The 72,089-nt window shown below is 44.6% G+C and overlaps 1 protein-coding gene across 4 annotated transcripts; it reads right to left on the bottom strand.

The window, feature by feature from the left end:
* Positions 1 to 31,877: 31,877 nt before the first annotated feature.
* Positions 31,878 to 53,291, bottom strand: kbtbd8 (kelch repeat and BTB (POZ) domain containing 8). 4 transcript variants are annotated; one of them, XM_078414535.1, is made up of 4 exons: positions 53,210 to 53,291; positions 42,723 to 42,930; positions 40,235 to 41,352; positions 31,878 to 36,405 (listed from the first exon to the last, which is right to left on the bottom strand). In XM_078414535.1, the coding sequence occupies exons 1-4, from the start codon at positions 53,223 to 53,225 to the stop codon at positions 35,942 to 35,944; spliced, it is 1,806 nt and encodes a 601-aa protein (XP_078270661.1). In that variant the 5' UTR covers positions 53,226 to 53,291; the 3' UTR covers positions 31,878 to 35,941. The 4 variants fall into 4 exon arrangements, with proteins under 4 accessions (XP_078270661.1, XP_078270662.1, XP_078270659.1 ...); XM_078414536.1 differs by having other exon boundaries at positions 42,829 to 42,930; positions 53,210 to 53,237; XM_078414533.1 differs by lacking the exon at positions 53,210 to 53,291 and adding an exon at positions 48,500 to 48,579.
* Positions 53,292 to 72,089: the final 18,798 nt, after the last annotated feature.

Consider the following 72,089-nt stretch of genomic DNA (forward strand, 5'->3'; position numbering starts at 1 on the left):
TGTACAACTGCAACGAAACGTCCAGACTTCTTAGCTCAATATCCTGACTGACGAAGGCCAATATACCAAAATCACCCTTTTTCACATGTGATGCCAGATATTATGGAGCTGAACAAATTAAGGCACTAACTGTAGAATTTCAATAGAACAACATACAATGAAAATAAAAGCAACAAAATAAGAGTGACCATCATGTACGATGAATGCTCTGAAAGGTTGTTGATATGTAATGCAGCACGACTAAGCAGGCATCAATGAATTCAGACAACTGGAGATTTCAGGCAGTTAATAAACTAGAACAGAAACAGGTCTTTGGCTGCGAGTGTCCTGTGAGAAAAGTGCGAGTCTTTGGCTGCGAGTCTTCGGCGAGGAGGCTGAGGTGAGGAGGTTACAATTGTTTTAAGCCAGACACAAGGTAATGGCGGAAAAGTTGGTGCAGTGTGTTTCCTGCAGGATGTGGGAAGACAGGGACGTCGCTAGAGCTTCTGGGAGCTACACCTGCAAGAACTGTGTCCAGGTGCAGCTCCTGAAGGGACGTGTGGTGGAGTTGGAGAGGCTGTTGGATGACCTCAGGGCCATCCGGGAATGCGAGAGTTTCCTCGACAGGACCTATTGTGAGGCTGTCACGCCAAGGGTCCAGGTCGAGCGAAGGTGGGAGACTGTTTCAGGGGGGAGTGGACGAGGATTACAGGAGACCCCAGTGGCTGTGCCTATTGCAAATAGGTATACCCTCTTGGGAACTGTCAAGGCAGAAGACGTTTCCAGTCCAAGTGGCGGACCTGTTGGCAAGGATACTCGACAGGGGAGACCGAAGTCAGGAAGAGCCGTAGTGGTCGGTGACTCCATCGTCCGAGGGACGGACAGAAGATTCTGTGGCAGCAGGAGGGACTTGAGGATGGTCTGTTGCCTCCCTGGTGCCAGGGTTCAACACATCACGGACCGGCTTCAGAAAATCCTAGTGAGGGAAGGCGATCAACCTGAAGTCGTTGTGCATGTGGGCACGAATGACGTCGGGCGGAAGAGGAAGGAGGTGCTACAGCGGGAGTTTAGAGAGTTGGGAAAAACACTGAGAAGTAGGACGTCGAAGGTGGTTATCTCTGGACTGCTACCGGTACCTCGTGCTGGTGAGGCCAGGAACAGAGAGATAGAGGGTATGAATTTATGGCTGAGGGGCTGGTGCAGAGAGCAGGGATTTAGATTTCTGGACCACTGGGATCTCATCTGGGCTAGGGGTGACTTGTACAAAAGGGACGGGTTACATCTTAACAGCAGGGGGACAAACATTCTGGCAGGCAGGTTTGCTAGTGTGACACCTGTGGCTTTAAACTAAGTAGTGGGGGGGAGGGGTTGACAAATTGTGAATATGAAGATGAGGTAAAAAAAGGGAATACAGGAGATATTGCAAAAGACTCTCGGAAGAATGGGAACAGAAGTTCTAGAGGGGAAAAGAAATTAAGGGCAGGGCCAATTGTGACCGATGTGAGAGGGGAGGTGAATACAGAAGTTAAAGTGTACTTAAATGCGCGTAGTATAAAAAATAAAGTGGATGAGCTTGAGGCTCAGTTAGTCATGGGCAAGTATGATGTTGTAGGGATCACTGAGACATGGCTACAAGAGGACAAGGGCTGGGAACTGAATATTCAGGGGTACACAACGTATAGAAAAGACAGACAGGTGGGCAGAGGGGGTGGGGTTGCTCTGCTGGTAAGGAATGATATTCATTCCCTTGCAAGGGGGACATAGAATCAGGAGATGTTGAATCAGTATGGATAGAAATGAGGAATTGTAAGGGTAAAAAGACCCTAATGGGAGTTATCTATAGGCCCCCAAACAGTAGCCTCGACATAGGGTGCAAGTTGAATCAGGAGATAAAATTGGCGTGTCAAAAATGTAATGCTATGGTGGTTATGGGAGATTTCAACATGCAGGTAGACTGGGAAAATCAGGTTGGAAATGGACCCCAGGAAAGAGAGTTTGTAGAGTGCCTTCGAGATGGATTCTTAGAACAGCTTGTACTGGAGCCTACCAGGGTGAAGGCAACTCTGGATTTAGTGTTGTGTAATGATCCTGATCTGATAAGGGGACTAGAGGTAAAAGAGCCATTAGGAGGCAGTGATCACAACATGATAAGTTTTACTCTGCAAATGGAAAGGCAGAAGGGAAAATCGGAAGTGTCAGTATTACAGTATAGCAAAGGGGATTACAGAGGCATGAGGCGGGAGCTGGCCAAAATTGACTGGAAGGAGGCCCTAGCAGGGAAGACGGTAGAACAGCAATGGCAGGTATTCCTGGGAATAATGCAGAGGTTGCAGGATCAATTTATTCCAAAGAGGTGGAAAGACTCTAAGGGGAGTAAGAGACACCTGTGGCTGACGAGGGAAGTCAGGGACAGCATAAAAATTAAGGAGAGGAAGTATAACATAGCAAAGAAGAGTGGGAAGACAGAGGATTGGGACTCTTTTAAAGAGCAACAAAAGTTAACTAAAAAGGCAATACGGGGAGAAAAGATGAGGTACGAGGGTAAACTAGCCAATAATATAAAGGAGGATAGCAAAAGTTTTTTTAGGTACGTGAAGAGGAAAAAAATAGTCAAGGCAAATGTGGGTCCCTTGAAGACAGAAACAGGGGAATTTATTATGGGGAACAAAGAAATGGCAGACGAGTTAAACCGTTACTTTGGATCTGTCTTCACTGAGGAAGATACACACAATCTCCCAAATGTTCTAGGGGCCGGAGAACCTAGGGTGATGGAGGAACTGAAGGAAATCCACATTAGGCAGGAAATGGTTTTGGGTAGACTGATGGGACTGAAGGCTGATAAATCCCCAGGGCCTGATGGTCTGCATCCCAGTGTACTTAAGGAGGTGGCTCTAGAATTAGTGGAAGCATTGGAGATCATTTTTCAATGTTCTATAGATTCAGGATCAGTTCCTGTGGATTGGAGGATAGCAAATGTTATCCCACTTTTTAAGAAAGGAGGGAGAGAGAAAACGGGTAATTATAGACCAGTTAGTCTGACATCAGTGGTGGGGAAGATGCTGGAGTCAATTATAAAAGACGAAATTGCTGAGCATTTGGATAGCAGTAACGGGATCATTCCGAGTCAGCATGGATTTACGAAGGGGAAATCATGCTTGACAAATCTACTGGAATTTTTTGAGGATGTAACTAGGAAAATTGACAGGGGAGAGTCAGTGGATGTGGTGTACCTCGACTTTCAGAAAGCCTTCGACAAGGTCCCACATAGGAGATTAGTGGGCAAAATTAGGGCACATGGTATTGGGGGTAGGGTACTGACATGGATAGAAAATTGGTTGACAGACAGAAAGCAAAGAGTGGGGATAAATGGGGCCCTTTCGGAATGGCAGGCAGTGACCAGTGGGGTACCGCAAGGTTCGGTGCTGGGACCCCAGCTATTTACGATATACATTAATGACTTAGACGAAGGGATTAAAAGTACCATTAGCAAATTTGCAGATGATACTAAGCTGGGGGGTAGTGTGAATTGTGAGGAAGATGCAATAAGGCTGCAGGGTGACTTGGACAGGTTGTGTGAGTGGGCGGATACATGGCAGATGCAGTTTAATGTAGATAAGTGTGAGGTTATTCACTTTGGAAGTAAGAATAGAAAGGCAGATTATTATCTGAATGGTGTCAAGTTAGGAGGAGGGGGAGTTCAACGAGATCTGGGTGTCCTAGTGCATCAGTCAATGAAAGGAAGCATGCAGGTACAGCAGGCAGTGAAGAAAGCCAATGGAATGTTGGCTTTCATAACAAGAGGAGTTGAGTATAGGAGCAAAGAGGTCCTTTTACAGTTGTACCGGGCCCTGGTGAGACCGCACCTGGAGTACTGTGTGCAGTTTTGGTCTCCAAATTTGAGGAAGGATATTCTTGCTATGGAGGGCGTGCAGCGTAGGTTCACTAGGTTAATTCCCGGAATGGCGGGACTGTCGTATGTTGAAAGGCTGGAGCGATTGGGCTTGTATACACTGGAATTTAGAAGGATGAGGGGGGATCTTATTGAAACATATAAGATAATTAGGGGATTGGACACATTAGAGGCAGGAAACATGTTCCCAATGTTGGGGGAGTCCAGAACAAGGGGCCACAGTTTAAGAATAAGGGGTAGGCCATTTAGAACGGAGATGAGGAAGAACTTTTTCAGTCAGAGAGTGGTGAAGGTGTGGAATTCTCTGCCTCAGAAGGCAGTGGAGGCCAGTTCGTTGGATGCTTTCAAGAGAGAGCTGGATAGAGCTCTTAAGGATAGCGGAGTGAGGGGGTATGGGGAGAAGGCAGGAACGGGGTACTGATTGAGAGTGATCAGCCATGATCGCATTGAATGGCGGTGCTGGCTCGAAGGGCTGAATGGCCTACTCCTGCACCTATTGTCTATTGTCTATTGTTTTGATCTGTTGGCGGGCAGCACAGTGGCACGGCGGTAGAGTTGCTGCCTCAGCACCAGAGACCCAGGTTCAATCCTGACTAGAGGTGCTGCCTATGCTGAGTTTGTACGTTCTACCTGTGACCGCATGGGTTTCCTTCGGGTGCTCCAGTTTCCTCCTACATCATAACAACATGCAGGTTTGTAGGTTAATTGGCTTCTGTAAATTGTCCTTGGTGTGTAGGATAGAACTAGCATATGGGCGATTGCTGGTCGGCTTGCCCTCGGTGGGCTGAAGGTCCTGTTTTCACGCTGCAACTCTAAAACTAAAACTAATAAATTAATGCACCTTTGCATATATTCGTGAAGCAAATGGAGAAATTAGAAGAACTAAATTAATAAGTTTATAGACCAGTGAACACATTGCCATTAAGTTAATGGTGTAGCAAGCTCCAGAGAATTCATGAATAAAATGGAGCCACTGGAACAACAATAATAAATGAATAAGTGGAACTACAGGACACTAAGCAATTAATGGAACAGCAATGAGCAAAGGCAGGAGAAGCGTGAGCACACAAGCAAAGCCGTAAATTTGGCAAAACACTAAAATTATAAGTGAAAGGTGCAGCAGGCTCTAATCTATAAACTGGTGGATAAACAGGAAGAACATACACACACCAGGAATAATTTTCAATGCTATGTGATGGGCGAACCTGGCCAATATGCAAGGGCATTCTGAATGTCATACCTATCATCCTCCAGTACACTCCACATAGCTCCTCAAAAGTGGCGTCGTCACAGGTAGATAGGGTGGTCAAGAAGGCTTTTAGGCTTTTGGTACTTTGGCATTCATCAGTCAGGGTACTGAAGAAAGAAGTTGGGATGTTAGGAATAGTACCTCATGTAAGGGTCTCGACCCGAAACATCACCCATTCCTTCTCTCCTGAAATGCTGCCTGACCTGCTGAGTTACTCCAGTATTTTGTAAATAAATACCTTGCTTGGACAGCGTACAACCCAGCGGTATGAATATTGACTTCCCTAACTTCAAGCAACCCGTACATTCCCTCCCTCTATGTCCCTCCCCCACCGTAGTTGGTCTGCTAGTTTCACTGTGCGTATTCCTTTGTTATCACCTTCTCCACAGCCAACAATGAAGCAGTGTGGGTTCCTTGGCCATTGGTGCTGGCTCTGATTTGTTCTGTACATTTTCATACCTCTAGTTGCACTCCCCTCCGACTCTCATTCTGAAGAAGGGTCTCAACCCAAAACATCACCTATTCCTTTTCTCCTGAGATGCCGCCTGTCCCGCTGAGTTGAGTTACTCCGTCATTTTGTGTCTATCGTCGCTGTAAACCAGCATCTGCACGTCCTTCCTTCACGGGTAATGTTACAGTTGTGCAAGATATCTGTGAGGCCACATTTGGAGTATTGTGTTCAGTTTTGGTCACCATGTTTTTGGAAAGATGCCGTCAAGCTAGAAAGAGTGCAGAAACGATTTACGAAGGTGTTGTCAACACCTGAAGGCCTGAGCTAAGGGGCGAGGTTTAGCGGGCTGGGGCTTTACGCTGAATGCAGCAATCATCTTAATAAGGGGTTTGCACCAATTTCAGCTGCAAACTGCACAGGGTCTCACTGAACATGACCTTCGCACAACACACATCCAGCAAACATTTTCCTGCATGATCAAATTTCTAAATTTCCATTGTATTACTTTAATTCTAATAAAATTGAAGTATTTGATGAGCAACAATACCATATATTAAAAGCTGTTTTTTAATATTTGGATGAGAAACACACAGGCAAACGTACAACCCAGCGGTATGAATATTGATTTCTCTAACTTAAAGTAACTCTTGCATCCCCTCTCTCTCCGTCCCTCCCCCACCCTAGTTGTCGTACTAGTTACACTGTCGTCCATGCTGAGTTCCACTGTTTATATTACTCGTTATCACCTTCCCCACAGCCAACAATGGACCATTGTGGGCTCCAACAATGGACCATTGTGAGCTCCAACAATGGACCATTGTGGGCTCCAACAATGGACCATTGTGGGCTCCACCTCTCCTTGATTATCGCTGCTTTTTGCTTATCTTCCATACATTTGTTTTATGTGCCTTCTATATCTCTCGTTTCCCTCTCCCCCGACTCGCAGTCTGAAGAAGGGTCTCGACCCGAAACGTCACCCATTCCTTTTCTCCAGAGATGCTGCCTTTCCCGCTGAGTTACTCCAGCTTTTTGCGTCTATCTTCGGTGAAAACCAGCATCTGCAGTTCCTTCCCAGACAAGTTAAATAGATTGCTGCCCTATTATAAAGACGGCTTGTGTCGTGATCGCCAGATGCTTCAATTAATGATTGTTGTCAAAAAACATAAAGTCTGAGATTAGAAGCAGAAAACACTTAAACGGTGGCCAGTGACTTGAAATTAAAAGAGGAAGACTTAGGCTGTCGGGATGAATAGAATTCCAATTCAGAGGCAATTATATTCACTTCATTAAATTTCTACAACTTGACAGAGGTGCTCTAGACCTCAATGTGAACCCTCCTGGCAAATAGGTGAGTGATTAAAATTAAAAAGGAAATTATATCTTTCTGACAAGGGACCACCCCTGTGTCAGATGCCAAAAAGGCACCCACAGCCAGAAAAGGATTATTAGCAGCCTATCTGCTTATTAGATCCCACGATGTCAATACTAACTAACATGCTCAGTAACTCCATGGTAAAGAAATGGGGCAGAGCTGCCGCAAGAATCGAATGGATAATTTGACTAATAACAGATAACTAGAGAATTGGTTGTGTTGGACAACTCATGGAATCATATAGCATTGATACACTTATATATGCACACAAATACACATATATATACACACACATATATACGCCTACATATATACATACACATATATACACACACATATATACACACACATATATATATACACACACATATGCACACACACATATATACCACACATATATACACACACATATATACACACACATATATACACACACACACACATATATACACACATATATATACACACACATATACACAGGTATCTTAAGGATAGCGGAGTCAGGGGGTATGGGGAGAAGGCAGGAACGGGGTACTGATTGAGAATGATCAGCCATGATCACATTGAATGGTGGTGCTGGCTCGAAGGGCCGAATGGCCTCCTCCTGCTCCTATTGTCTATTGTCACACACATATATATACACCCACACATATATATGCACACACACACATATATACAGTTTGATTATGTTCATGTATAGTCTTTTCTTTGACTGGATAGCAAGTGTATATAGAAGATAGACACAAAATGCTGGAGTAACTCAGCATCTCTGGATAGAAGGAATAGGTGACGTTTTGGGTCGAGACCCTTCTTCAGATGACCCGGAACGTCACCCATTACTTCTATCCAGGGATGCTGCCTGTCCCGCTGAATTGAGTTACTCCAGCATTTTGTGTCTATGGTGTAAATCAGCATCTGCTGTTCCTTCCTACACAAAGCAAGTGTGTATTTATATATATATATATATGAGCGAGAGAGCGAGAGAGCGGTGAGAGGGAGAGGGAGAGGGAGAGGGAGAGGGGGAGGGAGAGGGAGAGGGAGAGGGGGAGGGAGAGAGAGAGAGAGAGAGAGAGAGAGAGAGAGAGAGAGAGAGAGAGAGAGAGAGAGAGAGAGAGAGAGAGAGAGAGAGAGAGAGAGAGAGAGAGAGAGAGAAAGAGAGAGAGAAAGAGAGAGAGAGAGAAAGAGAGAGAGAGAGAAAGAGAGAGAGAGATTATATATATAATATGGAGGTGAATCCAGAGAATAGTCTTGCAAATAATAAAAAATGTGTTTCATCATCTGCTTCCTTACCTGAGAAAGAAAGCAGGATACTGAGTCAACTACATTCAATTACTTTTCTCTTCAGAAAAATTGTCTCCGCTGAGATTTGATTGGGTAAAGGTTAAATTCTAGGTTATTAAACATCCTGCATTCAGAAAATTTAATTTGTCACATTTACCCTTTCCGCATCATGCAGAATACGTGTGTGTGTGTGTGTGAAGTGATTTTCCATTAAGCATTCTTTGCTTATTAAGTAGTTATGAACTTCATTCCCTGCTACGGCTACCGAGGCTTAACATTTTCACAATCTTTTAATCATCGTGGCTCTTCTGAAGGCTCTTCGAACAACAGTGTCCTTTTAAAGCCATGATTTTGAAAACTTTAGAGATATAGCGTATTAAATGTGATCTCATTAGTTGGAGAAGCAGCTTCTGTATGGAAAGAAAATAGTGTTCACCCTTTCCTCAGGTGCTCCGATCCAAATGCTAGGTCTGATGTATGATTACAATCATCACTAATAGGTCAATGTGTCCAATGAGTACTTATTGTTCACCATCAAATATTTCTCCAGCCGGGCTTTAGAAAGGGACATTTCACAGTACACCCTAGTTTAGTTCTGTTTAAAGGCACAGGGGCAGCAGGGGCGGCACGGTGGCGCAGCGGTAGAGTTGCTGCCTTACAGCACTTGCAACGCCAGAGACCCGGGTTCGATCCCAACTAAGGGTGCTGTCTGTACGGAGTTTGTACGTTCCCCCCGTGACCGCGTAGGTTTACTCCAAGGTTTTCGGTTTCCTCCAAAAACGTACAGGTTTGTAGGTTAATCGGCATGCTATAAATGTAAATTGTCCCTAGTGTGTGTGGGATAGTGTTAATGTGGGGGGATCACTGGTCGGTGTGGACTTGGTGGCCGAAGGGCCGGTATCGCTAAACTAAATTAAACTAAATACAGCCGTGGGCGGCACGGTGGGGCAGCGTTAGAGTTGCTGCCTTACAGCGAATGCAGCGCCGGAGACTCAGGTTTGATCCTGACTACGGGCGCCGTCTGTACGGAGTTTGTACGTTCTCCCCGTGACCTGCGTGGGTTTTCTCCGAGATCTTCGGTTTCCTCCCACACTCCAAAGACGTACAGGTATGTAGGTTAATTGGCTGAGCAAATGTTTAAAAAAAAATTGTCCCTAGTGTGTGTAGGAAAGTGTTAATGTGCGGGGATCGTTGGTCGGCGCGGACTCGGTGGGCCGAAGGGCCTGTTTCCGCGCTGTATCTCTAAATCTAAAAATCTAAATTTAAACAGCCCTTCAGCCCACCAAATCCATGTCAACCATCGATCACCTGCTCACAGTAGTTCTACATTATCCCTCTTTCGCATCCACTCCCTACACATAAGGGCCAATTTACAGAGGCCAATCAACCTACAAACCAGCACATTTTTGGAATGTGGGAGCTAACTGGAGCACCTGGAGGAAGCCCAAGTGGTAACAGGGAGGATGTGCAAACTCCACATAGACAGCATCCAGGGTCATGATCGAACCTGGGTCCCTGGCGCTGTGAGGCAGCAGCTCTACCAGCCGCGCCACTGTGCCACTTTCGCGGGGCTTTCTGAGTCAGAGGCTCTAAGATCAAATCTCACTCCAAAATCTGGTCCAAAATGTTGGTGCAGTTGCTTAGTTTAGTTTAGAGATACAGTGCGGAAACAGGCCCTTCAGCCCACCGAGTCCGCCCAGACCACACATTAACACACACGAGGCACAATTTACATTTATACCAAGCCAATCAACCTATAAACCTGTACGTCTTTGGAGTGTCGGAGGAAACCGAAGATCTCGGAGAATACCCACATGCAAACTCCGTGGTACCTGTAGTTGAGATCGAACCCAGGTCTCCAGTGCTGTAAGCGCTGTAAGGCAGCAACTCTACCGCTGCACCACCGTGCCGCCTCAGTTCAGAAGGAGAAACTGTTTCTCTGAAAAAGGGCCTCAGTTATGAGTCCTGAAATAGGAAAAAGTAACCTATATTAATCCAACTGAGTCGGGAAATATTTCGACACTAATATGGCAGGAGGAGGAATCGTTATTGCGCATTAATGTGTATTTTTGGAATATTCTATGATAAAATACTCATTAGCCATAGAGAGTCATAGAGTGATACAGTGTGGTAATAGGCGCTTCAGCCCAACTTGCCCACACCGGCCAACATGTCCAAGCTACAATTGTCCCACCTGCCCACGTTTGGTCCAGATCCCTCTAAACCTGTCCTATCCATGTACCTGTCTAACTGTTTCTTAAACGTTGAGATAGTCCCTGCCTCAACTACATTTTCTTGCAGCACCACCCTTTGGGTGAAAAAGGTTACACCCCCTCACATTCCTATTAAATCTTCCCCCCTTCATTTTAAACCTATGTCCTCTGGTCCTCGATTCACATACTCTGGGCATGTTTTCATGTTGCAAAATAATCAGGACAATTGGCGATAACTAAGGTTGTCACAAAGAACAAAAATGGGTTTGTTTAAGAGCATGGAACATGCTAAAGTTATGTTATTGCTACCAAGTTTTCATTCATTTCGAACGATTTTAATGGCAATGTTGTTAACAATTGGAACTTTCTGCAGTGCTGAGTACAGTAGTTAAAAGACCAACTTAATTAACGTATAATGAGAAATTAACTTCAATAATGAAGTAGAAGGTCACCCAGTCTTTCCATTGTCATCTGATGGGGTTTAAATGAAACAGCTCGTTTCCATAATCATTTGTATTCAATTAACTCACTGGTTCAATGGAGCTACCCAGCCCGGATTCATTAACAGAATATCTACATCCTTAGCAATGAATAAGAAACGACTATTTGTTTTGTTTTCTTCAAGTCCTAACATGCAGCTTTTCAAAATATTAGCGATAACCTACCCTCAATCAATCTAATTAAACTAGGCAATCACCAAATTCAACGCCTCTCCGTTCCTCACCTCCTCCCCAACTGATCCCAATAATGGAGGAGGCAGAGGACATTCAGGTCAGTATGGGCGTGGGATGAAGAATTGAAGTTGCAACGAGGAGCTCCAGTTGAACCCAGCGGAGAGGCAGTAAGTGGTGACGCAGCAGTAGAGCTGCTGCCTTACAATGTCAGAGACCCAGGTTCCATCCTAACTATGGGAGCAGCTTGCAGCCCAGCGGTATGAACATTGACTTCTCCAACTTTAGATAGTTCCTCTCTTCCCCTCCCCCTTCCCAGTCCTCCCACTGTCTTCCTGTCTCCACCTATATCCTTCCTTTGTCCCGCCCCCCTGACATCAGTCTGAAGAAGGGTCTCGACCCGAAACGTCACCCATTCCTTCTCTCCTGAGATGCTGCCTGACCTGCTGAGTTACTCCAGCATTTTGTGAAATAAATACCTTCGATTTGTACCAGCATCTACAGCTATTTTCTTACACTAACTATGGGTGCGGTCTGTATGTGGTTTGTACGTTCTCCCTGTGATCACATGGGTTTGCTCCAGGTGCTCCGATTTCCTCCCACACTCCAAAGACGTGCATGTTTGTAGGTTAATTGGCTTCTGGAAATTGTACATGGCCCCCAGTGTGTAGGGTCGTGCTAGTGTACGGGGTGATCGCTGGTCAGCGCAGACTTGGCGGGGTGAAGGGCCTGTTTCCACACTGTATCTCTAAAGTAAAGTCTGGTCTAAAAGGAAGTGGGAGAGGTTGGTAATGAGCAACGAGGCAACACATTTTACTCCATTGAGAATTTAACGGAGATGACTGAGGATGATTTACCTGATGTTTAGTTTACTTTAGAGAAACAGGACAGACACTGGCCCTTCGGCCTACCAAGTCCGCACGAACCAGCGATCCCCGCACACCAGCACCATACACAATCCAGGGACAATTTACAATTTTACCAAGCCAATAGCCTGCAAACCCATACGTCTTTAGAATTTAGAGACGAGGAAAAACTTCTTCACCCAGAGAGTTGTGAATCTGTGGAATTCTCTGCCACAGGAGGCAGTGGAGGCCAATTCACTGGATGTTTTCTTTTTTTTAAATTTTTTATTTAAATTTTAACAAAACAAATACATGTATGAACTCATAGTACGCGATGGTACCTACATTATAAATTCGATTATACCTTTAAAACTAGGATTAAGAATTGGAAATATTTAATTTTAGGATTTTTTGATACCCCTAAAAAGAATTTAAGAAGAAATTAGCCGGAAGTGTTTCCTTCTTGTCTCCAGGTTTCCTTCTTTCTTCTTTCTTTCTTTCTTTCCTTTTTTAAAATTTTTATTTCTTTATCTTTCTTCTTCTCCTTTTTCCTCTTTTTTTCTAACTGGGTGGTGGGGGGAGGGGGGTTGTGGGTGGGGAGATAATACAGAACAATACAGGTATAATCGAATTTAAAAGATGTTTTCACGAGAGAGTTTGATTTAGCTCTTTGGGCTAAAGGAATCAAGGGTTATGGGGAGAAAGCCGGAACGGGGTACTGATTTTAGATGATCACCCATGATCATATTGAATGGCGATGCTGGCTCAAAGGGTCGAATGGCCTACTCCTGCACCTAGTTTTCTATGTTTCTAATGTGGGAGGAAACCGGAGCATCCAGAGAAAACCCACGCGGGTCATGGGGAGAACGTACAAACTCCGTACAGACAGCACCCGCAGTCAGGATTGAACCCGGGTCTCTGGCGCTGTGAGGCAGCAACTCTACCATTGCACCACCCCTGGTGTGTATATTCTTCTTTTGAACGTAAATTTTAAATTAAACTTTCATAAAATTAAATGAACGGAATAAATTCCACAGTTTCTAAGAAATACAGCTGCACAAATAAGATATTTACTTTTGAAGGAAGGCTTGTTACTTGTGCAATGGTGGCTCCAGAAAGAATTGTTCCATTGGCCCTAAAGGGCACGAAACCTATATGATTCATATTGGATAAGTACCTTCCCCTGTTTAAATGAATGAATCAATTAGGCAGTCACTTATGCCCATGTTAAATCTGCTCCCAGCTTTCTCTTCCCCAGTGAAAATCATCTCAGATTCTTTATCCCTTCTGATTTGGAGGCCAATTTACTGGATGGATTCAAGAGAGAGTTAGATTTAGCTCTGAGGGCTAATGGAATTCCCAGCTGAGGTTTACATTCCCGGCTGGCGCGATGATTAATATCGAGTGTCCGTTACGATGAACAGAGGAAAGATTTATGGAGCGTACCACAGGAGAACATGGTTGTCATTGTTTATAAAAAATTAAATCAATAACCTACATTAACTATGCAAGATAAAAGATAAGCTCTGACCTTGACTGCAAAATTATCACCGTTATACAGTCACCAAACATTTCTCATTTATCTTTCATTACATTAGGGGAGAAACGCTATCACGCGCATCGCATTGTAAAACATGCAATCGTTGCTTTTGAAGACTGTGCAAAATTCTGCAACGGTTAGACATCTAACCGTTGAGAAAATGTCCATGTCAAGTCGCATTTGTGAAGAAAGAAACTGAGTTAACATGGAAAATAGGTGCGGGAGTAGGCCATTCGGCCCTTCCATCATCCAAAATCAATACCCCGTTCCTGCTTTCTCCCCATATCCCTTGATTCCGTTAGCTCTCGGAGCTCTATCAAATTCTCTCTTAAGTACATCCAGTGAATTGGCCTCCACTGCCCTCTGTGGCAGAGAACTCCACAGATTCACAACTCTCTGGGTGAAGATGTTTTTTCCTCATCTCAGTCCTAAATGGCCTACCCCTTATTCTTAAACTGTGACCCCTGTTTCTGGACTCCCCCAACATGGGGAACATTTTTCCTGCATCTCGCCTGTCTAATCCCTTAAGAATTTTATATGTTTCTATAAGGTCCCCTCTTATTCTTCTAAATTCCAGAGAATATCAGCACAGTTAACATTTCAGGTGGATAGATTTTCATCAGATCCATTCAAACTAACATTTTCTCTGCATAGATGCTGATCGGCCTTTTAGGTATATGGAGTATTTTCTATGTTATGATGGGAGGCCATTTTGTATTTTTGAAATTAAATGATAAATTTGATTGTTGAAGCCACATTTGAAGAAATGCCCGGTTTTAATTATAAAAAGAAAAGTATAAGATAATTTTTTACCAGATACCAATGGTACATTTTTGTTTCGAGATACAGCATGAATATAGGCCCTTCAGCCCATCGAGTCTATACTGATCAGCATTTGCAGTTCCTCGTTTCGAAATTTAGCCATTTACCATTATCTAGTAATAGAGTTGGTGCATATTAGTTTAGTTTAGTTTAGAGATACAGCGCAGAAACTGGCCCTTCAGCCCACCGAGTCCGCACCGATCAGAGATCCCTGCACATTAACACTATCCTACGCACACTAGGGATAATTTGACATTTATACCAAGCCAATTAACCTACAAACCTGCACATATTTGAAGTGTGGGAGGAAACCGAAGATCTCGGAGAAAACCCTCGCACGTCATGGGAGAACGTACAAACTCCGTACAGACGGCGCCCGTTGTCAGGATGAAACTGGGGTCTCTGGCGCTGTAAGGCAGCAACTCTACTGCTGTGCCACCATGACTGCCAAGACTGCTTATCCCATTTGCTTTGACTATTTAGACTATTTATCAGGGCAAGTGCAGACAGTTGAGCCAGTAAGATTCTATTTCAAGAAAATAATAAATGCCTATTTGTTTCCCTGGAGATATAAATCAAGACATTAAATTGCTTAATTCCTTGAAATCCTTTAATTGTTTATCAAAAACACACTGTTGCTGCTGATGCCCAGTCAGATGGAGTACAGAAAAAGAAAGCTTGCAAGAAAATCCTGGTTAAAAAATCGCCAGTGTGGTTGTCACCAAAATCATTTTGCCTGCATTGCTCCCATTGGTAGCAGCCGCGAGATTGCAGCTCATTCATCATCGCTGTGCCAATTAGACTGATAGAGTCATACATCATAGAAAGAGGCCCTTCGGCCCAACTTGCCCATGCCGACCAAGGTGATCCATCTACACTGGTCCCACCTGTCCCTGTTTGGCCCATAACCCTCTGAATCTTTCCTATCCATGTACCTGTCCAAACGACTTTTAATGTTGTTAATTGTTGAGAAGAAAATCAATGAAAACAAACCCACATTACTCAAGAATGGGTGTTGGCAGTCGTAAAATGCATAAAGGTGGAGATATGATTATCATCTCCATTAATAACTGCAAATCCCCCACCGCTCCCCTCCCCCAAGGTGTCCCCCAAGGTTCAGTTCTTGGCCCCCTCCTCTTCATCCTGTACCTGTTCCCCCTTGGTCAATTAATCCGCCGTCATGGTCTCAAGTTCCACTGCTATGCCGATGATATCCAGCTCCTCATCTCCACCAAGTCAATCTCCACCAAGTCAATCTCCACCACTACGCACTCGACCCTGACAAACTGCATCACTGAAATAAAATCTTGGCTTCAATTCAATTTTCTCAAACTCAACTGCGACAAATCTGAAATCGTCATCATTGGTCCAAAAACGCTCACCAAATCCACCCACAACTTCACCCTCAATATTGATGGTTTCCCAGTATCCACCTTTCCTCACATCCGGAATCTTGGAATCATCCTTGATCAAACCCTTTCCTTCGACAAACACATCAAACACATCACCAAGACAGCCTTCTTCCACCTCAAAAACATCGCCCGTCTCCGTCCATCCCTCTCCTCCACAGCTGCAGAAACCCTCATCCACGCCTTCATCACCTCCCGTCTGGACTACTGCAACTGCCTCCTCTATGGTTCACCCTCAAAAATCATCAACAAACTCCAACACATCCAGAACTCCGCTGCCCGTCTACTCACCCACTCCCCGATCCGTGACCATATCACCCCCGTCCTTTACAAGCTCCACTGGCTCCCCATCCCCCAGAGAATCCAGTACAAAATCCTCCTCATGACATGCAAAGCCCTCCATAACCTGGCCCCATCCTACCTGACTGACCTCCTCCACAGACACACTCCCACCCGTACCCTCCGCTCTGCTGCTGCTAACCTCCTGTCCCCCCCCCCATCCGGACCAAACTCAGATCCTGGGGGGACAGGGCTTTCTCCATCGCTGCTCCCACCCTCTGGAACTCACTACCCCAAACCGTCAGAGACTCCTCCTCACTCACCACATTCAAAACATCACTGAAGTGTCATCTGTTCAGCACTGCCTTCAATCACTGACCGTTACCTCTCCTTCTTTTTCCTTTTCTCTTCGTTAACTCATTTATCTACTTATTTTCTTTTATGTCTTAGTAAACCTTGTAAAGCGTCTTTGAGTGTTAGAAAAGCGCTATATAAATGTAATGTATTATTATTATTATTATTATGATTATTATGATTAGTACGGGTGACAGGGGCTATGGGGAGAGGGCAGGAGAATGGGGTTGAGAGAGAAAGGTACATCAGCCATGATTGAATGGTGGAGTAGATTTGCTGGACTGAGCAGCCTAATTCTGCTCCTAGAACTTATGAACATCTACCTATATCCCCAGGGCCTGACCAAGTGTATCCTAGGACATTAGTTGTCGAGACCCTGCCAGATATTTTCGGATCATCATTAGCCACGGGTGACTGGAGGATGGTCAATGTTGTGCCTTTTTTTATGAAGGCATACAAGCCTGGAAACTACAGGTGAATGAACCTATCATAAAATGTGGACAGTATTCTGAGACAAGAGCAAGCAAGAGTGAAGTCAAGAGTGTTTTATTGTCATAAAACAATGAAAACCTTACTTGCAGCAGCACAACAGAATATGTAAACACAGTACACTGTAAACAACATAATAAACGAGAGAGAAAAAGTTTAGCGTGTCTATATATACATACATTCTCTCAAATACACATTTATATATAGAGCATATATAATCTATATATATACGCACACATGCGTACACACAAAAAAAATAGTGCAATAATAACAATAATAGTCTATGTAGTTCAGAGCTTATTTGAGGTTGTAGTGTTTAATAGCCTGATGGCTGTTGGGAAGAAGCTGTTCCTGAACCTGGACGTGACAGTTTTCAGGCTCCTGTACCTTCTTCCCGATGGCAGGGGTGAAATGAGTGTGTGGCCAGGGTGGTGTGGGTCTCTGATGATGCTGGTTGCCTTTTTGAGGCAGTGACTCCGGTAAATCCCTTCGATGGTGGGGAGGTCAGAACCCGTGATGGACCGGGCAGTGTTCACAACTTTTTGCAGTCTTCGCTGCCGAACCAGACCATGATGCAACCGGTCAATATGCTCTCTTCTGTTCACCTGTAGAAGTTCAAGAGAATCCTCTTTGACACACTAAATCTCCGTAATCTTCTCAGCAAGCAGACGTTGATGTGCTTTCTTTATAATTGCATCAGTGTGCTGGGTCTAGGAAAGATCTTCAGAAATATGCACGCCCAGGAACTTGAAGCTTTGGCTCTGCAACCTGCACTTGTTGAAAGATCCAGCATGGAAATAGGTCCGTCGGCCGGCTGAGTCCACACGAACCATCGAACATCGAGCGGCTCACACTAGTTCTATGATATCCCACTTTTGCACCAACTCACGACACATTAGGAGCAATTTATAGAGGGCCAATTAACCTACAAACCCGCACGTCTTTGGGACCTGGGAGGAAACCAGAGTACCCGGAGGAAATTCACATGATCACTGGGAGAAAGAACATGGTGCAAACTCCATACGGACAGTGGCCAAGGTCACCTGGGTCTCATGCGCTGTGAGGCAGTAGCTTTACCAGCTGTGCCACTGAAGGCAGGGATAGTCAGCATGTGGGCGGCTTGATTAGATTCATGTGCAGTCCTTTCCTTGACTGCATAGCTCACAAAGCCACAGTTTAAGAATAAGGGGTAGGCCATTTAGAACTGAGATGAGGAAAAACTTTTTCAGTCAGAGTTGTGAATCTGTGGAATTCTCTGCCTCAGAAGGCAGTGGAGGCCAATTCTCTGAATGCATTCAAGAGAGAGCTGGATAGAGCTCTTAAGGATAGCGGAGTCAGGGGGTATGGGGAGAAGGCAGGAACGGGGTACTGATTGAGAATGATCAGCCATGATCACATTGAATGGCAGTGCTGGCTCGAAGGGCCGAATGGCCTCCTCCTGCACCTATTGTCTATTGTCAAACATAAGCTTTTTCCTGCACCTCAGTACACGTGACTATGATAAACTAAATTAAACTTTGTCAGAAAGTTTGGCACTTGCACTTTAACACATGCCCACATTTAGCCTGGGTAATTACCAGAAACTTGCCATAGAACTGCTGCTAAAAGCCAGTAGAAGTCATGCCATGATGATATGTGTCACACACTTCCAGGAGCTACAGAAACCGGATATAATTGATGTTAAGGATACAGCATGACTCAGTAGGTCCAATTTAAACATGACCTGTTGAACAGAAGCTAGGACTGTGATGGGCAACATTGTAGAGGGCTCCACTTACTGCCCTATCCTTGCTCTGATCTTTGACACCAGTAATTTGCCTACGAAATCTGAATCTGAAAGCTGTCTCATTAAAACTTAGCAAAGTTGGATTTTGTGACCTCTTGTACCAGGTTACAATCTGGTAAAAAAAAAACTTTCTTGACACAAGGTGGTGTGGACGTGTATGGACTTAAAAACAATACTTAACATTTGCTGTGAACACTGTTTGTGAGAAGAAAATATCATATAGGCCCGGCACGGTGGCGTAGCGGTAGAGCTCCTGCCTTACAGTGTCAGAGACCGGGTTCGATCCTGATCACGAGTGCTTGGCTGTACTGAGTTTGTACGTTCTCCCCGTGACCCGTGTGGGCTTTCTCCGGGATCTTCAGTTTCCTCCCACACTCCAAATAGGTACAGGTTTGTAGGTTAATTTTCTTAGTATTAATGTTTAAATGTAAGAATTGTCCCTAGTGTGTGTGTGTGTGTGTGTGTGTGTGTGTGTGTGTGTGTGTGTGTGTGTGTGTGTGTGTGTGTGTGTGTGTGTGTGTGTGTGTGTGTGTGTGTGTGTGTGTGTGTGTGTGTGTGTGTGTGTGTGTGTGTGTGTGTGTGTGTGTGTGTGTGTGTGTGTGTGTGTGTGTGTGTGTGTGTGTGTGTGTGTGTGTGTGTAGGATAGTGTTAATGTGCGGAGATCACTGGTCGGTGTGGACGGTGGGCCAAAGGGCCTGTTTCTGCACTGTATCTTTAAACTGAACTAAACTATTTGCTTAGTGAATCAAGAGAAGTAAGATAAGAAAATAACTGCAGATGCTGGTACAAATAGATTTATTCACAAAATGCTGGAGTAACTCAGCAGGTCAGGCAGCATCTCGGGAGAGAAGGAATGGGTGACGTTTCGGGTCGAGACCCTTCTTCAGACTGAAGAGAAGTAAGATGTTCTCCTTGGGTTTATAACATAAATTGGAGCCATTACCATCCCAGGCATTCCTGCCTCTCCTCAATCCTGACTATTTGCCGGCAGAGTCAATTTCCTGGCCTCCTAGACCCGGTGAAAACTGATGGGAGTCCATTTACTGCCGATCACTAGCTGAATGGGAATAAGGCCTTTGCAGCTCTATAGGACTTTTGTGAGGCTGTATTGGTAGCGTGTTCAGTTCTGGTTGCACCTTTCTTTGCAAGATGGATGTGGAGGCTTTGGAGAGGGCGCAGAAGATGTTTACCGGGATGCCAGAACGTATTAGTTAAAAGGAGAGGCTCCACATATGTGGATTGTCTTATTTTGAGCATCGGAGGATAATGGGGACCTGATAGAGGTTTATAAACTTATATGAGAGGCTTAGACTTTTATGAGAGGCATATTACAGTCAGAACAGGAGAGGTGCCGGAAGACTGGCAAATGTTGTGCCTCTTTTCAAGAAGGGCTGCAGGGAAAATGCTGGGAACTATAGGCCGGTGAGCTTAACATCTGTTGTTGGTAAGTTACTGGAGAGTATTCTGAGGGATAGGATATACAGGCATTTGGATGGGCAACGGCTGATTAGCGATAGTCAGCACGGTTTTGTACGTGGGAGGTCGTGTCTCACAAATTTGATTGAGTGTTTTGAAGACGTGACCAAAAAGGTTGATGAGGGCAGAGCTGTAGATGTTGTACACATGGACATCGGTAAGGCGTTCGACAAGGTTCCACATGGCAGGCTGCTCTGGAAGGTTAGATCTCATGGGATCCAAGGAGAGATAGCTGAGTGGATAGCAAATTGGCTCCATGGAAGGAAGCAGAGGGTAGTGATGGAAGGTTGCTTCTCAGACTGGATGCCTGTGACTAGTGGAGTGCCTCAAGGTTCGGTGTTGGGCCCGTTATTGTTTGTCAAAACGTCACCCATTCCTTCCCTCCAGAGATGCTGCCTGTCCCACTGAGTTACTCCAGCATTTTGTGTCTATCATGATTTATTGAACTTTGACTGTATATTCTGAGAGTTGACTCTTGTTGTTCATCATTATGTGCTGGTTAGCCAGGGAGACCATCAGCTCTGTCTTGCATCAGATAATGTCAGAGGCAGTAAATTATATCTCGTGCTGGTGACTGTCTACCATAAAAATCCATAAAGCCACATCGTCTGAAGGTTCCATGTGAGCATGGAAAGGAATAAATGTCACTGAATCATATACAAAATCTAGGAATGAATAAAACATCATAGTGCAATTTTTTGAGAGATAATGTAGAAACAGGCCCAAGATAGACACAAAATGCTGGAGTAATTCAGCGGGACAGGCGTTTCTCCATGTGAAACATCACCCATTACTTCTATTTCACAGATGCTTCTCGTGCCGCTGAGTTACTCCAGCAATGTGTGTCTTTCTTCAGTGTAAACCAACATCTGCAGTAGCTTCCTACACGTGGAAACAGGCAAGTCGGCCCACCAAGTCCGCGCCGACCAACAATCGCCCGTACGCTAGTTCTATCCTACACAGTAGGGACAATTTACAGAAGCCAATGAACCTACAAACCTGTACGTCTTTGGAACGTGGGAGGAAAGCGAAGCAACTGGAGAAAACCCACGCAGTCACAGGGAGAACGTACAAATTCTGTACAGACAGCACCCGTAGGCAGGATCGAACCCAGATCTCTGGCGCTGTGAGGCAGCAACTCTACCGCTGCGCCACCATGCCACCCTGTGTCCTAGTATACCCTTGCAGGCTGCAGGGTGCAGGGTGACCTGGACAGGTTGTGTGAGTGGGCGGATACATGGCAGATGCAGTTTAATGTAGATAAGTGTGAGGTTATTCACTTTGGAAGTAAGAATAGAAAGGCAGATTATTATCTGAATGGTGTCAAGTTAGGAGGAGGGGGAGTTCAACGAGATCTGGGTGTCCTAGTGCATCAGTCAATGAAAGGAAGCATGCAGGTTCAGCAGGCAGTGAAGAAAGCCAATGGAATGTTGGCCTTCGTAACAAGAGGAGTTGAGTATAGGAGCAAAGAGGTCCTTCTACAGTTGTACCGGGCCCTGGTGAGACCGCACCTGGAGTACTGTGTGCAGTTTTGGTCTCCAAATTTGAGGAAGGATATTCTTGCTATGGAGGGCGTGCAGCGTAGGTTCACTAGATTAATTCCCGGAATGGCGGGACTGTCGTATGTTGAAAGGCTGGAGCGATTGGGCTTGTATACACTGGAATTTAGAAGGATGAGGGGGGATCTTATTGAAACATATAAGATAATTAGGGGATTGGACACATTAGAGGCAGATAACATGTTCCCAATGTTGGGGGAGTCCAGAACAAGGGGCCACAGTTTGAGAATAAGGGGTAGGCCATTTAGAACGGAGATGAGGAAGAACTTTTTCAGTCAGAGGGTGGTGAAGGTGTGGAATTCTCTGCCTCAGAAGGCAGTGGAGGCCAGTTCGTTGGATGCTTTCAAGAGAGAGCTGGATAGAGCTCTTAAGGATAGCGGAGTGAGGGGGTATGGGGAGAAGGCAGGAACGGGGTACTGATTGATAGTGATCAGCCATGATCGCATTGAATGGCGGTGCTGGCTCGAAGGGCTGAATGGCCTACTCCTGCACCTATTGTCTATTGTCTATTGTCTATTGTCTATTGCTCCTACTCTTCTTGTTGCTTTAAACCAATGACCCGTCATGCTGGTAGTGACACTTTAATTCCATGGACTTCAACTTTGCCAACTAACCTTTTGTGAAAAATGTTGTCAAACGCCTTCTGAAAAGCCATGTTAATTATCTTCACTGCATTGTCTTCATCAATCTTCTCTATTACCCATCAAAATTTTCAATCTGCTTAGTCAAGCATGGTTTGCTTTTAACAAATCTCTACAATCTCTCCTTTATCACCTCTAAGATCCTATTAATGTTTTCCTTGATCATTGTTTCCCTAAGCTTCCCTGCCACCAAGTTTGAACTGTCTATAGTTATTAGGGATGTTCAAATATTATGGAGTTACATTTGCCATCCATAACTATGTCTAAAGGTGGTGGTGGTGGGGGGGGGGGTTGCTGAATGATTGTGGCAATCCCTTTGGTAACTCTACCCATCTCATTCAGCAACCTAGGATGTATCCAATTCAGATTAGGGACAAGAAGGCTTTAAGGCCAAGATAAAGACTTGACATTTTGTTCAGAGCTTGAAACTTGGAAGGACTCAAAATGGCTCTGGAAAAGTGGACAGGTTCAAAGATAGCAGAGGCTTCCGGGAATATGGGCCAAATGCAGGCAGGTGGGACTAGTGTGGTCGGGGCATCTCGGTCAGCATGGCAAGCTGGGCCGAAGGGCCTGTTTCCATGTTGTACATCTCTGACTCCAGGTGTATTTCCCGGTGAAGTCTACTCTTATTACACGATAATTATTTGCACTTTTGTCCTTATTTATGATTGTGATTATGTACAGTATGATTTTACTAAATTGTATGCAAAACAAAGAATTTCACTGTATCTAGGTGCTTGCGACAATAAAGCACCATTGGATTACTCTATCCTTCAAACACAACCAGTATTTCAGTACTTCCTTCTCATTCCTTCCATTATTTCTACTTCCATCTCTTCGACTGTGGCAACCTCTTCCCTGGTTAAGGGGATTATGAAATACTCTACAAATGGAACAAACTACCAGAGGAGATAGCTGAGGCAGGTGCTATAATTGGATTGAAAGGTACTTGAATTGAATTGGACAAGAACATGGATAGGAAAAGTTTAGAGGGATATGGTCCAAACGCAGATGTACAGGACTAGTTTAGAAAGGGTATCTTGGCTGGTATGGACAAGTTGGGCCGAAGGGCATGTTTCCGTGCTGTAGGAGTCTATTACTCTATTCATTTAGTATTGAGCAGCTATGCCTTCTGCCACAATGCTTACAATATCATTTTTATTACTCATTGATTTCATCCCATCTCTTACAACCTTATTTACATTTTAAATGCTTGTAGACCTTTGGAATTTATTTTACAATCACTGCCACCCCTATCTTGCACACTCTTTGCCTGCCTTATTTTTATTTCCGTGTCTCCTGTGCACGCACTTACTATTGCGCCTACTTCTCACTGCCATCAAAATCATAAAAGGTTGACAAATTTCACTTTCAAGAAAATGTTACGAGTTGTAACATTGATGGTACACAGATTAGTGGTAGTTGCATGGACAGATTCTAGTTTCATAACTTAATATTATTTCCCCTCTGTAATTAATTTTAAATATTAATGAAAGCCATAGGCAAAAGGAAAGCATTGCAATCCTTCAGGAGAACAACAGAGGGAAGCGTATTTGATTTCAGGATAGATTTTTTTCATTAAAATCAATGGTGCTACCAATATTACATTTAATAAAGCATCGACCATAACAATGGTTGCAGATTCTTCCCCTCTGCTATCAGGCTTCTGAACGGTCCTTCCATAAGCTAGGGCACTGTGCAATTCACCTCTACCCCATTGCGGACATTGGACTGTGTCTATGAAACTGATGCGCTACAATGCTGAGAATTATATCCTGCACTCTGTATCTTCTCCTTTGCTCTTGTCTATTGTACTTGAGTTTGAGTTGATTGTATTTATGGACAGAATTATCTTATCTGTTTGGATAGCTTGCAAAAAAGGTTTTTCACTGTACCTTGGTACATCTGACAATAATAAACTTAACCCAAATATTATACAAGCTAATCTTTCAATAGTCAATGTTAAAGCTTCGGCTGGAGCCAGAACCAGCGGGCTCTGAAGCTGCTCCATCTACCAGCGTTGGGGCAGCGGCTGCTGTCCGAGTTGATGACGGAAATGCTGACCTCGGTGGGCGACCATCCGCCGTGCATGGTTTTCGAAGCGGCATTTCGAGAGAAGCTACCCCAGGACGTCAGGCTGGTGTTGGCCGACGTCTCGTTTGACGACCCGGGAACGTTCGCCGAGAAAGCTGACGTGCTCGTCAGGGACGACTCGGTCAATCGTGTCTCGAGGCCCAGCGGCAGTCGGGGGAGCGGCCGGGAGAGCGACGGCTCGGCCGCAATTTCACAGTCTGCCAGGCAAGAGGGGGCTGCAGAACATGTTTATTGGTCGCGGGCACAACCAACACGGCAGAATAAAAGCGGCTGGTGTTTCTTCCATCGGCGGTGGGGCAGTGACGCCCGAAGTTGCAGAGCCCCGTGTACGTTTCCGGGAAATGCATGGGCCGATCGAACGTAGAGGCAGTTTCGATTGGCCGTAATCGCCGCCTCTACGTGACGGACCAAGAGACCGGGATCGTGTTTCTGGTGGATACGGGAGCGGTTGTGAGTATTGTGCCCCTCTACGGCTGTGAAGTTCAAGCGGGGGTGAAGGGGCCGCCCCTTATTGCAGTGAACGGTAGCCCCATCCGCACTTACGGTAAGAGGACTATGTCCCTGTCCTTTGGGTCTAGGACCTACCGTTGGAATTTCATCGTGGCGGATGTGGGCCAGGCCATTTTGGGTGCGGACATCCTATGGGCGTTTTCGTTGGTAGTAGACGTCCACGGTAGCGGCCTGCAGCCCTCGGCCGACGAACGGCCCCAAAGTACGGGGCCTGCGGCCCCTCCAAGCACCGCCCCACCCAGTTCAGCGATCCAGTCCATCACGGCCCCCGGTCAGTTCGATGCGGTCCTAGCAGAGTTCCCGCAGCTCCTCGTTCAGCGGTTTGATGCACCTTCCGAGAAGCATGGGGTGGTGCATTTCATTCCGACCGAGGGGCCGCCGGTTTTTGCCTGGGCACGGCGCCTCCCACCCGACAAGCTGGCCATGGCTCGAGAGGAGTTCTTGAACTTGGAGGCTGGGAATTGTGCGGCCTTTATGTAGTTCGTGGGCTTCCCCCTTGCATATGGTTTCCAAGGCATCTGGGGGGTGGAGACCATGTGGGGATTTCCGACGACTTAACGCGGCAACACGGCCGGACCGCTACCCGATTCCGCACATACAGGACTTCTCAGCTAGCCTGGAGGGGGCTACAATTTTTTCGAAGATCGATCTGGTGCGGGGGTATCATCAGATCCCGGTCCATCCGCCGGACATCCCAAAGACGGCTACCTCCAAAGTTCATCGCCATGTCCAGCCCCCATACCAGAGATTCGAGGTTCCCCCCAGTCCGTTTTTTCCACATCCACGTGGATTTGGTGGGTCCATTGCCTTATTCCAGGGGTTATACTCACCTCCTGACGGTGGTGGATCGGTTTACACGTTGGCCGGAGGCGCTCCAATTGTCGGACACCTCGGCGGCCTCCTGTGCCCTGGCGTTGCATTGGGTGGCCCGTTTCGGCGTCCCGGCTATCATCACCACAGATCGGGGAGCCCAGTTCACCTCCTCCCTCTGGGCCGCGCTGGCACAGTTGTATGGGTCTCGTTTACAGCAGACCACCGCCTACCATCCCCAATCCAACGGGATGGTTGAGCGCTTCCATCGGCAGCTTAAGGCGTCCCTCTGTGCCCGACTGACCGGCCACGATTGGGCTGACCAGCTGCCTTGGGTCCTCCTCGGTATTCGTACGGCCCCAAAGGCCGAGCTAGGCACGTCCTCGGCCGAGCTCGTCCACGGTTCGCCCCTGCGGGTACCAGGTGACATCCTCCCTTCCGCCCCCGCCTTGCCGCCGCCCGTTATGTCGGTGTTGGGTTCCCTCCGGGCACGGGTGGGTTCTCTGGCTCCAGTCCCGACCTCCTGGCACGGAAGCACGGCGTTCCACGTCCCGTCGGACTTGCGGGACTGTGATTTTGTGTTCCTGCGGAAAGATTCCCACCGCCCCCCTCTTCAGCCGGTTTATCAGGGCCCGTTTCAGATACTTAAGAGAGGAGCTGTCACTTTTACCTTACAGGTGGGTAATCGCCAGGAACTCGTTTCTGTATCCCGGCTCAAGCCGGCCCATTTGGACCAGGACCTCCCTGTGTCGGTGGCCCAGCCGCCGCGCAGGGGCCTGCCAATGGCCACCCCCCTGGTGCCGCCAGCGGCGCCTTGTTTGCCACCTCTCAGCCCCCCGCCGCCTATGGTTGGGCCTGGGCCCCCGTTCCCGATCAAGCGCTCTCCGTCGCCTACGCCCTCCACTTCCGTGGCCCCTCCATCGCCTCCGGCCTCCCCGCCTCCCGTCACTTTGGCGGTATCGGTTTCCCCCCTCCGTACGCGTTCCGGGAGGGAGGTCCGGGCACCCGTAAGGTATGGTTTCGAGGGTTCTGGGGGGGGGTCATGTAGGGACATACGGATTAGCGGGGGGGTCTCGAACCCTCGGTTGGGCTAACGAGTCACGGGATGCGGGAGCGCGAGGTATAGTTGTGTCTAGCGCCAAACTCAAGAGATTAGATTAGATTATGTAAGCAGTTAAGTAGTGGTGTCCAAAGTAAGTGCGCAACTTGTTACGGTTTTTGCTATGAATAAAGACCTTTGAATAATAACGCTCGTTTTGGACTCACTACAATAGAACACAAAGTGCTCAGTGGGTCAGGTAACATCTCTGGAGGACATGGATAAAGGGTGTTTCAGGTCGGGACCCTTCTTCAGACCATCTATGTTTTGGAACATGTACCCACTGTAGACGTTTTTAGAAAAACTTAAATGGTCTCTGTCTCTTAACTAGGAAACATCCAGCACCAAAGTGCATGTAAAAACATTGTATTATAATACAATAATGGCTGCAAAAGATAACACTGGACACTGCGAATATAAAATGTAGGTTTAATTGAACCTACGGACTGGCAGCCAGAGAGCTTGTGGACACGAGTCATATATTACAGGACAGGGAGAAAGTTCTGCACAATATGTAGACTATGGATGGCCTTCGAGAACCACCCAACAAAGGATGACCCGGCAGGGGGGGCCACCGGGATCCAAGAGGAACCCGGCAGGGGGGGGGGGGGTATCGAGAACAAAGGAGGGCCCAGCGTGGGGGGGGGAGGGTGGTCGCCAAAGACCGAAGGAAGAACTCGGCACAAGGGGGGCCACTGAGAACCGGGGGGGGGGGGGGGGGGGGGAAGGCACTGAGAATGAAGAGGGAATCCAGCGGGGGGGCCTTGAGAATGTAGGGGGTTGGGGTTGGGGGAAACCAACAGGGGACCGCATGCTGTCACGTGCAGCGGCAGGCAGAAGATAGGACTGCTCGGTGAAAGCTTTGTAAGTTTGTCTGCGCCAGAAACGTGGCGACCCTTGTGTGCTGCCTAGGTGAGGCATGTATGATTTTAACTGTTTGTGTGCAGAAACAAAGCAATCTCACTGTACACACCTGACAATAAAGTACCATTGAATCATCATCATCATTGAGCAATACACAACTCTCAGATTTCAGCAGCAAACTGAGAATGAAATTTATAGAGCAACTTTCAAAAATGTAAAATGCAAAAGTGCGTGACTTTAATAATTTATTTTTCTAAAGTAAGCCTACATCATTATTAGCAACTTGGTCTCAAAGGTAAAATAATGCAAGTCCAATTTTAGTAGGACTGCTGTTGTTTATTGCTTGCCAAGTACAATTCCCCTGATGCTTAGCGGTACTCTGACAGCCAATTTGGTAGCTATGATTGTGTCACCATCCCTGAATGTCTGCTGTGATATTATTAGAAATCAATCCATATTCCGTTAAGAGTTACGAGGTCTTTTGTGAGAATGCTGGTAATTTTACCATGAATTCGTCAAGGTGAAATATGGCATACAGCAATGAAGCTCATTTTGCTAGTTTTAATGACACGGTTTATCGTCTGATATATAAAGAAAGATTCAGTGACAGGAGACACAGAATTAGGGGTCAGGCCCAAAGAACTAGTAAATCCGTCACTTGTTTAATGTTTGAAAAGCAGAGAGGATTGTAATCAAAAGTTGAAAGGGACTGTGTAGCCCAGAGCTAACTTGTTTAATCTACTGAAAGCAGTTATAGTGTAATATATGTGGACAACCCTAAATTATTTTTTTTGTGAAATAATAGTTTAATATTTTTAAAAAAGCACATTGGAGTTATTTGCAACTAACCTGTAACACAAAGTGCTGGAGTAACTCAGCAGGTCAGGCAGCATCTCGGGAGGACATGGAAAGGCGACGTTTCAGGTCGGAACCCTTCCTCAGATCATCTATGTTTTCTTGAGAAAACTGTAAGCTTTAAAAAAAGACACAAAGTGCTGCAATAACTCAGCGGGTCAGGCAGCATCTCTGAAGACCAGGAATAGGTGATGTTTCTGGTCGTGACCCCTCTTCAGGCCAATGCTCGTTTGTTAAAGGGCATGACTTTATTGTTTATACTTACTTTTTCCACAGGTTTCTACAGACTTTGCCGATTTATAAGTATATGCGTTAGACTTTGTCTTCTCTACTTTCCGCAGCTCCTACATTCTTTTCCCCATAGTTTTACTCTCTTTAGTTTAGTTTAGTTTAGATACAGCACGGAAACAGGCCTTTCGGCCCACCGAGTCCGCACCGACCAGTGATCGCTGCACATTAACACTATCCTACACATGCTAAGGAGAGTTTACATTTATACCAAGCCAATTAATCTACAAACGTGTACGTCTTTGGAGTGTGGGAGGAAACCGAAGATCTCGGAGAAAACCCACGCAGGTCACGGGGAAAACATGCGAACTCTGTACAGAGAGCACCCATAGTCGGGGTCGAACGCTAGTGCTGCTAGCGCCGTAAGGCAACAACTCTACTGCTGTGCCACCGTGCCACCATTAAAAAAACCTGTGAAAGCATTGCAAATCACTGACAGGAACTTCTGATCTTGAGAACATTGTAACTTTTTCTACTCCACAACTTTAGACTTTAGAGATACAGCACGTAAACAGGACTTTGGGCGTATCAAGTCCGTGCCGACCAGCAATCACCTCATACACTAGCACTATCGTGCACACTAGGGACAATTTACATTTTTTTTTTTACCATAGCCATTAAACTACAAACCTGCATGTCTTTGGTGTGTGGGAGGGAACCGGAGAAAACCCATACGGTCACAGGGAGCACGACAAACTCCGAACAGACAGCATCAGTAGTCAGAATCAAACCCGGGTCTCTGGCACTGTAAGGCAGCTGCCTCTAAATTAGATTTGTCTGATTTCATAAACCAGAATGGTATGCAGAGAAAGGTTTGCAATATGTGAGAGAAGAATTTAAACTTTAGTTCTCCAGTCAAAAATCCACCTCTAACTGCTTGAATGTAAACACCAGAATTTGCGGCCAAATTTTGCTCTTGCACCGAAAACCTCTTTGTTAATGTCATTGTAACTAATAGGGCACTGTTTACAGTTCTGTTACGTGCCATTTCATTAGTTAGGTTCTGAACAGATTTCTAAGTTCACTTTCATCTTCTGCGTGGTTTTGCTTTAAATGAAATATTCTTACTGGATCAAGACCATAATGAATGTTCAAAGACATCGTTTACAGTAATCTAAACTCCTTCTCTTTTCATATCATTTGAGCTAACCAAAATCAGATTTGACATTCAAAATGTCACATTCGAAGATCATGAAACCAGATCGCATGCCCAAATTTACGCAGCTTGTTGCCACTGTAAGAGCAGCCTAAACGTTGCTGCATCAAATATTATCATTTGCAACAGCTATTAATTTTTTTATAGAAACACAGAAAAATAGGTGCAAGGAGTAGGCCATTCAGCCCTTCGAGCCAGCACCGCCATTCAATATGATCATGGCAGATCATCTTAAAAATCAGTACCCCGTTCCTGCTTTTTCCCCCATATTCCTTGGGCCCTTAGAGCTAAATCTAACTCTCTCGTGAAAACACCCGTGAATTGACCTCCACTGCCTCCTGTGGCATAGAATTCCCCAGATTCACAACTCTCTGGGTGAAAAAGTTTTTCCTCATCTCAGTCCTACATGTTATTCTTAAACGTATTCTTAAACTGTGACCCCTGGTTCTGGGAAACATTATACATTTACATTATACATATTTTTCTGCTAACACAGATGTGAACATCAGATGAAGTGTGTTAGGGATGTTTACTAGTTTACAAATGTACGAATGGCTCCACATTAAATGGACAAGGACAGCATTTCAGTAGTTTATGAAAAAATCAATAGAATTATTTTTCCATCCAATCTAATTATTAACAAATATATTTAGGTCTATTCCTCAGGGAACTCCTGGGCCAAACAAGTTAATTGTGTTTTATAATTTTAAGTATGCATTTATCTCCTAATAGACATAAAACTTGAATTTCATTGACATTTTATGCAAAACTTAATCAATATAACCCAATTATTTTTTTACACTTACAAACCATTACCGATGATCCTGATTATGCAAAGCTTCACTGGGTGAATTTTTTCAGATAGAGTACAGGGACTCCATTTTCCTATGAGGATTTTGTCTTCAGTTACTTTCTTAAGTTATGATTAATTGATCAAACCTAGTGATAATGATCATTTCCAGGAAGTTGGTAGTGAGAACTCTTTACAGACTAATGAAAAATGTGCAGTAATACCCGAGAGGGAAAGATGAACATTTTTTGATGCACTCACTTAAATCTTAAGAGCTGGTTCAGTAAAAAAGGTAAACGTGCATATAAGAGGGCACAGTGATGCAGTTGCAGTCTCACAAAGCCAGAGTCCTGGGTTCGATTCTGACCTCAGGTGCTGTCTGTGTGGAGTTCACACATTCTCCCCGTTTCCTCCTGGTGCTCTCTCTGGCTTCCACACACATCCCAAATACTTGTGGGTTTGTAGGTTAGTTGGCCTCTGTATAATTGCCCATGATATGTAGGGAGTAAATGGAATAGTAGAACTAATGTGAATGGATGATCGATCGTCGATGTGGACTCAGTGGGCCAAAGGGCCCAATCCCACGCTGTATCTCAAAACTAAAGTAATACAGAAGTTGAACTCAGCTTTTGAAATTCCCTTGAAATCTTCATACAATATCCATTTGGTTTTAGTATGGTAGGTCGCAGGAGTGAAATGTTAAGTTTAGTTTGGAGATACAGCAAGGAAGCAGGCCTTTCGTCCCAGAGTACGTGCCGACCAGCAATCATCCTATACTTGCGGCATCCTACCCACCAAGGACAATTTACAATCTTTACCAGAGTCAATTAACATACAAACCCCGTACGTCTTTGGAGTGTGGGAGAAAACTGGAGCACCCGGAGAAAACCCATGTGGTCACAGGGAGAATGTACAATCTCCGTACTGACAGCATCCGTAGTCAGGATTTAACCCGGGTCACTGGCGCTGTAAGGCAGCAACTTTACCGCTGCGCCACTGTGCCGCAGAAACAGTTAATGGAAGACACTTAAAATGACTGCATACAGAATTGCAATTTTAAATAAGTCAAATCATTCATCCTTTAATCAGTTTATTTCAAGAATATAGTCTCATTTCATTCCAAGTCACAGTACTTTAAACTACATCATGTATCAAGTAAACCATCTTATCCCGCCTGAACACTAATTCCGAAGCATTCAAATCCTGTGCAAGTGCAGCTAGATGTTCTTTTACATCTCAAAATTCAAGTCATAATCTGAATGTACATTTCAAGTCACAAAAAAATGTTAACTAGAGCTAAATCTTTGCACACAATGGAATGAGCAGCTTTGACAGCTGAAGGAAAGAACACTAAATCTACAGGGCAAATATCTAAATTCTACAAGTGTTATACAAAAACACAGTATTCAACTTCACAAATATCAGAAACCAGCTTTGTAATTTTACAATGCAAGCTAGACAGGTTGAATATCATATGGTGTGATGTGGTTCACTTGCTGAATCAATTCTAGCTAACTGCAGATTAATTTAATTGCCCCCCACCCTCCCCTTCACTTCCCAATGTTGATACCCTCTATAAATAAAGATTGTCCTAAACAGCAGCAATATTGTTTAATTTAGAACAAATTTCTGAAAATTAAATATCTCACTGTATAGTTTCTTACACTTAATGCAACACAACCTGGAAAGGTGCTTAAAAAAGTTAGCAGTTACCAAATTGTAGAGTGGTTAAAAATGCACAAGATTCAAGCTGGACACCATAATGAAAATTTTATGAATCAAAGAAAATAGCAAGTTTGTAACCTGTCAGGGTTTGTGGTGCTGTGTATTTCCAGAGTTGTGGCTAGCTTCATCGATAACTTCTATGCACAACCTTATAGCCAAAATGTTGCTGCCAAACTGTTTTCTGGACCTTTATTATTGCTAATAACCCATTATAATACAGAGCACTTATGCTGAATGTAGGGAATATACTAAATTTTGACATTTAGATTTTAAAATGTAGCTGCCATTTTTATATTTCAGTCCAAAGAAATATTTCATATTACCATCATTGAAGTACGACGTAATTACAGTGGCAGAGAGGACCATCAAGAGGGCTTCAAATAATTCAATAATTCAAGCCCTGTAATGGAAACTGAGCAGTATTGAAATGTTATGGAATCTGGAAAATGAAAAGGCATTAATCCCTTTTAAAATGCACCATGTACATTAAGCACTAACTTTGTGGCCAAGTGTCAGTTTCAAAATAACTTGGAAGACACTTTAAGATGGTGGCTGGCTTACAAGGCAATGAAGTATGAATGCTTCAAGTCTGAATGTTTTCTAGTATTATTGGCAGCTCATGTGCACACGCAAATATTACATCTACGACACAAGTAAGACTTTGCTATATCTAACTTTGTCTCACATAGCAGAGGAAAGCTCTGGAATTCAAAGGTTTAAACACCCACATAGCAACAACAAAAATAGAATTCATCTGTGCTAGCAAATAGAATGAATCAGACTAAGAATTTCAACCAGGAATGAAATATTAATTTTGCTTTAAAATCCAGTTGGAGAACTTCATATCATATCTGGATTTGACCTCAAAATTTCCATTTAATCTGAAGCCTATGACCCTACATTAATCTATGATCAGTCTGCTTCCAAGATTGTTTAATTTGTACTCAGGCCTACAGCTCGACTCCATTTTGCAGTTACGAGCTGAAAAACAAGTTCCCAGTGTCAACCACAGTCTAGCCAAGAGTGTAGACAAATGCACTGCATTATTCAAGAGTCAATCATATTCCCCATATATCTAATTCAACAAGTAATTGTCAATAAACATGGCCAATCCCTCAGAAGTTATCCTAAAGTTCTTTTAATTGCAACGGACTGCATTTTTAAATTAAAGCACAGAAGACACCTTTTGGTCAACTGGATGGAAAAAAAAAATCAGCTTGGCAATATTTATCTTTAGGTCAAGACTTACTGGGTGGAACCAAGATAAAACTGGATTTTATTTACAGACAAATTTAACCAACTGGTTTTGTTAGATTTAAAATGGGTTATCTGGTGTTGTCATTATGCAAGGTCATTTTAAGTAAAATGTCAGGTGATTTTGGCTTTGCATTCTAACCATGAAGAATTCACCCTCAAATGAACTTAAAGATACTCAAGTACATTAGAATTTTCCACCAAGGTATCCAGTCTATTAGAAATCCATTGAATATGGCAAGATGCATTATGCAAAATCAACACCAAAATTGTTCAAATTAGTGCTGCTCATCTGAGATTGAACACGTGAGAGGCAAGTTCACCTTTTCCAAGTAAATTTGAGACTGAAGAGTAAGGATGGAATTTGGGATCATAAGGCAGCAATCCTAAATATGTACAATTTGGTTTCTGCAATATTTTTCCTGGGAAGATATTAATGCCATTTAGTATACATAATCTATTTGCTGCATTTCGCATGTTATCTCCATTCAATTTTAAACAATTTGCATGTTTTGAGAAATGCATAAAATATTGTTGCACCTGCAGTGAATTCCAAATAGGCTCTAGTTCTAGGCTGTACAAAATTAGTTGCATTTAGCTTGTCTTATTTTGTCTTATTTTGACAAAGAACAGTTTGGAAACAGATAAGTTCTAAAACATCGTTTAAGACTAAACTGTGCTAAAAATAGTGCAGATGACATACATAGGTGGTTGACATTTCTAGCCTCAAATGCATCAGAAACAGTTCAACCAAATTCACATTTTATTCCCTTCAGTACACACTTGAAAAGAGTAGAAAAATTATGGTCAAGGATTTAATTTGTACAATAGCGACTGCTGATTACTAGATCAGTCATGGTCTTCTTACAAGGTTTGCACAAAGAAAGCAGATTGAATTTTGCCTGTAATCATCATTTAACATACATTTCAGGCTCCTTATTTCTCTGTCTTTCTATGCATAATTTCTATTAATGCTTTCCCAAAAACTGTTTGCAAAAGGATTTTTGAAATTCATATGTGATATGTACATTTGCAGTGATGAGCAGAATGCATATGGTATTAAAATCAGGGCAGATTAAACTGCGAAACTGTGAATATGAAATTAAACCAAGGGGGGAATGGTTTACATAACAGCCAGTACACCATATTTAGGTGCCAAATAGTTCAAAACAGTTTAAGAGAATCAGAGGGGGAAAAAGATGCAGAGCAAGCACAAAATACAAGCATTTTGTTCCTTGGGAGATTTAATGGGTTTTTTTTTAAGATGCTGTTCTGATTAACAAATGAACCACATTGGATGTTGTGGTACAAATGTAATTGCTCAGGTTCTGTGCCACCACACCAAGAGTGGCAATGAAGCTCAGAGACCAATGTTTTGAAAAAGACCAAATACATCTCCACCCTCCGAGAACTATATACTGGGTTTTTTTGGTAAATGCAACTAAAGTAGTTATATCTGTTTCATTACGTAGCTTGGAATTGACACTTGTTAATTGTGTATTCTCAGTCTTCAAAAGGTGTGTAATTAGAAATGAAAAGTGTTCTCCTTAAGCAATGAATGGGACAGGATGGAAAAAAACAATTCTGTGGGTGCCAATTTCAAGCTTTCTCCTCAGTATATTTAAACTGTTACGTTTGGTCGTCCATGGATGCAGAAACCATTGAACTTCTTTCTCATTCAGATCCAGCCAAAATATCTTCACAATCATGTCAAGTAACTAAACGTAACACACTCAACTCACAAATACAGACACACAATTACAAGCGTCTGCATAACTTAAATTCATACCCGTATCTTAAAGGCTTCAGTTTTTTCATACCAATGGGCAAAGCACATTCTTACTGACAAGCTGAATTTTGCCCGTTAGTCTGCATAGTTTAAAGGTTGCCAGGCAATGGATGACAGCTGTACAAGAAGAAATGCCATTGAAAGAACCAGATAATTTTAAAAAAAGGTAATCCAAGTAAGTAATTGCACTTTTATATTCCCCAGCACCAGTGAAGTTAGTAAAATTGATTAGAAAACTAAACTTTTGAACCAGTTCAAAACACTGCTACTTTCAAAAGCACCCATCCAGTTTCATCAGTGCTTTTAAAACAGTCACTTTCCTCACACAAAATATTGTTAGCCCATGTCACACGTTATTTCATGCAAGATGCCAAAAGTAAATCAAAACACTTTCTGAAGACATTGTGGATAAAGTTTGGCGACAACACATTCAAAATGGCGGCCAAGATCCCATAGCTTGTCTGGCGACTCGTACACTTTCTCCCACTGGTCGGATTCTTCGTCGTACTGGTACAAAGAGTTCTTGCGGCTTGTACGGAAAACATGCTCCTCCACCACCACCTGCGTCGCCCGCACAAAGAGGTGCAGTTTGTTAAGGAGCAGGAAGAGTTTAATGTAGGGGTTTGTGCACTGATCCAATGGGAGATCCTTCTTCCTTATCCATTTATTAAGTTGGATGTCATAAGCCTCGACCGTAAGCATCCGTTGATGTGCTTTGCAAATTCCAGCGACGTAGTAGATAAAATCTTTGCAGGCAGTGGTTAATCCTGCAGATCTAGGCACGCTCATTGGTGTCAGACAACCCCAGTAGTCTTTGTGAGGGTTGTAGCACAGAAAAAACTCCCCTAAAAACAAAACAAATTAAGTTTAGACTTTTTACCCAATTCTTGTTCCTCACAACACTGCATGGGGCTAGTCGGCTGATCGCATCAGTGCCAACTCTTAGTGCATTCCCATCCATCAAAAACTATTGGATAGCAGAACTAATCAGCCTAATATGTTAAAGTTTAATTCACAAATAAAATAATTTAATGCTTCAAGTTAAACTGTGCTGGTGATAACACAAATGTTTAATCCCTCAGCTCCTGAATTCAGCAGTGCTGTGAACTCAATGTATTCCAGACATTGTGTAGGAAGGAACTGGAGATGATGATTTACACCAAAGATAGACACAAAATGCTGGAGTAACTCAGCGGGTTAGGCAGCATCTCTGGAGAAAAGGAATAGATGACGTTTTGAGTCAAGACCCTTCTTCAGACAGAGTTGGGGCAGAGGGAAATGGTATTCTAGACATTTTCTAGAGTGATTCACAGGACGTGTGCTGTGGTCACGAACCTGGCTGAAGCTCATACAAAGTACGGCAAGCTTAATTGTCATACTTTTATAACAAAACCTATGGAATACCTAATGTTTCAGTTGAGGGGAGTGGAATGTACCTACTGCGAAAGTTATGGAACGTACATCATTTTAACAAGCAGTGCTGATTTTTTTCATTCTATGATCATCACAGGAGACATTCACCTCCATAACTGGAGCACTTTGTAGATTTACCAATGATGTATAAACTGCTGAAAAAATACAAGTGCTAGTTTTTCCCCACCTGAATTACAGATACCTGTTAAAAATTAAGACCTGCAGATTCGACTTCATCGGGCATTTTCAGGATATCCAAATCATGCAGCACATTAAAAGTTTGCAAAATATTGCTGGTTCAGGCCCATTAGCTAAATTTTATATCCAACCAGTAGTTTACAACTGTTGATACGCAAGTTACTAATTGACCAAATCAATTGCATGGTAAAATAAATGTATTCTTAAAACATATTTTTGTGCATTAAAATAAAATACTGTTAATAGTCTACATATGCTTGCTTATTTTTTGTTAACTGCATAAAAGAAAGGAATTGCTTAAAAAAAATCAACGATAAAAATTAGCTTTCAATGGACAATAGATGCAGGAGGCCATTCGGCCCTTCGAGCCAGCACTGCCATTCAATGTGATCATTGCTGATCATTCTCAATCAGTACCCCATTCCTGCCTTCTCCCCATACCCTCTGACTCCGCTATCCTTAAGAGCTCTACCTAGCTCTCTCTTTAATGCATTCAGAGAATTGGCCTCCACTGCCTTCTGAGGCGTGTGGCGTGTGTCACGTGTGGCAGCGCCTAACAGCTGCGGCTCGCTGGCAGTCTGTTTGTCCTTTTTTTGTTTGTGTGTTGGTGTTGGGGTGTTTTGTTTTGGTTGTGTATGTGTGGGGGGGGGTGTATGTGTGGGGGGGTGTATGTGGGGGGGGGGGTGGGGGAAATCTTTCTTTTTTTAGGTCTCTTCCTCGGGGCGAGGCTTGGCCGGGGCCTTCCATTGCCCGGTGCGGCTCAGCCACGGGACTGAACAGTGCCCGGTGCGGCGCGGCCGCGGGGCCTTCCATCGCCCGGTGCGGCTCGGCCGCGGGACTGAACAGTGCCCGGTGCGGCTCGGCCATGGGACTGAACAGCGCCCGGTGCGGCGCGGCCGCGGGACTGAACAGTGCCCGGTGCGGCGCGGCCGCGGGGCCTTCCATCACCCGGTGCGGCTCGGCCGCGGGGCCTTTCATCGCCCAGTGCGGCGCGGCCGCGGGAGTGGACTGAACAGCGCCCGGTGCGGCTCGGCCGCGGGACTTTCCATCGCCCGGTGCGGCTCGGCCGCGTGGACTTTCCATCTCCTTGCGGGGGCTGTGCGGGTTGGTCGCCTCGGTAGGGGTCGAGTTGTCTGTACGTGGGAGGGGCATGGGGGAAGAGAGAGGGGAAGTTTTTGGCCTCCATCACAGTGAGGGGGTGTTTGGAGTCACTGTGATGGATGTTTGTGTTGGGGTTGTGTCTTGTGTTTTTTGTACTGCTGGCTAAGTAATCTCGTTGTGAACGAATGACAAATAAAGCTATTTTGGATTTTGGCAGAGAATTCCAGATTCACAACTCTCTGACTGAAAAGGTATGGGACAACCTTTCCACCTTTCCACAAGGTATGGAAGATGATTTAAAAGGAATGGAATGAACAGCCTTAAGGTGATCTAAACTTTTGATTTTGGTCATTCTCCTGAATAAACAGGATATCAAAGTAATACATTTAAAGATGATCAACTACGCTTTCAACTTTAAAATAGATTGTACTTCGAAGCAAACTTCCAGCAGAGAGATTCTCCTTAGTGAAGCAAAATGGAAAATAGGGAGTACAAAGAAAATCACATTGTTGTTAAGCCTGCATCATAAACGAAACGGGAGAAAAAGGGGTGATATTAAACAATTAATGATAACTAAAGTCAGTGCAAAATAGACAGGTAAAGAAGCAAACAAAAATGATTTCAAAGCAATACTCTCACCTTCTTCCCAGTCCCAACTCCACACAATCTAGTCAATTATCCAATTAGTACCACAGTACATCTATCAGCGCCTTATCTAGCTCCTACCAGATGCCAGGTAAAGATTCTGTAATCCATAATTGATACGCTGAGCAGAAGCCACAGCAGTAATCTTAGTACAACTGGGACAATGAAATGATCAACAAAGGTATTCTCAAACCTCTGGTGTCAATCACTGCAATTAAAATCCTATGACTTATGAAAATAGTTCACAAAACATCGGAGCAGAAGTAGGACATTCGGCCCATTGAATCTACTCTGCCAATCAATCACGGCTGATCTATCTTTCCCTCTCAACCCCATTCTCCCTGCCTTCTACTCTGACACCAGTCACTGACACATGTACTAATCAAGAATCTGTCAATCTCTGCATTAAAGATACCCATTAGACTCGGCCTCCACAGCCTTCTGTGGCAATAAATTCCAGATTCACCAATAATGTCCCATTATTAAAATAGTTATGAATTCTACAGATTCACCACCCTCCAACTAAAGAAATTCCTCATCATCTTTCTAAAGGTACGTCCTGTTATTCTAAGGCTATGCCCTCTGGTTCTAGACTCTCTCAATGGTGGAAGAATCCTCTCCACATTCATTCTATCGAGGCCTTTCACTATTCTATGTTTCAATGAACATCCTTCTAAACTCCAGCAAGTACAGGCCCAGTGCCGTCAAACACTCATCAGATGTTAACCCAGTTTTCCCCGGGATCATTCTCGTAAACTATAATAATACAAATATTATATAAATATAGCAAAATAACAAATATAAATATAGCACTACATTACAGCATGGAGTTGGCTTGGGAAAATTTGTACTGGGAATTCAGCTCACTTTCAACAATGTATTTCAACCAATTGGTGACAGGGTGGAGTAAATCAAATCAGAATTGCCAGAACATGGCGGCACGGTGGCGCAGCGGTAGAGTTGCTGCCTTACAGCGCCGGAGACTCAGGTTCGATCCTGACTACGGGCGCCGTCTGTATGGAGTTTGTACGTTCTACCCAAGACCTGCGTGAGTTTTCTCCGAGATCATTGGTTTCCTCCCACAGGTATGTAGGTTAATTGGCTGGGCAAATGTAAAAAAATTGTCCCTAGTGTGTGTAGGATAGTGTTAATGTGCGGGGATCACTGGTCGGCGCGGACCAGGTGGGCCGAAGGGCCTGTTTCCGCGCTGTATCTCTAAATCTAATCTATAGCATTACCAAAACTGAAGTATAGTAGACTGCATATTGAATGGTGATATTAATAACAGCACAAAAAGCAGAACACTGATGACCTTACCTTGCAATACGTAGATATTATCCTGATGCTCCACTGCAGTGTGAAACTCCATAGCAACAGGCATTGGACATACAGCTAACCAGCAGTTGTCCCTGCTGTCGTAGCACTCCATTGATTTTAGTGCATTCCGCCCATCACCTTCATACACACGACCTCCAATTGCATAAATCTTGCTAACACAATAAACTAGCTTACAGCCAATGCGTGCCCTGAGCAACGGAGCTCTGGGCAGCCACCTATTAGCGGCATGGTCGTGCATCCAGAAATCACTCTCTGCCTTGTGATCTATGGAAACGTCACTGTTACTTGGCCTGTAACCTCCTGCAATGTAAATGTCATTGTCAGGCGACACCAGGATTCCCACCTCCCTCAGGTCATTGGGGGGTTTGCATAATTTGAAGACTTCTCCCGTGACGGTATCTAAACAAGGCACAGTTTGTTTCTTCCCTGAGTGTTTGTTGGCAGCCTCGAAGCAGATAATCATCTGGGAGGCAGTCATACCGAGTCTTGGCCTACAGCTGTCCGCCCCTTCACAGTTTCCATCTTCTGAGGAGCTGCAAGCCATAGCCTGTGCAAAAGTGCAAGGGATTTTCTGAAAAAAGTTTTCATCGATCAGAGGTACGCGTATACATTTGGCAAAAATGTCCACAAGATCCGGCTCCCGTTTGTCTCTGTTATGCTCGAGCCACAGAATGATGCTTTCATAAACGTGCTCTTCCTTCTCTACGTTTAAGTCATCACTGTTTAGGATGCTCATGAGCTGGTCTTTAGTCAAATGGAGGAATTCTTGCTCTTTGGCAACACATAATATTTTCTTTCTAATGTAATCTTGCGATTTCTCCTTCAACTCCCTGTGTCCGTAAGCATCAGCAAACATGAAGACCCCGATGGAATTCTGCGGATCCAGTCGGCTGATCATGTATTGGGCACACTGGTCCTGCAAGGAGGGGATTTGGAAGAGACTAGCAGCTGTAAAAAGAGCCTGCACATTGACCTCCGTCAGTAATATTCGGGAAGTGTATGCATAGTCCAACACTAGCCGCATTGCATCCTCTTCCACTCCCACAATCCGCACTCTTCTCTGTGTGCTCTCTGTAAGGCCACTTGTGAACATAGACCTAGAACATAAAAATATTAAATGAATTGAACCCATTCGGAAAAAAAAAATATATAAAAAACAATGCACACAATTATATAAATGCATACAAAGCTTCACAAACCCACATTATAATGCAATACTCAGCAGTTTAGCAATTTATGGAATAACATTAGGGCCATTCTTAGTCATGCGTAACCAAAAATGTGAAATACATCTCTTCTAATTCTGAAACCATTACGTGTATATTGTTTTGTACTGTATATATGACTTATATACGTCAAACTTTATCAAGTGAAATTTCTATATGTTATACTGACAATGTTTAGTGTCAGAGGTCAAATATGACTGGTCACGTGTGTGTCCATGTGAGGTCACACACGTGACTAAGAATGGCCCATTACAGCGTTGTTCTGCACTGAAACACACGTAGCAAAGAGATGACTATCAATGGAGTCTGAAGAAGGGTCCCAACCCAAAACATCACGTTCCCTCCACATTCCCTCCACAGATGCTGCCTGGCCCATTGATTGTTTGCTCAAGATCCCAGCATTACAGTTTAGACAATAGATAACAGGTGCAGGAATAGGCCATTCAGCCATTCGAGCCAGCACCACCATTCAATGTGATGATGGCTGATCATTCTCAATCAGTACCCCGTACCTACCTTCTCCCCATATCTCCCGACTATTAATTTGTTTGATTACAGTGATCGACTGAATTTTGACTCATCGAGAAGGCTTTAAGAGGATGACTGATATTTTCAACTACTCGAAAAGCTGGAAACTCGAAAGTCAGATCTGAAAGAAAGCTTTAATACTGCACTGGGTAAACTAAACAATGGCAATTTTGTACCAGTGTAGGATTTTCCTGGCCCAAATAAGATCATCTAATCATAATAGAAATTTAAAATTAAATTCCACATTCCAAGATTGAACTATTTTACTTACAAATTTCAAGAACCCACCCAAAGTAAAAAGAACCAAACATGATCAAAGACCACTGCATTCAAAAGATGAAGTTTTCAAACTCATAAACTTCCTAAACATGATGGTGAAGGCTCCAAAAAGCAAATTATAAAGACTTTTTCCTCCCATGGATTATACACAGGGCAAGATTAATGAAACTTTGTAACCATATTTAAGTGTAAATCACTTGCAAATATTTAAGTGTAAATATTTAAATGTAAAAACAGTCAACTTAAAAACTCAAATGGCCCACTCATTCAATTACATATCATTTGCACACAGTTGATTAGTTGTAAAATTATCTTTAAAGAACTTAATTCAGATTTAAATAAACTTTCATTGCTCTATTGCCACTGCTTCGATACGCCATAAGCTGGTTTGTAATATTAGTATGCAACTAGCTACCAAAACAGCAAAAGCGTACCTAAAGTAAGGACTAATTGCAGCGAGTACATTTCGGTGACAGGAAAACGTATTTCCATGATCTACCTCCACCACAATGTCTGTCAGCTGCTGTTCATCGTACATACATTTAAGCTGCTGCAGTATGCAACATGCATGTGAAGGATCCATCCCGACATTCTGGCTTTGACTTGAAATTCCATTGTGTCCCAGTAAAAACTTGTTCAATTCTGTGGAAAAATACATACATATACTCATTGCTAATCAGAAAATCATTTAAAATATATTCGCATTCAGTTTTTGACCTTAGTTTAGTTTAGTTTAGAGATACAGCACGGAAACAGGTTCTTCGGCCCACCATGCCCGCACCAACCAGCGATCCCCGCACACTATCCTACACACACCAGACACATTTTTTACATTTCTACCAAGCCAATTAATCTATAAACCTGTACGTCTTTGGAGTGTGGGAGGAAACAAAAGATCTCGGAGAAAACCCACGCAGGTCATGAGGAGAACGTACAAACTCTGCACTGCAAGCACCCATAGTCAGGATCAAACCCAGGTCTCTGGCGCTGTAAGGCAGTAGCTCCACTGCTAAGCTACCGTGCCGCCAGGAAATACATTTAAATATTAAACAAGCATGATTATAAATAGACAAATCTACAACATTTCACAGAAAGGCTAATTTCAAGATTTGCTTGAAAGGAGGATTCTTGGGTCCAAAATAGTAATCTCTTCTTTTAGATGGTGATGAAAGATGATATCTATTTCAAGTGGTTTTGCTTTTATTCCAGGGGCACATGGAGAATGAATATAGAAATGATTGCATATTCCTTTAATCCCAAGGCCAAGTTGCAACACATTATTGTGATTCAACAACAAACTATGCCACATACAATCACAATTTTCAGCACACTTTCATGACAAGGCTTACACTGTACAGACCTGCAAAATAAAAAGGCGTCACTTCTAATTTCAATTTGCAAACACTTTATAGGGCAACGCCTTAAAAGCGGACTTAACTTTTTAAATCAGACAAGTCTAGCTATTGCATATTCAGGGTCAATCTTCATTTATTAAGGGAATGAGGTCGTGCTGATTGGATTAATTGCTGGTATCGATAGCAAGTTGATGAAATAATATAAAAATGTGTTCAGGATTAGTCATTTATAATTCATCAAAATAGAGAAAACAGGAGCAAGATTTTAATATTCAGTTAATCAAGCCCTGGATCCAGAACAGGAAATGGAACAAATTTTACATAGCTCAGTACAATCACAAGACATCATGAAAGAAGAATTACTTTTAAGTGCAATTATAGAGTGTAATTATTTTTCCTGCAGCCAATTCAAGGTCAGCTTCAGTTATTTGACATGGCTGAAAAAGAAATCCCCCAAACAGCAAAAGAGAGCTGCTCTATAAATCTGGCCTATCCCATCTTATTCAACAAAATCTGAAAATTAAAAAAAAAATCTCACCAAGCAAGGTGTCATTTGCTATACAAGTATTGTCCAGATTCACATGCTGAAGATAGATTAGAATCTGCAATAACTGTGAACTAGCAACCCAAAACCTAATATCTTCCAAATACCTGTTTCAAGCTAAAACACATGCCCAAGAATGGATGGATGTCTGTTCACTACTTCTGCTCAAAGATATACAAACACCGTGTGGGCAAAAAACTACCAATGGTTATGTCCCAATCTTTAAGAATTTTTTTCCAAGATCCTAATTATTGTTCTTCCATATATCATTAGTGACCTGGTTTGGGTGCTTGGTTTTCAATTACACTAACCTTGTACCAGTCTCCCTCAACCCAGCCATGTCATTGCTAAATATGACACAAAGGCATCCGATTATTTTCTGCTGTGCTTCAGTTAAACAAGACATTGAATACTTAAGACTAAAGATGTCTAAATTTCTTTGTATTCCAAACCACAGTGAAAGGAGCAATTTTATTAAAAGCTGGGCACTTCAGATTTTAATCTTCAAGGAAATATCTGCATGCAAAAAATCCAATTCATATTATTTAATAAAGAAAAGAATAAAACAGGTTTGGATGCATTCTTAATTTTTACACAGAATGTTTTAAGGCAAAAAGATAGACAAAAATAGAACAATGTGGTAACCTAGACTGCAGATAAAAAAAAAAATTTTAGAGTTGGAAGGCAGGCTAATGCACTCGGAAATGTGAACATCCAATACAATTATGTTAGATTAAAGCAGAACCAGTGACGAAAACATTTTGATAATATTGCCAACACCTTTTGGGGTTTTATTGAGTCTGGACCTCATCTTTTGCAGATGGTGGAATCAGGTGCTTAAGGAACTGATAAGAATTTTCAGTGAGAGGAATTCCAAGGATTAGGATCGGGAAAACCAAATATATAGCTGTTCATGACAGACCAATTCTCAATTCTCAAAAGACGCAGATGGAAAAGCATACGAGGGATACAATGTGGGATAAGATATTAGAGCTCAGGGTGGGTGCAAGATTATGGTTTTGTTTTAAGGGGAGGGGCAAGAAGAAATTGTTGGAGTGAAAGGATTTGAAAGCAAGACTAATTTTTATCTCATGGCACTGCTCCACCTTGAGCCACAGTTGTTGCGAGCCCAGACAAAATACAAAAATTAGGTAGTACAAGGTAAGACAAAGGCAGCACAGTTTCAGAACCACAAGGTTACAGAAGGTACAATAAAAGCATTGGGATAATCAAATCTAAGGGCAATTAAAAACATGATGCTTTTCAATCGAGGAGCAAAGATTTGGGTGGTATTGGTCATCATTGTTGGCAAGATGGAAAAAGACTGCCAAAAAGTGAAGCTGGCGCTCCAAACCCCACACGGAGGTAAAAATGACAAGTGCCGTAAGGAGTCAGGTTCAGCAAAAACACAAAGAGAGCAAGAATCAGAGGCTGCAGAACAAAGTTTATGACACCAAGGAGAATGCTTTTCTGTGCTCAGTATTAAATTGGAAGAATCTCTGCCCACCAATCAATCTAAAGAGTGAAGAAATCAAGATGGTGACAACATGGAACCATGCAGTTGTTTGTTTCAGATGATGTTACAGAGGGGCTATATATGGATGAAAAAACACAAGAACTAAAGATAGAGTATAGACGTTAGGAGGTCATGTCGCAGTTGTATAAGACGTTGGTGAGGCCACATTTAGAGTAATGTGTTCAGTACGGCACCATGTTATAGGAAAGATGCTGTCAAGCTGGAAAGGGTACAGAGAAGATTTATGAGGATGTTGCCAGGACTAGGGGATCTGAGCTATAGAGAGAGGTTGAGTAGGCTGGGACTCGATTCCTTGGAGCGGAGGATGAGGGGTGATCTTATTGTGTATAAAATCATGAGAGGAACAGATCGGGTAGATGCACAGAGTCTCTTGCCCAGAGTAGGTGAATCGAGGATCAGGGGACATAGGTTTAAGGTGAAGGGGAAAAGATTTAATAGGAATCTGAGGGGTAACTTTTTCACACAAAGGGTGGTGGGTGTATGAAACAAGCTGCCAGAGGTAGTTGAGGCAGAGACTATCCCAACATTTAAGAAACAGTTAGACAGGTACATGGATAGGACAGGTTTGGAGGGATATGGACCAAACGCAGGCAGGTGGGACTATAGTGTAGATAGAATCTGTTGGCCGGTGTGGGCAAGTTGGGCCGAAGAGTCTTTTTCCACTGTATCACCATTCTATGACTTTATGAGATCCTTTGGGGAGACTGTAACTATAGTGGGAAAAGGTCTACAGATTATAAAAGGACACCCAAGTTTTAAACTGGTCTTCTGATTAGTAGCAAGGCCAAGCTAATCAGCAGCTTGCACAATTTTCTAAAACAAACATGGAGAAGTTATGACAAAATGATTAGATTCATTTAGTGGAAAATGTTTGGTTATGCAAGAATATCTAAAAACACACATCCCCCTGCCTGGATCAAGAATGAAGAGATAAATAAAAATTGTAATATTTAAGAACTTCGCTGTAGGCATGTTTGCGAAAAGATGTGGAATTCAGAACTGGAGCTAACTGATGGAGATTGTTTCAATGGTTAGGGAAAGAGGTGGTTGAAGTTGATAAGGAAATACAAGTCAATATAAATCCAACGGTCAACAGCATTTGAATGATGCAATCCCTCCAAGTCAGAATAACATCTACAAGAAAAAGCATTTAAAGCAAGACAATTTCTCCATTAAATATAACCATAAAATGCCCTAAACATTCTCAAGACAACATCCAAAGCAACAGAACCCCACTGAGTTATGGGTTTGCAGAGAATAATTGGGTCAGTTAGTTGTCTACCTTATAAATACAGTACATATTTTGTATTAACATGTGGCTTCTGAAGAAGGGTCCCAACCCAAAATGTCTCCTGTCCATTCCCTCCACAGATGCTGCCTGATCCTCCAGCAGTTTATGTTTCGCTTCCCAAATTAAAGTTGAACTTCAGCTGACCTTGTAGTCACACAACACGGAAAAAGGCCCTTCAGTCCAGCTCGCCCATGCCGACCACGATGTCCCATGCTCGTCCCATTTGCCTCATATCCCTCTAAAACTTTCCTATCTATGTAACTGTCCAAGTAACTTGGTCAGCATGGACGAGTTATGCCAAAGGGCCTCATTTTCTAGCCTTAGGATATGGGTCGAATACAGGCAAATGAGACTGACTTAGACAGTGCTTCTTGGTCAGCAAGGATAAGTTGAGGCGAAGGGTTTTTGTGCTCCATGACTCTGAGACTAAGAAACCATATCCTTTTAAACGTTCCTAGCCATCTACCTGCCCATATCCCTCTAACCTTTTCCTCTCTATAAACCTGTTCAAGTGTATTTTAAATACTACTATAGTACCTGCCCCAACTATCCATATTCATCCCTCTAACCCAACAGCCCATATCCCTCTAACTTGTTCCTTTCTATGAACCAAAGATGGACACAAAATGCTGGAGCAACTCAGGGCGTCGGGCAGAATCTCTGGAAAAAATGAATATGTGATGTTTTGGATCGAGACGCTTCTTCAGACTGACCTCTCCATGAACCTGTCCAATTATCTTTTAAATACTTGCATAGTACCTGCCCCCCACCTACCCTCTCTCTACCCCTTTCCAATCTATGTATTTGTCCAAGTATATTTTAGATACTTTTCTATATCTATACATCTCCCCAATTGTCTGTTAAATACTTTTATAGCACCTGTCCATATTTCTCTAACCTTGACCTCACAATGTACATGTCCAGGTGCCTTTTAAATAATTTTAGAACACCTGCCCCAACTACCCATGTCCCTCTAAACCCATTTCTCTCTATGAATCAAAGATGGACACAAAATGCAGGCAGCATCTCTGGATGGGGGGAGAATGAGGGGGAGGGGGGGGGAATGAGGGGGAATGAGGGGGAGAATGAGGGAGAGGGGGGGAGAATGAGGGAGGGGGGGGAGAATGAGGGAGGGGGGATGGAGAATGAGGGATGGAGAATGAGGGGGGGAGAATAAGGGAGAGGGGGGAGAATGAGGGAGAGGGGGGAGAATGAGGGAGAGGGGGAGAATGAGGGAGAGGGGGGAGAATGAGGGAGAAGGGGGGAGAATGAGGGAGAAGGGGGGAGAATGAGGGAGAAGGGGGGAGAATGAGGGAGAAGGGGGGAGAATGAGGGAGGAGGGGGGAGAATGAGGGAGGAGGGGGGAGAATGAGGGAGAGGGGGGGAGAATGATGCCAAGGTCTTTAGCATGTTTGATGCCAAGAATGGGTTTTGGCATGTGGAACTGGATGATGAGAGTTCTCAGCTTACGACATTTAACACACCATATGGTAGATATAGGTGGAGAGGCATGCCGTTTGGTCTGTCCACGGCCCCTGAGGAGTTCCAGCGACGACAGAACCAAGTGCTGGAGGGCCTGGAAGGAGTGAGGTCTGTTGCTGACGACACCCTAGTGTTTGGGAAAGGAAAAACGGCAGAGGAAGCAGAAAGAGACCATGACAGGAAGGTTAAAGCTCTGATGGAGAGATGTCGTGACCGTCACCTGAAGCTGAACAGAGAGAAGGCAACGCTGAAGGTGAAGGAAGTCACTTTCATAGGACATAGAGTCTCTGCTGTAGGACTGAAACCAGATCCAGGGAAGGTAGAAGCAGTGCTACAGATGCCTAACCCAAAGGATGTCCAAGGAGTTCAGCGATTTATTGGGTTTGTTAACTACTTGAGCAAATTCCTTCCAAGGTTTAAGCGACCTATGTGAACCGCTACACAAGCTGAAACAGAAGGATGTAGTTTGGTGGTGGGCACAGGTGCATGACAGGGCGGTGATGGACATAAAGCTAGTAACTGCCGAGCCAGTACTCAGATACTATGATACATCCAAGGAGCTGACAGTACAGGCCGACGCGTCAGAAACTGGACTTGGTGCGGAGCTGATGCAGGAGGGCCATCCAGTTGCCTACGCCAGCAGGGCCCTGACGGATGCGGAGACCAGATATGCACAAATAGAAAAAGAATTGCTGGCAGTGATGTTTGGTCTAGAGAGGTTCCATGTGTACACATATGGAAGGCCAGTGAATGTGCAGTCAGACCATAAGCCACTGGAGATAATCGCCACAAAACCACCTCATCGTGCACCAAAGAGATTGCAGAGGATGCTGGTGAGGATGCAGACCTATGATGTGACAATAAGATACAGACCAGGGAAGGTGATGCAGCTTGCAGACACGCTGAGCAGAGCATATATTCAGACTGGCAAGACTGACAAGACCATGAGAGAACTGGAGACTGTAAACCTGGCAAGGCACATCCCAATAGCACAGCCTCTGCTAAATGGCATAAGGGATGCAACAGAAACAGATGAGACTATGCAGAAACTGCAAGAGGTGATCAAACGAGGCTGGCCAGAGAACAAGAAGGAGGTTGACCCAGAACGTATTTCCTATTTCCATGTGAAGGACGAGCTGAGTGTTGGAGATGGCCTCATATTTAGGGCAGAGAGAGTAATCATCCCTAAAGCCAGGAGACGCGACATGCTCGCATGAGTACATGATTCCCACATTGGGTTGAATGGCTGTCTAAGAAGGGCAAGAGAATGTCTGCACTGGCCCGGAATGAGTGCAGAAATCAAGGACTTCGTACAGAAATGTGAGACATGTCCAGCTCAAGGCAAAGAGCAACCAAAAGAAACACTGCATTCCCATGAAATTCCAGAGAGACCATGGGCGAAGGTGGGTGCAAATTTGTTCCACTTGGATGGAAGAAACTATTTGGTCACTGTGGACTATTTCTCAGGATATTGGGAAATAGACTATCTAGAGAAAACACTGGCAGAGAGTGTTATCCATAAAATCAAAGGCCAGTTCGCAAGATATGGAATATCAGATCAGCTCATCACAGATAATGGGCCACAGTTCATAGCTGAGGAGTTCAAGAGATTTACCAAGAAGTGGCAGTTTGAGCATACGAGCGCATCACCCTATTATCCACAGAGTAATGGAAAGGCGGAGAGCAGTGTGAAAGTTGCGAAGTCATTGCTGAGGAAGGCTAAGGCTGCCGGAGCTGACCCTGACCTGAGCATACTAGCTTTTCGCAACACACCAACACATGGCATGAGTAGCAGTCCAGTTCAAAGATTGATGAATAGACGTACCAGGACCATTCTACCGACTACTCAGAGGCTGCTCAAACCTGAAATTCAGAAAAAGTAGATGAGTTGAGAGAAGCTTGAGACAAACAAGCAGACTACTACAACAGAGGATCTCAAGATCTGATTCCCCTGAAAGCTGGCCTTCCAGTTCGAGTGAAGCAGACCGATGATCGACATCAGCCCTGGAGGAAGGCTGTGGTTGGAGGCCGTGTTGCGCAACCCAGATCTTATGAAGTCAGAACCAAGGACGGCGTTATCGATCGTCTGAATCGGCGACATCAGAGGAAGACCAACGAGCCATTTCATCGCGTTGATGTTGACCTGGATGACCTGGTGACGTCACCTGAACCGGAGCGAGAAAAGCGACCTATGAGCCGACCACCGGTCCCCAGGGAGCATCAAACCCTGACAACAAGGTCTGGTAGATGCGTTCGAAAACCACACCATCTGCAGGATTATGCGCCCAAATAAGGATAGGGCCTGTACATGTAGTTGAGTATAGATATAATGGCTATTAGGTTATGTTTAAAAAGTTAATGTTATATTTGTAAAGGCTATTAGGTAGTGTTTAAAAAGTTAATGTTATATTTTCGGTTATAGTTTGATATGCATGGTTTTACGTAGAAATAGTGGTAATGGCCATTGTAAAACTAAATAAATAAACAAACAAATTAATAAATAAAAAGGGGAAAGGGAATGAGGAACCAGACATGTGGTGTTCAAAGTTTAGATAATTCCGAGCACGGAACTGTCGCAGATCCAAGGGAGGAAAATTTGGAAGCTACCACGGAAATGGATTGTCAAAGGCATGTGGGAAAATGGACTGTTGGAGAGATGTTGGACTCAGTGAAATGAGATGCCATGGAAGAATTTAATTTATGGCTATACATGTAAAGTTCCTGTACATATCTGTTTTGTAAATAAAGGGGGATGTTATGGGAGTAGCACCGGGGATATATTACCCATGAGGCAGAAGCCAAGGAGATCCTGAATTAAAAATGGCTGAACCCAAGACCCGAGTGTAAAGCCTCTGTTAATTAGTTGTGTAGCTGTAATGGAGCAGGTTACACAAAGGAAACACACTAACAAAACAGGGGGAGGATGAGGGGAGTGGGGGGGGAGAATGAGGAGAGTGGGGGGGGGGGGAGGATGTGCGGAGTGGGGGGGATGAGGGGGGGAGGATGAGGGGAGTGGGGGGGGAGGATGAGGGGAGTGGGGGGGGAGGATGAGGGGAGTGGGGGGGGAGGATGAGGGGGAGGGGGGAAGAATGAGGGGGAGGGGGGAAGAATGAGGGGGAGGGGAAGTATGAGGGGAGTGGGGGGGGGGTATGAGGTGAGGGGGGGATGAGGGGAGTGGGGGGATGAGGGGTGGGGGGGATGAGGGGAGGGGGGGATGAGGGGAGTGGGGGGGATGAGGGGAGTGGGGGGGATGAGGGGGAGAATGAGGGGAGGGAGAGAATGAGGGGGATGAGGGGAAAGATGAGGGGAGAGGATGAGGGGAGTGGGGGGTGAGGGGAGGATGAGGGGAGTGGGGGTAGGATGAGGGGAGAATGAGGGGGAGGGGAGGATGAGGGGTGGGGGAGGATGAGGGGTGGGGGGGATGAGGGGGAGGATGAGGGGAGTGGGGGTAGGATGAGGGTAGTGGGGGGAGGATGAGGGAAGTGGGGGGGATGAGGGGGAGGGGGAGGATGAGGGGAGTGGGGGGGTGAGGGGAGGATGAGGGGAGTGGGGGTAGGATGAGGGGAGAATGAGGGGGAGGGGAGGATGAGGGGAGTGGGGGGGATGAGGGGGAGGGGGGAGGATGAGGGGAGTGGGGGGGATGAGGGGAGTGGGGGTAGGATGAGGGGAGTGGGGGTAGGATGAGGGTAGGATGAGGGGAGTGGGGGGGAGGATGAGGGGAGTGGGGGGGATGAGGGGAGTGGGGGGGATGAGGGAGGATGAGGGGAGTGGGGGGGATGAGGGAGGATGAGGGGAGTGGGGGGTAGGATGAGGGGAGAATGAGGGGGAGGGGAGGATGAGGGGAGTGGGGGGGATGAGGGGGAGGATGAGGGGAGTGGGGGGGATGAGGGGAGTGGGGGTAGGATGAGGGGAGTTGGGGGTAGGATGAGGGGAGGATGAGGGAAGTGGGGGGGATGAGGGAGGATGAGGGGAGTGGGGGGGATGAGGGAGGATGAGGGGAGTGGGGGGGATGAGGGGAGTGGGGGGGGTGAGGGGAGGATGAGGGGAGTGGGGGTAGGATGAGGGGAGAATGAGGGGGAGGGGGAGGGGAGGATGAGGGGAGTGGGGGGGATGAGGGAAGTGGGGGGGATGAGGGGAGTGGGGGGGATGAGGGGTGGGGGTAGGATGAGGGGAGAATGAGGGGGAGGGGAGGATGAGGGGAGTGGGGGGGATGAGGGAAGTGGGGGGGATGAGGGGAGTGGGGGGGATGAGGGGAGTGGGGGGGATGAGGGGAGAATGAGGGGGAGGGGAGGATGAGGGGAGTGGGGGGGATGAGGGAGGATGAGGGGAGTGGGGGGGGGTGAGGGGAGGATGAGGGGAGTGGGGGGAGGATGAGGGGAGAATGAGGGGGAGGGGGAGGGGAGGAGGGGAGTGGGGGGATGAGGGGGAGGGTGTTTGTGGGGTGAGGGGAGGCTGGGACTGGGCCCCAACACCCCGCTCCCTCCTCTACTACGCCAGGCCGGGGCTGGAGGCCCGTATCCCGGCCCCGCCATTGTTTCCCGGCCCGGCGCGGGCGGGCGCCGCGGTCGGTCGGTCGGTCTCTCTTTCTCTCTCTCTCTCTCTCTCTCTCTTTCTCTCTCTCTCCCTCCCTCTTTCCCCCTCTCTCTCCCTCCCTCACAGACCGAGGCCACGGCCACTCTCCCCGGGCCGGCCCGGCCGCCATCACCACTCACCCGCTGCTGCAGCCATTCTCCCGCCGCGAGTGACGCCCCTTCACCTCCTTACGTGCCCGCCTCACTCCGCGTGCGTGCGTGCGTGCGCGCCCCCGTCGCACTCCTCGTGCGTGCGCGGCCCGTTGCGCGGCCCGTCCGCGTGCGTGCGTGCGCGCCCCCGTATTGGAGACGCGCACGCTGTGTTGTCCTCCTTTAATCCCGAGGCCTAACCCGTGACGTCATGTCCTCTTACCAGCAGGTACAATATCTTACACCTCCCTTCTTTCATATAAGGGAAATACATCTGTAAAACATAACGCATCACAACAAGGCACAACAACTTCAGAAAGACACAAAATGCATGGAGTACCTCGGCAGATCAGGCAGCATCTCTGAAGAACGTAAATATGTGACGTTTCATGCTGGGACCCTTCTCCAGAGATGTTGCCTGATACATTGAGTTACTCCAGCACTTTTTGATCCCCTTCTCCCCAGCCAGATATAGGTTCTGACAGTCGCTGTGAATACAGCGGTGACTGACCCATGGGGATTGCTTAGCTCAGGCAGAAATTCAAGACTGAGCTTGCAAAGGCATGAGTCACAATAACAGGAGAGGCTGATTACTAAATGCTCATCCATCCATCAGGGCATGAGGATAGAAGGAGAAGGGTCATAAGGTCACATGGCCATAAGGAATAGTAGAATTAGGCCCATCAAGTCTTCTCCGCCATTCAATCATGGCTGATCTATCTCTTCCCCCTAACCCCATTCTCCTGCCTTCTCCCCATAACCTCTGACACCTGTACTAATCAAGAATCTGTCTATCTCTGCCTTAAAAATATCCACTGACAGCCTCCACAGCCTTCTGTGGCAAAGAATTTCACAGATTCATCACCCTCTCACTAAAGAAATTCCTTCTAATCTTCCTAAAAGAACGTCCTTTGATTCTGAGGCTGTGACCTCTAATCCTTGACTCTCCAACTAGTGGAAACATCCTCTCCACATCCCATCTATCCAAGCCTTTCACTATTCTGGATGTTTCAATGAGGTCCCCCCTTATTCTAAATTCCAACGAGTACAGGCCCAGTGCCGACAAACGCTCATCACATGTTAACCTACTCATTCCTGGGATCATTCTTGTAAACCTCCTCTGGACCCTCTTCAGAACCAGCACATCCTCAGATATGGTGCCCAAAATTTCTCACAGTATTCCAAATGCGGCCTGACCAGCGCCTTATAGAGCCTCAACATTACATGCCTGTTTTTATATACATCCTCTTGAAATGAATGCTAGCATTGAGTTTGCTTTCTTTACTACCGATTCGACTTGCAGATTAACTTTTTGGGAATCCTGCACCAACACTCCCAAGTCCCTATGCACCTCCGATTTCTGGATTCTCACCCCATTTAGAAAATAGTCTTCGCCTTTATTTGTTGAGTGAAACTGTTACATGGCAAGGGAAGAGCGTAGATTTGCGGAGTGTCGAGAAAAGGACACAAGGATCCTTAGAGAAACAAGGAACTACAGATGGACACATTCATGGAGAGGGGAGGGAGAGGGGAGGGGGGGAGGGGGAGGGAGGGGGAGGGGGGGAGGGGGAGGGAGGGGGATGGAGGGGGAGGAGGGAGGGTGAGGAGGGTAGGGGAGGAGGGGAAGGGGAGGGGGGAGAGGGGAGGGGGAAGAGGAGGGAGGGGGGGAGGGGAGGGGGGGGGAGGAGAGGGTGCTGCATCAATGCAGGAGAGGTTTGGGCCCAACAGGTCCACTTGGTCTAGTTCTCAAATAAATTAAAAATCAAACTGCTCATTAAAAGTTTCACAGTGAGAAGGAATCTTAAATAATTTAAATAAACAATGGACACTGATAAAAAAAACTTTTAAAAATGAGACTACTTTTGCATTGAATTAAACACGTAGGAAGGAAAGGGTCTCGACCCGAAACGTTACCCATTCCATCTCTCCAGAGATGCTGCCTGTCCCGCTGAATTACTCTAGCTTTTTGTGTCTATCTTCCATTGAATTAAACATATTGATTATTTTCTCCATAAAAGCAGTGTAAACTTTTACGTAGACACTGATTAGGCATTTTCTTCATTTAACATCATCAACTGGACAAGTTAGTTGTTCTAGGAATCAGTATGATATCAGATGTAAATTAATAATATTATAGCTGTTTCCTAATGGACACGTTTAATATGTTAATTATTTAAGTGATACATTTTGAATTGACTAGCTCATGAGAATCCCATCTACAACCCACAGCATTGTCAGCATTTTTAAAACATCGAGACAGTCAAACCGAGTTGTTAAAGCGATTTAAAAAAATGCCTGTAAATACATTTTGTTCTTACATGCAACCCTTTTCCTCTCCCCCCTCTCCTCTGTACCCCACCTGGACTAGCACCTATTTCCCCCCCCCCCCCCCCACGTGCATTTCTTTTGACTTAGGAGATACAGCGCGAAAACAGGCCGTTCAGCTCACCGTGTCCGCGGCGACCAGCGATCACCCCATGCACTAGCACTACCCTACACACACGAGGGACAATTTACACAAGCCAGATTAACCTACATACCTGTACGTCTTTGGAGTGTGGGACAAAACCGGAGCAACTGGAGAAAACCCACGCGCCACAGGGAGAACGTACAAACTCCATACAGACAGTACCTGTAGTCAGAATCTAACCCGGATCTCTGGCGCTGTAAGGGCCGCAACTCTACTGCTGCACCACCGTGCTACTGCAATCTGATGGAGTTTTTTCAAGAAGTAACCAAAAAAGTTGACGGAGTTCAGCAAGGTTTTTGATAAGGTTCCTCATGCTCGGCTGCTCTGGAAGGTTAGATCGTGTGGGATCATGGAAGAGCTAGCTGACTGGATAGAGAATTGGTTTCACGGAAGGAATCAAAGGTTGATGGTGGAAGGTTATTTGTTGGACTGCAGGACTATGACTAGTGGTGTGCCTCAGGAATTGGTGCTGGGCCCATTGCTGTTGGTGATTTATGTCAACAATTTTGCGTCGAATATATTCAAGGCATGACTTGTAAGTTTGCAGATGGCACTAAAGTGGGTGGCATTGTAGATAGTGAAGATAGTTATCAAAAATTACATCAGGTTCTTGATTAGCTGTGTCACAGAGCTGCAAAATAGCTAAATACTCTCTTGAACATTACAGATGTACGGTGGAGAGCATATTGACTGGTTGCGTCACGGTCTGGTTCAGCAACTCAAATGCAGAAAACTTGAACAGAGGAGATTACAAAAATTGGTGGACACTGTAAAAGTGGTGCCCACAGTGATGTGGACACATCAGGGGTACTGACCCACCCACCAACGAAGAGATGTGTAGGAGGTGCTGCCTCAAAAAGGCAGCCAGCATCATCGAGGACGCACGCCACCCTGGCCACGTTCTCATTTCACTCCTGCCATCAGGAAGGAGGTCTCGGAGTCTGAAAACCATGATCTCTTGGTTCAGGAACAGCTTCTTCCCAACCACCATCAGGCTCGTGAACGGTACAAACACCAACTACACTACAAACGGCCTTGGTCGCTGCCCCTTTTCCGGGGTTATGTCCGCGCCTGGGTGGTATTAGAGAGGGACTACGCGCTGTCCATGGGCGCCGTGAGGGATTTCCGGGACCGCGATGGGGGGGGAGTGTTGGGGGTTGGTGGGTGGAATGTATCCTCAATAAGGATTGTGTTATAGTCATTTCAAAATTTAGTGTCTTAGATAATTTGGTGATCTTGTATTATGGGTGTGTGTGTGTTACCACGGTTTTCATTTGTAAATATTATTTTTGTATCGTACTTGAATAAATTATTTTTGTTCTATTAAAAAAAACTGTCTTGGTTGCACTCGGGACTTCAGGCGTTGGTTCCGTTTTGCACTGATATTATCTGTTTAATATATTAATTGAATGTTTTTTGTTTGTTTTATTATGTTGCCTATTGAGTACTGTATTTACAGGCTTATTATGTTGCTGCAAGTGAGAATTTCATTGTTCCGTGACAATTAAACACTCTGGACTTGCCTTGGTTTCCTCCATCTTAGTCTTTAATTTATTATTCTTTGTCGCTTCCAGTATTTCTTTTCGTTTTCTCAATTAGTGATTAAATTCAGGAGCAAAGTGTTTCCAGCTAAGGTACAAATTCAGAGCTTTATGAAGTGCAAGAATAAACACAAAAACACGACTACGTTTTAACCCAGACTCGCTACAACAGCCACTTGTGCTTTAAATCTTCTCTGTCCCCTTTCCAGCTTGACAACATCTTTTCTGTAACATGATGCCCAGAACTGAACACAATACTCTAAATGTGGCCCCTGACATTCAGTCTGAAGAAGGGTCTCGACCCGAAACATCACCCATTCCTTCTCTTCAGATCCCGCTGAGTTACTCCAGCATTTTGTGTCTATCTTCGGTGTAAACCAGCATCTGCAGTTCCTTCTAACACAATGCGGGTTGTTGTTGATTTTAGGGTCTCCAGGCCAAAACTTGGCAAAGACTGCCCCCTACTGTTCATACTTCCCCACTAAAAGGCACTTCTCAAGATCTGACACAACTGTAAATGCAGGAAAGATGAAAAAAAGTTAATTTGTGTTCAATTTTTAACCAGTCTTTTCCTTTGAAACTTTACTGTGCTCCTTTTAATATATGAAAACGTCTTCTTTTGACAATTACAAATATGAAATAAAGAAAGGTGTGTAAGATCATGAATGCAATGGATGTGGTAGTGTGGGAATCAAGAACCAGAGGGCATAGTTTTAAGGTGAGAGGGGAAAGATAGAACAAGAACCTGAAAGGGTAGCATTTTTACACACAGGGTGGTGGGTATATGGAACAAGCTGCCGGAGGCAGTAGTTGAGTCTTGATGTTAAGGCAGAACATGATGCCAAGACCATCTCATAGTCATAGAGTCATAGAGTGATACAGTGTGGAAACAGGCCCTTCGTCCAACTTGCCCACACCGGCCAACATGTCCCAGCTACATTAGTCCCACCTGCCAACGTTTGGTCCATATCCGAACCTGTCCTATCCATGTACCTGTCTAATTGCTTCTTAAATGTTGGAATAGTCCCTGCCACAACTACCTCCTCTGGCAGCTTGTTCCACAAACCCACCGCCTTAACATCTCTTATCTACTTGCACACAATCCATATCCCTCCATTCCCTGTGTTTCCACATCCCTTTCCTGTGCTGAAACCGTTTTGTGATTTATTTGATATTCGTGACAATAATAAATTAAACTCAACTCGACTCAACTCAACTCAACAACTAAATGGACATTCATAAAATGCTGAACTCAGCGGGTCAGGCAGCAACTCTGGAGAGAAGGAATGGGTGACGTTTCGGGTCAAGACCCTTCCTCAGACTCTGAAGAAGGGTCTTGACCTGAAACATCACGCATTCCTTCTCTCCAGAGATGCTGCCTGTGCCACTGAGTTCCTCCAGCATTTTGTGCATAACTTTGGTGTAAACCGGCATCTGCAGTTCCTTCCTACAAAATGAATGGTCGTGTTAGGAATTACACGTTGTTTATCGGCCTTTTGGGAAATTGCTGAATCTTCTTAGCATTCCAACTAATTTTACACTTGACCTTTGTGAACAGTGAACGCGCTTGGCTTTAATCTATAAGAGTAAAAGGAATGCTTTTTCTACATCCTTTCTCTGTAAAATTGGTCAAAAATCCTAAAACATGTTTGGCACCTAAATGTTGTTGTTGTTGTTCGTCCTTCGGGTTCGAAGATGACCATAACTTCACTTTCAGTTGGAGGATTGGTGACTGTGGGTACTGAAGTGACTGGTGAGGCCAATCCGGGCCCGGAAGGCACGCCCACATGTAGGACACAAGTGGATGGGTGCTGCAGTGGAAGTGGAGGTAGCCCAGGCCTTGCGCGCGGTGCGTTTCCTCTGGGCCTCTGCAGTGCGTCTGTTCTCTGTGGTGAGCTTGCTACGCCAGGTTGGACGGTCCAGAGCAAGAGACTCCCAAGTGTAAATAGGGAGAGTAACATTCAGGAAATGTCGAGTGACATAGGTGACAACAAAATATCTTGTTTACGAGCAAAAACATCAGGTCCAGTTTCGAGTATTGAGAGTGAGTGGCCTGCCTCAAAATAAATCCCGTCTTAAAATTAAAACAAGAGTTTCTCCTTCAAACTGGTGCCTTCTGTGCCAGAAATGTCCGTTAGCCTTGCAAAGCTTTGGTAGCGTGTTGCAGCTGTATGAGGTGCAGATTAAAATGCTTTGTTTTGTCGAGTTCAAAGTGATGTTTAATTTATCACACAGTGGTAAACAAAGTAATTAGCACAGTCGGAGCACCACTGCATATTGAATAATTGCTGCATTATTCATGTACATTGGGTCCTTAATAAAACACAAATGTCTGTGTTATCAAATGTCTTTTGTGCACTTGTGCCCTTAGCTAACGCTGCCTCGGTTGCTAACTTGGTAGAAATGCATTGCCCCCGTGTGAGAAGTTGGCGCTGTGAGCATCCCTCCTAGATTAGCCAGACCTCCACAAGGCCAACAGTATTGTAACGTAACTTCGGTTAAAAATCGTAACATGTGTACAAAGAAGGGAGCTTTTATCTGTGTTATTTCCAGCTGCTTAGCAGTGAAACCGAAACATCCTTCCCCACCAAAGGTTTTATTGCCTGCAAAGCTGAGATAGGAACAGGCTGATGGAAACGCCAGGCAAGGAAAGACACTTTATCAGCCACTTGACTCTTTTAAATTGCAGCTGTTCTTTCTTTTCATCCTTACTTGTTTTATTGTTGAACCACATTTTTCTCCAACCTGGCTAAAGTAAGTCAACTGCCTATGTGTAACTCATTCCCTTTTATATTGCTTCATGTGAGGAATAGACAGGGTGAGTGCACAGAGGCTTTTACCCTGAGTAGGGGAATCAAGATAGACACAAAAAGCTGGAGTAACTCAGTGGGACAGGCAGCATCTCTGGAGAGAAGGAAAGGGTGACGTTTCGGGTCGAGACCCTTCTTCAGACTGAATCAAGATCCAGAGGTTTAAGGTGAGAGGGTTAGATTCTTGATTACAAGTTCACAAGTAATAGGAGTAGAATGAGGCCATTCGGCCCATGGCGTCTACTCCGCCATTCAATCATGGCTGATCTCTGCCTCCTAATTCCATTTTCCTCCCTCCTCCCCAAAACCCTTTGATACCGTTCTAATCAAGAATTTGTCCATCTCTGCCTTAAAAAAATACCACTGACTTGGCCTCCACAGCCCTCTGTGGCAATGAGTTCCACAGATTAACTACCCTCTGACTAAAGAAAATCCTCCTCAACTCCTTTCTAAAAGAGCGTCCTTTAATTCTGAGGCTATGACCTCTGGTCCTAGACTCTCCCACCAGTGGAAACATCCTTTCCACATCCACTCTGATTAGCATGGGTGTCAGTGGTTATGGGGAGAAGGCTGGAGAATGGGGTTAGGAGGGAGAGATAGATCAACCATGATTGAATGGCGGAGTAGACTTGATGGGTTGTATGGCCTAATTCTGCTCTGATCACTTATGAATTTATGAGGGGCAAGATTTATTAGGAACCTGAGGGGCAGTGGGGTGGGAATATGGAACAAACTGCCAAAGCAGGTCGTTGAGACTGGTACTACTACAATATTTAAAAGACATTTACAATACAATACAATATATCTTTATTGTCATTGTACAGGGGTACAACGAGACTGGAAATGCGCCTCCCATACGATGCAATAAATTAATTAGCTAGTCAGTATTAATTTAAACAACCCAATGAAACAAATTAGAATAGTTTCAAAACAGAATAAAGTGCAAGTAGATCTGTACCGGTTCACTGTGCGATTTGACCATCCGGCTCATGGCAGCTATGGCCCTGGGGATGAAGCTGTTCCTGAGTCTGGAGGTGCGGGCGAGGAAGGCCTTGTATCGTCTGCCCGATGGTAGAAGTTCGAACAGACTGTTGCAGGGGTGTGAAGAGTCTTTGTGGATGCTGGTGGCTTTTCTGAGGCATCGTGTGTTGTAGATGCCCTCCAAGGCTGGTAGCTGTGTTCCGATAGTCCTCTGAGGTCTATGGACTACCCGCTGAAGAGCTTTCCTCTCTGCCTCCGTGCAGCTGAGATACCGTGCAGATGATTTAGACCGGTACATTCTGCACCTATTTTCTATATTTCTATGTTTAGAGGGAGTGTGGAAAGGAACCACAAATGCTGGTGGAGATAGAGTACAAAGATAGAGTACAAAGTGCCAGAGTAACTCAATGGGTCAGGCAGCATCCCTGGAAAAAAAGGATGGGTGATGTTTCGGGTCGGGACCCTTCTTTAGACTGAAAGTAGAGGGGAGTGGACTGGAGGTAAGAAAATAAAAAGGTTTAGAGGGATATGGGCCAAATGCGGGCAAATGGAATGAGCATAGATGAAGTATCTTGGTCGGCAAGGGTAAGTTGGGCCAAACGGCCTGCATCTGTAGTATGTGACTCTATGACTCTAAAAGAAATTCATGTTTTGATTCTCTCATGAAACAGATTATATCAATCATTTATAAGGAGGCACATACATTTTAAAGTGGGATTTTCACCTTAAAGAACAACCTAGTTTGACTGAAAAATGACAGCATTTTGCAATATATTTAATTTATTGGATAATATTCTCTATCCTCTGGCTTGTGTGATGTTAAATTCTATACGCAGTTTTTCAATTTCATTGGTGCTACAGTCAGGAATTGTGCAAATTAAGTTGTTAATTTAAACTCATTAACTATTCAGGCAGCCATTTATATTCAGTGCAATGAATCAGTAAATATATGAAACTATAATGGGAACAGAAGTTTAACTGCCCATGTCTCTTGTGTCTTGGTGCAAGAATGGCCTTGACATTTTGCAAAGCAGAACTTGCAGGGAAACAGCTGCTAAGGGACATAAAGAGATCATGGTGGCTTTCAGAAACTGGATGCGTTGTCCTATTAAGTGGAACAGAGTTTCAGAATAAAATTTGATCCCATACTCTTGTCAACATACAGCTTGAAAGAAGAAGTTCACATTCGTGCAGGAACAATCTGACTCTATGACTCCAAATAAAGGGCGGTGCTGTGGTGCAGCGGCAGAGTTGCTGCCTCACAGCGCCAGAGACCCAGGTTCGATCCTGACTACGGGTGCTGCCTGTACGGAGTTTGTACGTTCTCCCAGTGACCTGCGTGGGTTTTCTCTGGGTGTTCCGGTTTCCTCCCACACTCCAAAGACGTGCAGGTTTGTAGGTTAATTGGCTTCGGTAAAAATTGTAAATTGTCCAGTCAACAGACCAGTTAACAGTAACAGTTTTTAAAAAAACACAGTAAATGATGACATTTATCCTTATCTTTATTTTTTATTTATAATGAATGTCTCTTGCTATCCACTTTGCTGCTGTAACACTACAAATTTCCCCGGTGTGGGACAAATAAAGGAATTTATTATTATTATTATTATTATTATTATTATTATTATTATTATTATTATTATTATTATTATTATTATTATTATTATTATTATTATTATTATTATTATTATTATTATTATTATTATTATTATTATTATTATTATTATTATTATTATTATTATTATTATTATTATTATTATTATTATTATTATTTCACATTGTATCTCTAAACTAAACTAAACTAAACTAAACTAAACTAAACTAAACTAAACTAAACTAAACTAAACTAAACTAAATTAAACCCCTCCAGTTAATTTTCCCCCAAATGATGATAAACATGGGAAAGTAATACTTTCTTGTGTGAGAGAGTCCACTATCGCCACAGTCACCTCTTCAAAAACTCTGGAATAATGATCATCTATTCTGGTGATTGAAAAATTACTTTTTTTCGAATGCTATTTTCCTTTAGTTCATCGTTTGTACCAAACCCTTGGGATAAAGTACTAAGATATAACCACAGAGACCAATGGGATCACAAGGAATTGCAGATGCTGGAATCTTGAGCAAGAAAACACAAAGTGCTGGAGTATCTCAGTGGGTCAGGCAGCTTCTCTGAAAAACATTCCAAAGGCATGCAGGTTTGTAGGTTAATTGGCTCCTGTAAATTGTCCCTAGTGTGTAGGATAGAACTAGTGTACGGGTGATCATGTACGGATGATTGTTGGTTGGCGCGGACCCGGTGGGCCGAAGGGACTGTTTCCACATTGTATCTCTAAACTAAACTAAACTAAAACTTAATTACAGGCAGAAGTGTGCGGTAACATGGAATTGGTAGAGTTTTTGATTCCTACCATCTGTGTTAGAGAGACTATCTTTCATTCACTCTGTCCTGTAATGTACCCCTGTACGGAACTTATTTTAGAACACAGATCTTATCTATTAATTTTAAGGGATTTGATATCTTTGGTTATACTATTGGGTCGCGCCATGAAGGACATCCGATACTTTCTACTGGCAAGAATTAATAAGATTGTCTCAATGGAAATTTAATAACTCTCCATTAGAGGAAAAATTGATCTTAATTGAGACATAAATAATGAGCTTTATGAAAATCAATAAAGGAGCAGTAGATTCATCAGTCATTTTATTGGAAACCTTTAAGATGGTTTTATTATATGTCACACTTCAGCACTGAAGACATTGAATATTCAGAAAGCGGAATTAGAAAAGCAATCAGGATTTTGAGAAAGAGCAAAGAGTTAGACTTGAAAAGCACAATCAAAGGACATTTAAAGTAAAGTTTATTGTACTGTATATCATACTTGCTCTTTGTGGCTGAAGAGTGTTATTTTATTAAAAGATAAAGATGAAATAGTCGAAGGTATTTATTCACAAAATGCTGGAGTAACTCAGCAGGTCAGGCAGCATCTCGGGAGAGAAGGAATGGGTGACGTTTCGGGTCGAGACCCTTCTTCAGACTAATCAGTCTATATTTGATCAGTCTGAAGAAGGGTCTCGACCCAAAACATTGCCCATTCCTTCTCTCCTGAGATGCTGCCTGACCTGCTGAGTTACTCCAGCATTTTGTGAATAAATACCTTCGATTTGTACCAGCATCTGCAGTTATTTTCTTATAGTAAGATGAAATAGTCAGTCAGTGTAGTTTATTGTCATGTGTACCGAGGTACAGTGAAAAGCTTTTGTTGCGTGCTATCCAGTCAGAAGAAAGACAATACATGATTACAATCAAGCCATTTACAGTGTATCATAGTTAAAGTGAGAAATGTTGCAGGAAGGAGTAGAGATTTAAGAGTGTGGAGCGATTGTAATGTGTGATTGTAGATCTGCTTCTGTGGCTAGCACGTAAAGAGTCGCCTGGGTTGGGCGCCATAGAGTTTAGTTTAGAGTTAAGAGATACGTCAATTTAAACAGGGTCTTCGGCCCACTGAGTCCACACCGATCATCGATCACCCGTTCACACTAGTTCTATATTATCCCACTTTCTCATCATCTCCTTACACACTTAGGGGCAATTCACAGAGGGCCAATTGAACGACAGACTCGCACGTCTTTGGATTGTGGAAAGAAACCGAAGCACCCGGAGGTCACAGGGAGAACATACAAATTTTGCTCGGATAGCATCTGGGAGGAGGATCGAACCAGGATCTCGGGCGTTGTGAAGCAGCGGCTCTACCCGCTGCGCCACTGTGCCGCCAAAGAAAAGCTCTGCGCCATACCATAAAGAGACGGTGAAGATCTGCTGGAGATTTAACCTGCAACCAGAATAATGACAGATAGCTGGAAAGCAACATTGAAATTTGCCATCAAGACATCATTCACGGTGAGTGTGTAGGAAGGAACCACAGATCTGGTTTAAACCGAAGATAGGCACAAAAAGCTGGAGTAACGGAGTTTGTACGTTCTCCCCCCTGACCTGCGTGGGTTTTCTCCGAGATCTTCCAAACCTTCCTCTCGCACTCCAAAGACGGACAGGTTTGTAGGTTAATTGGCTTGGTAAATGTAAAAAATTGTCCCTAGTGTGCGTAGGATAGAGTTAGTGTACGAGGATCGCTGGTCGGCGCGAATCCAGTGGACTAATGGGCCTGTTTCCGCGCTGCATCTCTAAATTAAAACTAAACTAAACTAAACTCAGCGGGTCAGGCAGCATCTCTGGAGAGAAGGAGTGGGTGACTTTTCGGGTCGAGACCCTTCTTCAGACTGAGGTTGTCACAGAAGCAGTGTGCTTGTCTCATTTGTATTGCAACACTGATCCTGCAACGGAAAGCAACACCATAGTATAAATGGAGAGTGAGAGTCAACTGCTCACATTACGGACAAGTACATCCGTTAGATCCCAGCAGCAGCTTCATCTTGCAGCGTGATATCGAGTTCAAGACTCCTGATGAACGGTCAATGATCTGAAGAAGATGAGGAAGTTAATCAGTGGCATTGGTGAGTCCAGGGAAGGGGAGCTTTGTAGTTTCCCAAGCAAAGATGCTGCAAACATTGCAGGACCTATTGCCCTTAATTCCTTTGAACCAAAATAACTTTTATTATAAATTTAGCTTTCTATCGGATCTCTAAATTGTAGAAAATATGCCACTGAAGGCAGACTATTTCACAAGTTCACAAGTCGTAAGACCATTCGACCCATCGAGTCTACTCCGCCATTCAATCGTGGCTGATCTCTGCCTCCTAATCCCATTTTCATGTCCTCCCCATTACCCTTGACACCCGTTCTAATCAACAGACAGGTTTGTTTGGAGAAGAAACGGATCAAGAAATGGATCTAATCAATCTAATCCGATTTTAGAAACATTCTAAGCAAGAAACGGATTTGCATTTGTTTGCACGGCATATCAGAAGTTCCCAGTCTGCAGAAGGGTCTCGACCCACAACGTCACCCATTCCTTTTCTCCAGGGATGCCACCTGACCCGCTGAGTTACTCCGGCTTTTTGTGTCTATCTTTGGTTTAAACCAGCATCTGCAGTGCCATTACTACACATATCAGAGGTTTAACTGTCTCGGGTCTGTTTCATGAGCTTTTTATTGATCATTTGATAAAATAGCAATTCAAGTGTAAGTTCAGCATTGATTTGAGAAAAGAGCCAATATAATCCTATTCCAACGAATATCCTATATTTACAGTTGTAAAAAGATTCAGTTCGCAAGGAAACAGATTATAATTAGCGTACCCCTGATCCATTACCCTTTATAGTCAGATTCACACTCTGAGCATTGACAGTCTCACTATAAGATAATTTGATTCTATTCAGTTATGTACTGAGTAAGGTGAGACATTAAAACTCATTATATCGAGTCAATGTTACTTCAGTAACTCACTCAATGGAGAAAATCCAGTGAAATTGTGTGGAATTTGCTGTTTCCTCCTACATCCGGAACAGTGAGATGTAAGAACCACTGCCTCACAGCTCCAGAAACCGGAGGCTGCTGTCTGTGTGGAGTTTGCACGTTCTCCCTGTGACCACGTGGGTTTTCTCCAGGTGCTCCGGTTTCCGCCCCACATCCCAAAGGCGTGTGGGTTTACGGGTGGATTAACCTTTGTAAAATTGCCCCTTGTGTGTGGGGTGTGAATGAGAGAATGGGATAACATAGAAGTAACGTGATCGGGTGATCAATGGTCGGCTTGGACTCAGGGCCTCTTTCTATACCGTATCTCTAAACTAAAGTGTACATCCAAATGGTTTTCCCTGTACTTCAGTACACGTGACAATAAACTAAACGAACTAACTAAGACCTACTGGTTTGTATGTTAATTGGTGACTGTAACTTGTCTCAAATGCAGAAGAGTGGAATGAGAATCAGAGGAATGTCATCAGGTCATAGGTCATGTGATAAGAGCAGAATTAGGCCATTCGGCCCATCAAGTCTACTCCGCCATTCAATCATGGTTGATCTACCTCTCCCTCCTAACCCCGTTCTCCTACCTTCTCTCCATGCAAATCAAGAATCTATCTATCTCTGCCTTAAAAATATCCATTGACTTGGCCTCCACAACCTTCTGTGGCAAATAATTCCGCAGATTCACCACCCTCTGCCTAAAGAAATTCCTCCTCATCTCCTTCCTAAAGGGACGTCCTTTAATTCTGAGGCTGTGACCTCTGGTCCTAGACTCTCCCACTGGTGGAAACATCCTCTTCACATCCACTCTGTCCAAGTCTCTTCGTCAAACATTTTGATGATCATATGAGAGTATAGGTTACAGGAGAACAAGTGGGAGAATGGAATTGATGCAATTGCTCTGAGAACCACATTGACCCAATAGACAAATGGCTTCCTTTCACATTGCAATAAAACATGACAAACTGCACACAGTATATCAGGTGCAGTCTCACCATGCCCTGTCTAAATGCAACAGGACATCTTTTCCCCTTTGCTCTAAACCTCTTGCACTAAAGGGCAACGTATTATTTGCCTTTTTCACTGTTTGCCTCATCTACATGTTTTGATTTATTAACCACTGTAGAAAGATACCCCAAATCTTTTGATAGACCCAAAATGCGGGAGTAACTCAGCAAGACAGGCAGCATCTCTGAAGAGAAGGGATGGGTGACGCTTTGGGTCGATCTGTCATTTGTGGCTATCTTCAGTTTAAACCAGCATCTGCAGTTCGTTCCTGCACATCCTTAATCTTTTGTATGTCTCTGGAGAACATAGAGACATGCAATCTGAAGACGGGTCCCAACCCAAAATGTCACCTATCCATGCCCTCCAGAGATGCTGCCTGACCCGCTGGAGTTGATGGGAATGTGGGGAAAAATAAATGGGAACAGTGTAGGATTAATGTAAATGGGCATAGTTTGTGGAACAAGCTGTCGGAGGAGGTAGTTGAGGCAGGTACAATCGCAATGCTTGAGAAACAATTGGACAGGTCCATGGATAGGACAGGTTTAGAGGGATATGGGCCAAATACAGGCAGGTGGGGCTAGTGTAGATGGGACATGTTGGCCGGTGTGGGCAAGTTGTATCACTCTATGACTCAGGTATAAAAGTCCTTCATATTCAGCTTTGATTATAACACATGATTGAATGGAGTCATAATGTGAGCTGCAGCTGTGTGGTTACCATGGGGATTGTTTCAACTAAAGCACTCAGTGGGCTGAGAGGTGCGTTTGCACGCTATACAACTACTTCCTCACAGCCTCGGTGTGCTTATGTTGAATTTACAGTCAGAATACGTTAAGTTCACCTATTCCTCCTTCCAGCCCACAATTTATTTTAATTTACACTGAATTTATTCATATTTGTTCCTTTGCCTTCAAATAAGGAAACATTATTATTAAATGGCATATTGAGGCCTATATTATTAGGGGCGGCTCGGTGGCACAGCGGTAGAATTGCTGCCTCACAGCGCCAGAGACCCCAAGTTCGATCCTGACTACGGGTGCTGTCTGTACAGAGTTTATACGTTCTCCCTGTGACCGTGTGGGTTTTCTCCGGGTGCTCCAGTTTCCTCCCACACTCCAAAGATGCCCAGGTTTGTAGGTTAATTGGCTTCGGTAAAATTGTAAATGGTCTCATATAGGATAGTGCTAGTGATCGCTGGTCGGCGCACATTCGGTGGGACAAAGGGCCTATTTCCACACTGTATCTCTAAAGTAAATTGAAATATTTTGCTATTCCTCTTCTGAAAGTACCAATGGTTGGTGCAAGGTATTGCAGATGCTGGTTTGTGTCAAAAAAAGGCACAAAGTGCTGGAGTAACTCAGTGGGTCAGGCAGCATCTCTGGAGAAAAAGGTGCAGGTGACGTTTCAGGTCGGAACCCTTCTTCAGACTGAAAGTAAAGTTGAGGAGGGGACGGGGGGACGGGGGGGGGGTTGGGGGTGGTGACACAGAGGGGGGGGAATAAACTGGAGGTGAGAAAAGGCCATAACAAATCAGGGCCATCAGCAGATGACCTCAGGAAGGGTGGAGCCCACAATGGCCCATTGTTGGCTGGGGAAGGTGTAATAACAAGAGGGATACTAGTTCCTCTAGTTTGCATGTAGTCTCACTCTGGCAAAGGAGGAGGCCCAGGCCAAAAAGGCTGGTATGGGAATGGGAAGGGGAGTTAAAATGGCTAGCAACCGAGAGATCTAATAGGCATTGGTGGACCAAGCGTTAACAGTCAGCTGGTCTATGCTTGGTCTCACCGATATACAGGAGGCCACTTCGGGAATACAAGGTGCAGTAGGTGCGGTTCAGGGGAGGTGCACGTGAACCTTTGTCCTTGGCTGGAAAGTGTCTATGGTACACGGACGGCACGGTGGCGCAGCGGTAGAGTTGCTGCCTTACAGCGCTTTCAGCACCAGAGACGCGGGTTCCATCCCGACTATGGGAACTGTCTGTACGGAGTTTGTATGTTCTCCCCGTGACCGCGTGGGTTTTCTCCGAGCTCCTCGGTTTCCTCCACACTGCAAAGACATGCAGGTAGGTAGGTTAATTGGCTTAGTATAGTGTTAATGTGCGGGGATCGCTGGTCGGCACGGATTCGGTGGGCTGAAGGGCCTGTTTCCGCTCCGTTTCCCTAAATTAAACTAAAAGAATTAGCACTGTGTTCAAATGGGCGTTCTCCAACCCGGAGTTCTGACAGTGAATATTCAACTGCAGAAGTATCATTGCTGAGCTTTATTCTACACTTTCTCATTTCGATTTCTTTCTGTAACTATTGCCAGCGGGTCTCTTCGAATATTAATTGGAAATGCTAAGAGAATTTCCCTGTTCCCTGTAGGGAGAAGGAAATCAGTTGTTCTGCTCTTTTTGTTTAAAGAACACTCTCAATATAGGCCAAGTGATCCACTCCAAACTGCACTCATTACAAACTACAGGCAGTTGATGCATAAAAGTCCTTCATATTCAGCTTTGATTACAGCACTTGATTGAAGTCATAATGTGTGATGTAGCTGGTTGGTTGCCACGGGGAGAGTTTCTATTAAAGAGCTGTCTTTTATACTAACTAACCCAGGTCCAGGCAAGTTTAGAGATGCAGCGCGGAAACAGGCCCTTACGGCCCACCGTGTCCGCGCCGACCAGCGATCCCCGCACATTAACACTATCCTATGGGGTCAATTTTTACATTTACCAAGCCAATTAACCTACATACCTGCACGTCTTTGGAGTGTGGGACGAAATCGGAGCTTCCCGGAGAAAACCCACGCAGGTCACGGGGAGAACGTACAAACTCCGTACAGACAACACCCGTAGTCAGGATCGAACCTGGGTCTCCGGCGCTGCATTCACTGTGAGGCAGCAACTCTACCGCTGCGCCACCGTGCTGCCACCAAGCTACCCACTGGATATAAAGCATTACCTCACAGTGGCACAGTGGTAGAGTTGTGGCAAGACAGCTCCACAGACCCAGGTTTGATCCTGACAACGGGTGCTGTCTGTGCAGAATTTGCACGTTCTCCCCATGACCGCGTGGGTGCCTCGGTTTCCTCCCACACTCCAAAGACATGCAGGTTTGTAGGTTAATTGGCTTTGGTAAAACTGTAGTGTGCAGGATAATGCTAGTGCATGGGGTGATTGCTGGTCGGCGTGGACATTGTGGGCCGAAAGGCCTGTTTCCGTGTCATATCTTTGAAGTTAAAGTTAAAGTAAAGCTAAGGATAAGCACAGACATTGTGGGCCGAAGGGCCTGTACTTGTGCTGTACTGTTCTATGTTCCAATGTGAAAAAGTAGACCAGGGCACGGGTCCATTTGGCATTGCAGCGTTCTCCATAGAAGATATACTCAGGTTGCTTTGGTGCAGCTTGAGAACGGTGGCGCAGCGGTAGAGTTGCTGCCTTACAGTGCTTTCAGCGCCAGAGACCCGAGTTCGATCCCAACTACGGGTGCTGTCTGTACGGAGCTTGTACGTTCTCCCCGTGACCGCGTGGGTTTTCTCCAAGATCTTCGGTTTCCTCACACACATCAAAGACGTACAGGTTTGTAGATTAATTGGCTTTCTATAGATGTAAATCGTTCCTGGTGTGTGTAGGATAGTGTAAGTGTGCGGGGATCGCTGGTCAGCTTGGACTCGGTGGGCCGAAGGACCTGTTTCCGCTCTGTATCTCTAAAGTAAACTCAATGGTCATAAAGATGTTATTTACCTACCTTAGCTGAGTGGGCTGTTTATGAAACAGCTGCGTTGGTCAATAGCCTTGAAATATCATTGAGATCAGGACGGCCATCATAACCTCATCAAGAAACTGGATGTAAGCCACTTTCTTTGAGACAAGCAGGAGCTAGCTGACTTTATAAGATTGTTGTCAAAATGCAGATTGGTTTGATCTCCTCTCCTGTGAAGGTGAAATGAGGAAGAGACCCTCGCAATTAGAATATTGACATCGGCAGGAAATGGATCGATAAGACGTTGGATTTGTCTTAGTTCCGCAAAAAGCCACACGCAGCAAAGAGAAATAGTCATGCACACTGGTGCTAAAATCGATGGGAACACAAGCCATATGTTTACTTTGCAAATCCACGAGATTACACGCAGTTCAAATTATTAGTTCAAACACGCAGTTCAAACTGTGGAATTCTCTGCCTCAGAAGGCAGTGGATGCCAATTCTCTGAATGCATTCAAGAGAGAGCTGGATAGAGCTCTTAAGGATAGCGGAGTCAGGGGGTATGGGGAGAAGGCAGGAACGGGGTACTGATTGAGAATGATCAGCCATGATCACATTGAATGGCGGTGCTGGCTCGAAGGGCTGAATGGCCTCCTCCTGCACCTTTTGTCAATTGTCTAAATGGGTTATGATTCTGGCTGCTCTGGCCGGCTGCCCTTACTGACTGCAAAGAAGCAGCAGCCAAACTGGGCAAATAATGGGAATTTTAAAGGGTGCAAGAAAAATCAACGTTAAATGCTTTAGTTAGACAGGTACAAGGATAGGACACATTTGGAGGGATATGGGCCAAGCGCAGGCAGGTGGGACTAGTATAGCTGGGACATGTTGGCCGGTGTAGACAAGTGTAGACAAGTTGGGCCGAAGGGCCTGTTTCCAAACTGCATCACTCTGTGACT

Source organism: Rhinoraja longicauda, chromosome 17, assembly GCF_053455715.1.
Source record: "Rhinoraja longicauda isolate Sanriku21f chromosome 17, sRhiLon1.1, whole genome shotgun sequence".
Lineage (NCBI taxonomy): Eukaryota > Metazoa > Chordata > Chondrichthyes > Rajiformes > Arhynchobatidae > Rhinoraja > Rhinoraja longicauda.

Bases quoted from the DNA above. Each gene is read 5' to 3' on its own strand.
- kbtbd8 (XM_078414533.1), bottom strand. From the start codon at position 48,527: ATGCCTCTCCACCTATATCTACCATATG. The intron at 42,931-48,499 runs GTGTGTTAAATG...ATTTTTCCACAG, and splicing joins CCACCTATATCTACCATATG to AATTGAACAAGTTTTTACTG. The intron at 41,353-42,722 runs GTACGCTTTTGC...TTTATGTTCTAG, and splicing joins GCAATTAGTCCTTACTTTAG to GTCTATGTTCACAAGTGGCC.